At 36.0% G+C, this 72,089-nt stretch overlaps 2 protein-coding genes across 3 annotated transcripts in view; one reads left to right on the top strand and one right to left on the bottom strand.

Moving 5' to 3' along the window:
• LOC110450437 (glyceraldehyde-3-phosphate dehydrogenase-like) overlaps window positions 1-8,771 on the top strand; it is a 19,200-nt gene extending 10,429 nt beyond the window's left edge. For both annotated transcript variants that reach the window (XM_021497973.1, XM_021497981.1), the window contains exons 5-10: window positions 1,199-1,289; window positions 1,858-1,973; window positions 2,652-2,885; window positions 3,910-3,988; window positions 6,561-6,742; window positions 8,187-8,771. In XM_021497973.1, coding sequence (XP_021353648.1) covers window positions 1,199-1,289; window positions 1,858-1,973; window positions 2,652-2,885; window positions 3,910-3,988; window positions 6,561-6,742; window positions 8,187-8,256 — 772 coding nt within the window. In that variant the 3' untranslated portion in view covers window positions 8,257-8,771. The remainder of the gene's footprint in view (window positions 1-1,198; window positions 1,290-1,857; window positions 1,974-2,651; window positions 2,886-3,909; window positions 3,989-6,560; window positions 6,743-8,186) is intronic.
• Window positions 8,772-32,596: 23,825 nt separating this feature from the next.
• Window positions 32,597-47,053, bottom strand: LOC110450607 (transmembrane protein 26-like). The gene is made up of 4 exons (XM_021498220.1): window positions 46,854-47,053; window positions 46,271-46,436; window positions 36,154-36,363; window positions 32,597-34,600 (listed from the first exon to the last, which is right to left on the bottom strand). The coding sequence occupies exons 1-4, from the start codon at window positions 47,051-47,053 to the stop codon at window positions 33,983-33,985; spliced, it is 1,194 nt and encodes a 397-aa protein (XP_021353895.1). The 3' UTR covers window positions 32,597-33,982.
• Between the last annotated feature and the right edge of the window lie 25,036 nt (window positions 47,054-72,089).

Here is a 72,089-nt window from a genome sequence, read left to right as displayed (position 1 = left end):
CATGCACTTGCAATTTATAGGGATCTTGATATTTTACAAACCACTATTTTTAAAGAGTTATTGTAATTGTATTTGTGAAATAATTTATCTGACAGCGTAGTTCGCTTGACAACAAAAGTCGTAGCGACCAAGAGCTTGTGAACTACTGTTAGCACGTGATACGTACAGGTGAGGTCGGTAAACAAAACACATCAGTCTGCATTCCATGCACCTCATATACAACCGTCTTGAAGACGTCAATTTAATTAAAATTATATCTTCACATCGCTCCCGTTTACTGATATGTCGCGTTGAAGATCTAACAACATCTCATAGAGGGTCACGTCAGAGGTCAACATGAATGCATTATCGTATTTATAACAAGACAATCAAAACGCGACATAACTCTTTCTTTTAACCAATCAGAAAGCAGGACCTGTAGCATTAAATGCAGACACCTCGTAGCCCAAAATCCACTTTTTTGTCTGGTCCAGTGATAGTTTGAATATTGCGAAGCCTGTCATTGGTTAATTTTAGTTTCAGGTTGTTAAACTTTTTAACCACAACATCACCAGAAGAGGAAGTCTCGCTTATTTCAAAGCAAAATCCACAAATTGTACAAACGTTGTCTTGTAGATAGACACGGCGTGGTGTCGTGGGCGCCGCCATTTTCGATGCTCATTTGACACCTATCGGTCTTTTATCATAGCAAGTGTGTTCCTAAATCATTACATCATCACTTACAGAATTGCGTAAGCTCTCATCTGATTGGTTAATGCAAAGGTCGCCTGAACATGACCCTCTACGGGATGTTGTTAGATCTTCAACGCGACATATCAGTAAACAGGAGCGATGTGAAGATATAATTTTAATTGGATTGTGAAGACGTCTGATCTTATGTCTGTATCTTCCCGTGAGTTAGTTTTTAATGTCATTGTATCAAAAGCTTTATTTCTGAAGTACGTGTGTTTACACATTTCTAAGATAAGTTTCGATATTGATATCGGGTGTTGACATATCATCGTTACATACGTGTACTATTGCTTACCTGGTGTTGCTATAATTTACACTACGGTAATGGAGTGCCCGATACACAATATGGAAATGACGACACGAAAATACGACAAGAAAAACATGTGTATTACGAAGGGTGGGAAGTCCTTAAAATGGATTCGTTATACTGAAGTTTCACTTGATAATAACGTTTGTTTGGTTTTAGGCGTGATCCCTCTAAGATTGCCTGGGGGACTGCTGGTGCTGAATATGTTGTGGAATCTACAGGGGTCTTCACAACATTAGAGAAGGCTAATGTAAGTACAAAACGTGACGTCTGATACCACCAGCATTTAACTTGATGGGCTTGGCTTATTGATTCTAAAATAGGTACATTCACAGACTATTAAGTTTGGTTTTCAGTGGAAATATCAGCTCCTCTGTTCCAAATTTACCGAAAAAGGTTATCAATAAAAACTTTAACCTTCCAGTGTTGAATCACAACACATGTTATATTTTATAAAGGGAGTATACAGCCTCGATACTTACATTTAAGTTAACCCTTTCACCCCTATGTAACTTAAGTAGACTACCATGCATTGATATAGTGTTGAAAGGGTTAAAGGAAGATATATCAGATTACATCATATTTCTTAAATTTGATAGTATTTGTGTCTAAATGCAAATCTGTTAAATTACGTCTCTAATGATATGAAAGTTTAAAGCTTTCAATATAGATGTAAACTTTCTATTATGTGAGCATTTTATGGCGCTTTGGTCCTCTTGTTTTATTTATAGTAATTAAGAATAGAAAAAAAAGATATCATTACCTACACCAGTATTGACATTATTTTCAAGTCAATTACATGCATGCATTACTTGCAGGCTCATATTACCGGAGGTGCCAAGAAGGTTATCATTTCTGCTCCGTCAGCTGATGCCCCCATGTTTGTCATGGGAGTCAACCACAAAAAATACGACAATAGCATGAATATTGTAAGGTGAGCTGCTTGTAAACCTGTGAATAACATGGTGGAGTTCAATACATACAAATTTTCAGATATTTGTCAATTGTTTTTCTTGTGTCCATAAGCTTATAGAGCCTGGACAAATTTTATCGTATAAAAGTATTAGAAGACTAGATATCATTTACATCACATTAAAGATTTTGCTAGACATGCTAAGCATATACTGACTCACTAGTAACTTGATATTTAATGTATAGAAGATATAGCTTGTAACTTCGGAAATAATATGTAGCAATTTAGGTATGATTTTTTTTCTGATTGTTCGGCCCCATTGATGCAAAGTTGTTGGAAGAAATATTTATGGATTCTGTCAATGTTTTGGTGTCATCATGCTGGTAATTCATCCTTCAGGGGATAGCAGACCTGCAGCCACACTTGAATGTTAATAATGTCCTTCTATTATGCTGCAGCAACAGTTGAAGTTGCACAACTTGTTCTATCGTAATTAGCATATTATTATCCTTATAGGTGTCCAGGGCACTAATTACAATTAACACATTAGTTTAATTTAATCAAATATATGTTGTCTGATATCTAACAATGATGGTACTGTTCATAGTCTTTTGTATTGCTGTAAAACATTTATGGTTCTGTTTATGATCTTGTATTGCTGTACTTGTCCGTTACAAATCTCTATTTTATCTTTGACAGCAATGCTTCCTGTACCACCAACTGCTTGGCTCCCCTGGCTAAGGTGATCAATGATAAGTTTGGTATTGTGGAGGGTTTGATGACCACAGTCCATGCAATTACTGCCACACAGAAAACAGTGGATGGGCCAAGTGCCAAGGATTGGCGTAGTGGCCGTGGAGCTTTCCAGAATATCATTCCATCCTCCACTGGTGCTGCTAAGGCTGTAGGCAAGGTCATCCCAGAACTCAATGGGTATGTATCGGTCAGGGAGCAAATAAAAGTTCAATATAAGGTTTCAATGTTTGTACAAGAAAGCCATGAAAACAATGCTGATCAGGGCTTATATTCATGAACCTTGTGCTCAAACTGGTGTCTGTTCTTGAACACCATTACTTCCTCTGCAAGTTCCAAAGCCCAAAAAATGGATGAAATTTGGGCATTTAATCAGATCTTGTATCAACCAAATGTTTTGAGGATTCTGATATCAATTATGTAGCATCTTAAGATACGAGTACATGTTCTTATTTGATAGAATTAGCTTTACTGCTTATTGATGGGCAGTTACAGAACAAGACTACTTGTGTTTAAGGGTTTTCAATATTTGGCATGATTATTTCATACGTACAGTTGAACCTTGTTATTTCAAAGTATACAGGATTGTGGAAAAACTTCCGAGTATTTGAGTTAAGCGAGTATCCACCAGTCAACGTCTATAAACAGTCAATTAAAAACAAAAAAGTTATTCATATACAATAAAATCAAAATTTTCATTATTATCTTCATTATGTAATGTTACATTAAACCTACATACAAACGAAAAGTGCTTTAATACTTTAAAATTTATTTGATCTAATACTAAAATAAAGAAGAGTTTTGGCCGGGACTGAAGAAATACTTACAGTTAAACAGTGTCTTGGAGTTATAAGAGGTCGAGAAAACACAGTTTGACTCTTTATGTGCTATTTCAGTGGTCAACATGTTGTAAAGAAATCCTGATTAGCAAGACTCGTGACATTTTCTGTTGTCTATTTCATGCTGATCATTAAGGGCTACCATGCTATATTTCATTGTAGCCTCATGTTACAAATTCTTCAATGATTCAGGAAAAAAAACTTACTCAAGACTTTACTAGTATATGAGAAGTACAGTTACAGTCTTACCTGTGTATAACACCCTTCCAGAGGACCAGTAGGAAACCTTCAATAAAACCGATACCTGTAGAAGTGAACAGATTCCTAACCCACTATGAATACTACTGTGATTTGTATTGGTACAGAAAATTAACTGGTATGGCTTTCCGTGTGCCTGTCCCTGATGTGTCTGTTGTCGACTTGACCTGCCGAATAGAAAAAGGGGTAAGTGGACTGATCTGCTGATATTCAGATATTTTGTTTATAATTTGTCCCTATGAATACATTATCTTTATTGACCATAATACTATATTTCACGTATCATGCTTTGTTGAATCTTTTTTAAGCCGCTCTTGGCGAGAGCCGAGCGGCTTATTAATTCTGTCCAGAGAACGAAATGACGCACCCACTTCCGTTCGGGGTGCGTGCGCATAATTCAGTATTGCATGCTTCCGCTATATAGTTTCGTTATCGTAAATAGAAAGTAGAATCTCTGACACTCACCTGTGGGTTACATAAAGTCTTCTGATACTCTTCTCCAAATAATAATCCATACTTTAAATAATTGCTGAAAACAAAATGTTTATCTCCGGTGCATTCAACGAATGTTGTGGTGATGAAATTTGTGCACTAAGTTTGAGCGTTTTAGCAACTCGGATTGCGGTCTGGGGAGTGTTACGCGTGTGAAACACATATGATTCGAGAAAGCACATGTGAAGACTGTCAAGCATTGACGCTGTCTGTAGAAGGAAGAAGTAAATATATAAACTTATAAACCGTATGAGTGATGAAGTATAAACTCTATTTTGATGTTTGAAACGGTAACGTATATATGCCATATCGTGCTTAGGTTGATAACGGTAGACTAATGGCTCCGAGACGAGACGATATGTGAACTGTGTATGCTTATCAAACATTTTTGTAACACAGCATGCTATTTCTGGTGTATTTATTTATGAAAGTGTAACAATTTAAGAACATGACACAACTGCCGCTGCTGTTTGACAAGAATTCGCGCCGTGTCAAAATAGTATCCAATTGGGTGTAAGGGAAATAACTCTTACGTTGGTAAAGTCGCATTGGGAAATATAATTCAAATATATTCCAAGAACATTTGTGAGATTTTGTATATTCAATGACGGTAAATATAGTCGCTACAAATATTAATAATTTTCACTAATATGAATAAAAAATAAATAAAAATAAAAGGAGTACAATGTCTCTTTTCTCCATGCATGTTTTCCCACTACTGTTAATTATCCTTCATTTCACAAGCAAAAAATGCACCTATTCTTTATTATCCATTCACCGATTGCCATTCTGCACGTAAACGCTCATGTCACATCATAGGAGGATGCTAATTAATGAAAATTACAACAATGCGTCACACTTAAAGAGGGTGAAAAAAGATGAGAGGGAGAAATGTTTTTAAGGCATCATTTAAGAGGTGATTGATTTTGAAAATCCTAAACGCAACATCATCAGATGACCTGATTTTCAATTAGCAGAATACAGAACACATATCTGAGTTATTATAGTAAATTTTTATGCTCAACGTGTCACTGAAGCAATTAAATTTAAAGTGATGAGCGGCTGTAATGTCACACTGACATAATTCTAGTTTCTATTTAGGTCAAGTCATCTTTACGGGTAACTTTTAGAAGTTGTGGTGTTTTTTGTTAAACAGTTTCAAACTTTTCACCATCAAAATGATGGTTTTATTAGTTGAGTGAACGAAAGTAATTGGATTAAAACAAAGCTTCCACAAAACTTTATCTTTAAAAACACTTACTAATGCAATTTTTATACGCCCATCGAAGATGGGTCGTATTATGGTATACCCTGCTTTGTCCGTTTCTATGAAACTTCATCCAAGGGTTAAGAGCTATGATAGCCTGAACGAGTTTGTGTTTCGACATTGTAGCCTCAAGGTCAAGGTCACTGTTACTAAAAATAGATCAATTACTAGAAAACCTTGTCTGAGCCAAACTTCAACTTTGGTATGCAGGAACATCTAGGGGAGGAAAACTGCAGTGTTTCATAATTATGTCAGTTTGACCTACTTTCACTGAATTTTCTGATATATACTAGAAGAAATCCTTTTCCTGGCCATATTTCAAGAATTATTTCATGTAGGGACTTCAACTTTGGTATGTTGGAACATCTAAGGGAGGAAAAGTGCAGTGTTCCATAATAAGGTCACCGTTACCTACTTTCTCAGATTTGTTAAATACTAGCGGAAAACCCATTCCGGACCATATTTCAAAAATAATTCAGAGCCTTCAACACTGGTATGAGGTTACATTTAAGGGAAGAGAAGTGCAATGAACCTGATTTTCAAAAATTATAACATTGTAAATGAAAAGATTACAATTGATGGGCTTATAATGCCACTGCATTGCAGTGCTCTTGTTCAGATAGATATATACTAAAGTAATGGAGAATTACAGAATTAAATAAAGAACAAAATAGCAATGTACCTGGTGATTATTTTGTTAAGAAATAAAAACATACAAATGTCTGCCTTTCAGAATAATGGCATGTGAAAAATGCATCTAGTTTGGCCTTAAATGAAGAATGCAAGACATTTGTGCATTTGGTCGGTATTAAAAAAAAATTCAAATACCTTGCCACTATAAGTGATGGCATGGAATTCAGTATTAAAAATCAAATAATGTTCTTAAATGACCTTAGCTATTAATAGGACGTTAAACAAAATAAAACCAAACCAAAACGCTAAAGACCCTGCCACTGTAAGTAACTGGTGACATCATGCGGTTGTAAATTTGTGTTCTAGGCTAGCTACGATACCATCAAAGCTGCCATCAAGGAGGCATCAGAGAATGACTTGAAAGGGTTCCTTGGTTACACAGAGGATAAAGTGGTATCTCAAGACTTCTGTGGAGACGCAAGAAGCAGCATCTTTGATGCTGGTGCTGGCATCGCCCTGAATGATAACTTCGTCAAATTAATCTCTTGGTAGGTGGAATCATTTTATGACTCAACTGAGATTTAACTAAAGAATATATTGAATTAGAATGGCCTTGACTGGAAATTAAATTTTTATTTATTGAATTCAAAATACTTTTGAAAGATGATTTATTCATAGGAGATGTAACATTCAAATTATCTTCATTGATGTTTCATGCATATGATGTATTGAATTTAAATTACCTTCACGAAGAATTGATCAATGTTTGACATGTAGAATTTTATATCCTATCCATTCTAATAATACTGTGTAACGGGACATTTTCGCCCAGTCAAACTTTCGCCCTTCCACAGGAAAATCCATTTTTGCCAAATGTTAAAATCGCCTTTTGCATTTAATTACTATGAATATTATGTTATTTACAAATGTTTGCTGTAATGTTAAATTTGCCCTAACTACGGCGGACAAAAAATAAATGAAAAATGTTTTCTATATACTGTACCTTTATCTTTACACAATACATGTATCAATGATGATACCTATAAGCTCACCTATGCAATGGCTTAACATATGTTGTCCATATTTCTATTTCTGATGAGCCATAGATTGTAGTCATCAAATATTTATAAAGCAGGGTAAAGAGATTTCAAGTTGATTTATTTTGACCCTCATTTAAGGTTTCCAGTCTATTTTTAGGTCACCTAGCAGAATTTATATTTGCTATTTTACTACCCAAATTTGGAAGCATTCCCCAGCAACTGTTTTCCTTTTTGAATTAAAAGATCTTATCTAGAAAATTCCCCTTAAACAATATAAATTTGCCTCTATGTAGGGGAAAGCAGATAATAATGAAAAAGCATCTCATGAAGTTGGTGTAACTCAAAATACTGTTCATATATATATATCAACTATTTACCATTATAAATCAATCTTAAACAATGCATACTAGGTGGATAAAAAAGGAATTTTATATATTTGCACAAAAGAAATCAGGATTTATTTTTTGGAAATAATTGCCAGTAAAAGAAATGACCTTTGTGACCTCAGCACTGATTGGTCCGTTAAATTTAGAAGCCAATCAGAGTCAGGGTCCCAAAAGTTACAGAAAATGGCAGGCTCTGTTAGATTTCCGATTGTCAGCCTGACCAGCTTGAAAACTGGACTTGGGTGTCTGACATGATAATGTAAGGCCATGAACTGTCATACAAGTAAGTTAGTTTCCTATCGTAGAAACACTACCGACATTGAATTGCGGACATGCCGTGTGTTTTGCGCTTCCCTCTAGGGACTTAGCATGTCATCCCGTGGACAGCACAGTGTCCGACCAACCAAGTATTGATTATTTTCATATAATTAGTATTGACTATGATGAATTATTTTTTTGTTTACAAGTATGACTATTTGATAATAATTTTTGTTACAGGTATGACTATAATTGTTTGTTATTTTTGTTACAGGTATGACTATAATTGTTTGTTATTTTTGTTACAGGTATGACAACGAGTTTGGATACAGTTGCCGTGTTGTTGATCTGATCCAGCACATGCACAGTGCTAAATAAAAACAAAAAATTGGTGCTGGTCAAAGATATGAACACACATTAAATAGAAACAACTTTAGCAGGTCAATCACTTCAGGATTTGCAACATTCGCCCCACATCATTCCCCCCAAAACTGTATATTATCTGGTGTATTTTTTTACTAATTTGCCCAGAAATCCAGCTAAGTTATTTTGTAGCACTGTCCCATATTGTATTTTAATCTCATGTTAAACCTTTCTAGCTTGCTTGCTGAAGAGATACAAAAAGTATAGTTTATTCCATCGAGACATTTTCTTTTTTGAACTAGGACACTGTATCTGTTTGCGATATTCAAATACATTATATCTCCCTCTTTTACTAAAAGTGCTAGATGAAAAGTGCTAATTATTTTGTATTAGTGTCATGTTTTTGAGATTATGTATTTAACATAGTGGTATACACACCAGGATATAAATGTAAGGGCTACTTTGTTAGTTCTGTGCCCTGATATACTTTGGTGTGTATTTGTGTTGGAAATAAAATGGTCTGTCACGGTTTTGTTGGTCTTCTTTTTGTGTCGTAGAAACAGCACACCTTAAGTAAGTGTAGAAATACATTACTCACATAACTTGTCAGTGATTTTCCCCATTAACGTTGAAGTGCTTATTAAAGGTTGAATGCTACCTGACTATTTTAATTTATTAAGGTTGTATGCTACCTGACTATTTTAATTTATTAAGGTTGTATGCTACCTGACTATTTCAATTTATTAGCTCACCTGGCACAAAGTGCCAAGTGAGCTTATGCCGTGGCGCGGCGTCCGGTGTCAATATTTTACTTTAAACGACTTCTTAATAATAATCGAAAGGCCTAGGGTGTCGATATTTGGCCAGAAGCAAACTGGGATGAAGGGCTACAAAGTTTGTTAAAATTAATGACCTTCACCCATTTTCAAGGTCACAGGGGTCAAATATGTTAAAAAACTTTAAACATCTTCTTCCTCGATAACCAAACTGCCCAAGGAGATGATATTTGGCCAGTAGTATGCTTGGGTGAAGGGCTACCAAGTTTGTTCAAATGAATGACCTTCACCCATATTCAAGGTCACAGGGGTCAAATATGTTAAAACCTTTAAACAACTTCTTCTCAATAACCAAAATGCCCAGGGTGATGATATTTGGCCAATAGCATGCTGAGATGAAGGGCTACACAGTTTGTTTAAATGAATGACCTTCACCCATATGCAAGGTCACAGGGGTCAAATATGTTAAAAGCTTTAAAACAACTTCTTCTCAATAACCAAAATGCCCAGGGTGATGATATTTAGTCCGTAGCATACTAGGATCAAGGGCTATCAAGTTTGTTTAAATGTATGACCTTAAATCATATTTAAGGTCACAAGGAGCAAATATGTCCAAAATATTTAAACAATTTGTTCTGAATAACCAAAAGGCTCAGGATGTTGATATTTAGTCAGTAGCATGCTGGGATCAAGGGCTACTATGTTTGTTAAAGTGAATGACTTTGACTTATATTCAAGGTCACAGGGGTCAAATTTATTTAAAACCTTTAAACGACCTCTTCTGAATAACCATGGGTCCCAGGATGTTGATACTTTACAAATTGCATCCTGAGATGAAAGGCTATAAAATTTCAATCACAGGGGTGAAATGTTTAAAAAAAAAAATAACAGGGTCTTTTGAATGAATTTTAATCATAAATACTGATATTTTGCCTGTAGCTTTATTTTAGATCACTTTTAAGGTTACAAGTGTGAGATTTATACCAGGTGAGCGATGCAGGCCCATTGGGCCTCTTGTTAAGGTTATATATGCTACCTGACTATTTTAATTTATTAAGGTTGAATGCTACCTGACTATTTCAATTTATTAAGGTTGAATGCTACCTGACTATTTTAATTTATTAAGGTTATATATGCTACCTGACTATTTTAATTTATTAAGGTTGTAGTATGCTACCTGACTATTTTAATTTATTAAGGTTATGTGCTACCTGACTTATAAAAGGCTAACTTGAGGCTGTGTTATACCTGATTATAAAGTACTAAATTAAGACTCTGTATGCTATCTATGAAGCACTAACTTAAGGTTATATCCCACCTGATTGCTACCTGCCATTGAAAAGCTGACTTAAATGCTACCCGACAATGAAAAGCTAATTCAAGGCAGTATGCTACCTGACATTGAAAAGCTGACTTAAATACTACCTGACAATGAAAAGCTGACTTAAATGCGACCTGACATGGAAAAAGCTGACTTAAATGCTACCCGACAATGAAAAGCTAATTTAAGGCAGTATGCTACCTGACATTGAAAAGCTGTCTGAAATACTACCTGACCATGAAAAGCTGACTTGAATGCTACCGGACAATGAAAAGCTGACTTAAATGCTACCTGGCAATGAAAAGCTGACTTAAGGCAGTATGTTACCTGACAATGAAAAGCTGCCTTAAGGCAGTATGTTACCTGACTATGAAAAGCTGACTTAAATGCTACCTGACAATGAAAAGCTGACTTAAATGCTACCTGACCATGAAAAGCTGACTTAAATGCTACCTGACAATGAAAGGCTGACTTAAATGCTACCTGACAATGAAAAGCTGACTTAAGGCAGTATGTTACCTGACTATGAAAAGCTGACTAAGGCAGTATGTTACCTCACTATGAAAAGCTGACTTAATGCAGTATGTTCCCTGACTATGAAAAGCTGACTTAAGGCAGTATGTTACCTGACTATGAAAAGTTGACTTAAGGCAGTATGTTATCTGACAATGAAAAGCTGACTTAAGGCAGTATGTTACCTGACAATGAAAAGCTGACTTAAGGCAGTATGTTACCTGACTATAAAAAGCTGACTTAAGGCAGTATGTTACCCGACTATGAAACACAATCTTGAGGAATCCTGTATCACTGCTAAAAACTTGCTATGCAATTTAAAAATTGTTATCATATCTGAAAAGAACATCATACATTGTGGGACTTCTTATGAGAAGTGATGAAGATGAAATAAACAAAAATGTAATCAGAAACGGTGTTCTGAGTGTGAAAATACAGCGTTTCCAGACCGGGATTCGAACACTGGTTATGACGCACAAAATTAAGTGTATGCTACCTGACTTAACCTATAACTTATCTTCGACTTGAATCACTCCATCACTCGTGCATAAAGCCAGCCACTTTTTAATTTAAATATCAATATCTTAGGTGAAAGTGGTACAAGCTATACTGTAACAGGATGCGTGCTAGTGATTAAAATAACACATAAATAATTAACGATGTGTTACCTTGGAACTCATTTGCAAGAGAGTAGTGTACACAACGTCTTGTGATGATCTGTCGTGAAGCTTCATTAAAGTTTAGTTTGGTTTAGTTTTGTTGAACGTCCTATTAACACCTAAGGTCATTTAAGGACGTGTTTCCATGTGTTTTGTGTATGCAGGAAACTGGGTATATTGGTGACATCGAGGCCGGAAGATGCAAAATGTACATACGGGGAATGGATAAAAATATCAAACCGTCAACAAAACCGTAATTAGAACTCAAAAGTCTATATTTACATTTGGGCTGCAACCCACTAATGAACATTACCAGCAGAAATGCATTTCATTCGAGTATGAAAGCAGAAACTCTCGTGACGACGTAATACGTGGTTTACTTATGACGTCGTAGATTAACCTTGTTCAATTAGAGTCTTGTCGCTTCGCATCGGATAAAATTGAGAATGCCCCTGCGTCAAACGCTCAAATGACTACAGTCAATTATTGGAGCCAATTTAAGTTAAATAGGACTGTTCCGCCAGAGTCATGTTCAATTCATGTTCATGCCGGTATGAATGCAAATCGGTTACATCCATATTAAACATGAAGCCCTAGCAGCTTCATGCAATATGGATGTAACCGATTCGCGTACTTCATATATCATACATATCATACAATAGGAAAAGATCACACAAACATATAGAAGGGAAATACAGCTAATCATAGTAAGGCTACGATAAAATGGGCAAAGGAGACGGTTAGCAAATAAAACAGCAAAAGATTGGTACATTATGTAAAACAGAAACCTAAGTAAGATAATTGACGAGAAAGCAGCACGTTAATGTTTACTCAAGACTTTGCTATACAAGATACAGCATACAGTCATCAAGTGATTCTCATCATCGTTTAAGAAGCTACCAAAAAGCTTAGAAACGTGGGTTCAACTAAATCACCTTGACCTGACACCATTCATCCGGAAACGCTGGAAGAGGAAAAAAGTTCAATCGCAACACTTGTCAGGTTTTTTTTATAGGAAAATTATCAGAGGAGCCTAAGTAAGAAAATATGCCAATATTACTCCAAAATACTATAAAGGGAATAAACAATAGCACATATAGGCCAAGGAGTCCTACTAGTCCGTGTCGTATGGACATGGGTTTGGTACCTGGCACGCATTCAAGTCAAACGTCCGTCTCTGATATTTTTTAGCTCTATTCTCATGTCTGTACCCGGAAGTCAATGTCACAGCAAAGGTAAAAAGGAAAATCATTGCAATTCCTTTCCCGGAAATAACCTCAGTCTGGGGGCCTGACATATCTTGATGAAACTTCATAAAAGGTACATTATGACAGTATACCGAATACATCCATCACTGGCATGCATGACCTCAACCTGGATTTTGCAACAAGGGGTCAACTGTCACTGGAACGCTTGCTGTGACAAACAACTTGGTTTCTTGACGACATTTTAGAATCAACATTCTGAATATCTGTTTTATGAAGCTTCGTGTTTGATTTATATTTCAGAACGCTTTTGTACGTACTTTCAACATCTATATTACGACAATGGATCCAACACAGTTTCTACAAATCATGTTGATACATCTAATAGGCAGTTTAAATACTTAATTTTAGCAAATGTTGTTATAGTCCTATAACACACATTGCTATTGATAACAAACTTCATAAAGCCCGATATTCGTCCACTGTTTAACTTAAGAAAGTGATAAAGGGTCTTGTGTGTCTTCAGGATTGAACACTTTGTTAAAAGGATGGAGAAAAGTAGCGGAATTGGACCGGGTCGATCACTGGCGACCAGGTAGCTGAATCTGTCAGAGCGTCCGTCTAGAGTTCGGAGTGTCCCGGGTTCGAACCCTGGTCTGGCCGTGTATTTCTCTTTTCACCTACGACCTAGTGGTATGGCCTAGCGGTAGTATTCTAAAGTGGTAATGAGTAGTTAAACAAACGTCTTGGTTGTAGTACGAACTACAGTGGTAATGAGTTGTTAAACAAACGTCTTAGTTGTAGTACGAACTACAGTGGTAATGAGTAGTTAAACAAACGTCTTGGTTGTAGTACGAACTATAGTGGTAATGAGTAGTTAAACAAATGTCTTGGTTGTAGTACGAACTACAGTGGTAATGAGTAGTTAAACAAACGTCTTGGTTGTAGTACGAACTACAGTGGTAATGAGAAGTTAAACAAACGTCTTGGTTGTAGTACGAACTACAGTGGTAATGACTAGTTAAACAAACGTCTTGGTTGTAGTACGAACTATAGTGGTAATGAGTAGTTAAACAAACGTCTTGGTTGTAGTACGAACTACAGTGGTAATAAGTAGTTAAACCAACGTCTTAGCTGTAGTACGAACTATAGTAGTGGTAATGAGTAGTTAAACAAACGTCTTGGTTGTAGTACGAACTATAGTAGTGGTAAAGAGTAGTTAAATAAACGTCTTGGTTGTAGTACGAACTATAGTAGTGGTAATGAGTAGTTAAACAAACGTCTTAGTTGTTGTACCTGTAATTATACCAAAACTCTGAGCATGCCAAGGAACGTATACAAAATGTCCTCCCAGTCAAGGCACTTTAAATGACCTTGGATGTAATTGACCAGATCAAGTATAAGTATGGAGCAACATTGAACTAAATGTATACATTTCAGTCTTGTACGGATGCCAGGCATTATCAATAACTGTTGTCTACATTTTGTTTTCTTAACAACGAATCAACAACTGGAATTTCAATCATCTAGATTAATGTAACGACAAACTCACTTTGGACGACTGAAATATTCGCGAATTTCTGAAATGAAATTAGAACCTTCGACTAACTGGTCCTCGTTTTGATCATTTGTACACAAACACAATATAATTGCCATTTAAGTACCTAAAAGTTCGCAATAATAATTATACTACTTGGCGTAAAAACAACACCTATTGTCATCAAATTGAATTCAATCCGTCCCGGTTTGTCGACTACTTATAATTTGATTTGTGCTTTGAAGTATTGTGGCCAGGCAAAGTATCAGATAACACGAGCCACCTGTCTGAAGTACAGCACTGCCCCAAGGTCGATAGCAGAACGAACAGTTAAGTATGACATACAAGCCTATAATAAATGGCTTACAGGTTTGCACGGTGTTCTCTTTTTTATCTATACTTGTACGTATTTGAAATCTGTAACTATGTTTTTGAAAACGAAAATACCAAGTTGTGTGGATTATTGAATTTAATAAATGAGACATTAGATTTTGTCCTAATATCTGCGGGAAAATGAGACAGTAGATATTGTCTCATTATCTGCGTGGAAATGAGACAGTAGATATTGTCTTACTTTTTGCGGTGAAATAAGACAGTAGATATTGTCTAACTATCTGCGGGGAAATGAGACAGTTTGTGTGATATGCTTCCCTTTATTCAAACCTTCTCTCAAATATATCATCAATTCAAACCAGTGGTTAAGGTACTATACTCTCGTTTAATTTGTTTACCTGTTAAGCTAATATTTTAGAATTAGCAAACAGTTCAAGTTCTATTTAAAAAATGTTTTTACTTAGAATCAAAACTTTTCCTGAAACTAACCACCATGGGTTGTCTTTGTCAGGAATCAAAACACATTCCAGATACAAGACCTGGATTTTAAAATATCACTGAAAAACTGTCAAAAGTGTACCGATTGTGGTAGCGTTAGTGACCCAACATTTCAACCGCCTGATAATCATATTGAACAGACCACAATTAAACATCCCAATTCAAATATTTAATTTGGAGATATTGAACTTGTGCATTAGTTATTGAAATGGTATGCAGCGACGTCAACGTTGTCTGCAAGCAGACATTTAGGCCGATCTCTTCATAAAACAGTTCACTGGCATTGTAATGTGTCCATCCTCATTTAGATCCTATTATGCTACGCAAAGATTATTTTATCAAGTCCATTTATATACTTAGTTTAGTTTCTCTTTTGTTAGCTGTCAAGAGGCATACTATATCGGCTTTGGACTTCGATGTTTTTGACTTTGAAAACCACAAGTTTCATAGTAAAATGCTTAGATAACATCTTTTACTGGTAAATCAATGTAAACCAAAGGCTGTATGACCTCGATGAATATACGAACTTAACATAAAGCTTCTTTTCGTAATATTAACATTGTTATAAAAAAGCTAGAAATGTTAAATAAATTATAGCACTTTCATTGATATCATTGTATCATGTCTGGCTCATTTATAACACCATATTTCTTATGCAACGACATATCTTGTAAGTTTAGGTATCAATCAGTCACTTAGTGTCCTTGTTCTTGTTAACATTCGTAGTTTTAGTTGTGTCACATGGCCACTTCTTACTTGATTTGTAGCCGGTTAGCTTATCCACAGCCAATAAACACATTATAGCCGGCTTGACTTAGATTTTAAATGAAATTTAAAATATGTCATTTTGTAATGCATTAAAATGGGAAGCAAAAGAGATCGACATATTAAAAGTCCAACGAATAATTTGTATGAAGAGTGCGTGGACGTCGCTATGTAACATTTTAATAACTTACTTTACAAGTTCAATATATCCAATTACAGACCGATTCCGATGTTTAATTGGGTTCTTCATTCTTATCTAAGGGGTAGAAGTTTTGGGTGACCATACTATCATTTAAGGGACTTTTTGAACCTTTCAGTTGACACAAACCAACGAAACATATATATTCATAAAAACACCACTGAATGTTTAGGCAAATTCATCATACATTTATTTTACAATTATTACAATTTATTACACATTGAAAAGTTTATTACACGACTCCAATGAAATGTTTTGTAGAAGTAAACATTTTGTTGCGTTATGAACCATAAGCAATTTAGCACCATGAACAACAGTTCAAGTTACAAAAATAATGGGTTGAATAAATCAATGACGTCAATAAATATATACATATATGTAAATCAATAAATGAATGAATGAATATTTAAATAAATAAATAACAATGACAAAATTAGGAAATGAGATATTGGGCTAATCCGTTAAATACTTTCCGAAGAACTGGTGCCGCTCAAACGTCGGCCTTAATGAGAAATTACACCCAATAATAGAAATGTCGAAGTTTAAACAATTACTGATATCCAGTCATTGAAATGTGATAGTGTAATGTGAAATTGTATTTCTACAGTTATCGGTAAGTGTATAATGCTGCAGTAATCACTAGTGTAACAGCACAGGGACATTATCTCCTCCACAAATCACCACATTTCATTACAGTACATAACAACAAAATAAAACACGATATTTCCGAAACGCGAATTCCCTAACGCGACCATATTTTCACACCTTATAATACCATTTTTTCTTCATCTGACCACATTTTCTCCAGGCGACCACATCACTCTTACGCAATCTCCTAATGTTAATAAATAACATGATCATCCAATGAAACGAATTAATATTAAAAACCAATGTAGAAGTTCTGTAGGAAAGTGTTCCTGGAGAATGATATTGGTGGCGGTGGACGCTAGTTCCCTTCAAGACAAATGTCTGTCTTGTTTCAGTAGTATGGCTGACTGTTGAACGAGTAATGTTTTATTAACAAGTTAATTTGTTCACAAATTTTGCTGCTATCACAGCTTCGGTAAGATCACATTATAAGCACGAGTTTATCACACATACCCTGCTAGCATCACACGCTTGACTCCAGACGACGGAATATATATATATGAACCGTACATCCCTTGCAATCTTCTTAAAAAAGGGTTTCACATCAGGTATCATTTTTAGTTCCACTAGTGCACAATGAAGACTGCAATAGCAAATTGCTATCTTTCAAATTTTGGTTAAATCGCCGAAACTTTATTTCTCTCCATAATAGGAGATGTATTTATATGTCTTTCAGGCTGTTGTTTCCATCTACTGGATTGTTCCGAAAGTAGTTGCTAATTTGTCTATGACGAATGTTAGCGTTCACTTGACCATGACGATGTTGAAGCTGGGTGATGTCCTTACGGGTTTGTGTAAGTGATGATCGAGCCCTTGCCAGGCATAGCTGCCCATCAATCCTCGTTTTTGACGAACATTGGAATGACATGCACGTTTGGCTTGAGTTTGTGTTTTTTCTGTTGATGGTTTTGTTTTAGAAAGTCTATCGACCATATTGCCGATATCACGAACAGACATCTTTTTGCTGCCGATAAATCGCGAACGTTTGGGTCTTTGAACTATATTTTCATCAGGCTGAATATTCTCCTGTTGTTGGCATTTAGGAGCGTGCGTCTTATCCTCAGGGTTAACGTGTTTGAGCTCATCAGGTCGCGGGGATTTCGGTTTGGAAAGTCTGTTCACAAGTGTGTCTATTTCCTTCTTACTGACTCCTTCAATTCCTAGATATTTTCGACTCAAACCGGAAACTGGAAGTAGAGGACGCGGGCTTACAGTGAGTCTGGGAGCAAGGTTGATGTGAGGAAGTCCGATCTCCAAATAATTCATGGCGATTTTTTTGTAAACGTATTGCAAGATGTCACCTCTAGGTATGAAGCTTTAGTATTTCCGTTTCAACTCAGAATCTAGAATATGAAGCACATGCACATCAAGAACTAATGCAAATTATACTCATGAGATTCAGAACTCTTGCTGTAGAGTTGTTCGTTCTCTGAACTTTGACGGCGAATGAAGTGAGCTCAGATTGCCCATGTACTTTAAGCTATGAAATGACCTTCACCTTGGCCATTCTCACGCGGATACGTTACTCGTCCATCTGATTGGCTGATCCGATTTTTGATAACAACGATTCGTGACGTGATCAGTCAATGATAAAAACAAAAGAATATAATTCAATTGTCAATCAAAGACCGGATGTTCAAAGAATTGTGAACTGAAAAATTAGAAAACATATTTTTAAACTTTCTTGGTAAGATACACGTCAAAAAGAATATTACTCACATTTAATTCCTTTAATATGGATATATTTGGTTTTAAATAATATGAGTAATATCGTTCGGAAAGTTCCTGGTTGATGTTGCGGTAAGCGGACTAATCATACACTCCTTGAAGGGAGACAAAGGTATTATATCGACACATACTTGTGACGGGTCAGATTTCTGATGTCTGTACAAAATGTTTAAATCTTAAACAGACTATTGTTGAACAGATACAATCATTGAACCTGTCTTTATCTTCTTAATTTATTAACAAATATATGGAGACAATAATTCACAAATTTGGCTTGTAATAGAAATGCAATAAATAAAATTGTACGCAGTATAATGTGTGCTTAAAACTTATCAAGATTTTCCCATGCACGTATAAAATGAATTAAGGAGAATGTGCATATTGATTAGATTCTTATGTGTATTAAGATATTTAAATAAATCAGTTGATTTAAATTTGGGTATGATGATCACGGTACATAGTGTTAGAATGCCAAGGGTCTGATTTTCTGTGTAATATTAATCCCGTGATGACTTTGTGACTGAAATTAAGTGGTTTTTACGTATGCAAACCATTTATAGTCCAATATTTTTTTTTTACAGAAATCAAGAATATTTACGAAATTCTTATTCAAATCCAACTGATTCAGGTATTCATGAGGGTGTACTATCGTTTTTTCTTACTTGTAAACGTTTATAATTTTATTGCCAAAATATTTCTTGTGTTATCTAAACACAGGTGCATAACTAACTATTGTAGTATATAGCGTAGGTGTCGAAAAACCCAGATGCACTACGGTAAGAATTCTGGAAATCAATGTAGACCATCTGCCTTGTCTGTTTTGTTTGAGGTGATATGGCGTTTGTTTGGTTCCTCATCGATGACAATTGCTGACAATGATAGGTAGTTGTTTAACTCGTATGTAGTACTGTGTCGAGGGCGAGTTGATATCGCTACACAAAAAGCTGTGATAAGGAGAGTTGAAGATGTCAACACCCAAATGTAGACTCCAGTACTAACATTCGCCATGTTAAAGGGACGAACCGACGTGGTTTTGTCAGATCTATACAAAATCATCAGTGGGTGTTGTTCATGTGGAAAGAATGTATTAGATGAATCGTACATATATTTAGTATTACAGATAAAAGTCTGAATTTGTTGATGACGTAGGCCTATGATGAAGCTACTTGTCATTCAGTGCGTCTTGTTTTTTCCGTTATCCACTCTGAAAAAGATATTTGTTTTTATTTTGTAAGAGGTTTTTTTCACTTAAAAGCCGCGTTGGAATATGAGAAAGCTGTAATTTTCTGAAAAACGTATTAAGATTCAACTACTTGTTTGACCTCCAGCTAATGTTGGCACTTGGAATAATACTAGTTTTCTTGATGCGCTTGGAAGAGGGGTGCAACCGTCATATTCAACTACAACAAACCATTGTGTGTTTTTGGCATTTTGAAAAGTTCTATCAATGTGACGATCTTATGCTTCTAACCCATCCCTCCTAGTAGCTTTACTATCCTGTTTCTAACCCATCCCTCCTAGTAGCTTTACTACCCTGTTTCTAACCCATCCCTCCTAGTAGCTTTAATAGCCTGTTTCTAACCCATCCCTCCTAGTAGCTTTACTACCCTGTTTCTAACCCATCCCTCCTAGTAGCTTTAATAGCCTGTTTCTAACCCATCCCTCCTAGTAGCTTTACTACCCTGTTTCTAACCCATCCCTCCTAGTAGCTTTAATAGCCTGTTTCTAACCCATCCCCCTAGTAGCTTTAATATCCTGTTTCTAACCCATCCCTCCTAGTAGCTTTAATAGCCTGTTTCTAACCCATCCCTCCTAGTAGTTTTAATAGCCTGTTTCTGACCCATCCCTCCTAGTAGCTTTACTATCCTGTTTCTAACCCATCCCTCCTAGTAGCTTTACTATCCTGTTTCTGACACATCGCTCTTAATTTGACAGTATCGAAATCCGTGTATCTATGTAACGTACATAAAATGACTCATATCTTTATGATGATATTTTGATGATAATTCTAGTAGACATCCGGAAGGCGAGGGGTACGGTTTAATTAAGAAAGAGCCGAAAACAGATCTGCCAAATAAAGCACTGTCAAATACTAACCCTATCCCTACAATATCTGTTGTGACCGGATATTTAATACATATCAGGTATTCTATATCTTATTCATTTAACAGGTATACAATACGGGGACTTGATCTTATCTAAGAGATACTTCATAGCGCAGTGTCATTGTATTGCAGGCGGAAATATTTGGTTAATGATATATCATCTGGTTCTTTGTCGGAATCTGGTACCGCCCTCACGTACGATATTAGAACAGACCAAATAAATTGTACGGTGAATAAGGCTTTCCTAGAACTAACACACTCCTTTTGGGGGTAGTTAGTACATCATTTTTATGAAGAAAAAAGAAATGAAAACTATAAAAGATAATTTATGCATGCTTGAAAAATATTAATAATTTCAAAAAGAGATATTTACTACTTACAGAAAATGTACATTTGCAGTGAAAGAAGATAATTAAAAAAATTCCAGGCGACGAGATTTGGCAAAGGATTTCATCTTGCTGAAACGTTAACGATTATGGCCTACAGTCCCTACATTGTGACACTAATTTATTTCGTCATATATATTTCTACGTCTGTATATTATGATTGTAAGAAACAATAACAAGGGCCGCGGTGGCTGAGTACTTAATGTGTCGGTCAACCTATGATTACTAACACTCCACCACTTAGCCGCAGGTTCGAGGCCTATGCGGGGAAGTCGCCATATACTGGAGCAGGTAGGTCGTTTTTTTCTCCGGGAACGCCGGGTTTCTTCCTACAATACCTGCATCGTCCTTCGATGACCTCTTCGAAGTACCTAAAGCACAACAAACCAAACAAAACAAAGGAATCAAGAAGTAGTAGACGCTATATAAATCACCGTGTACAATCATTAGGGTTCATGTTGTTTGGGTATTAACTATGTTTCCGTAAAACTTCTTGTGTTGCTATCTGTGATGTTTAATTATTAACGCAATTTCATGCCCACGTTAGAGCGGCGACTTGTTGGATGTATTCAGATGGATAAATGTATACAGATAAAGTATCCGGATTAACAGATTACCTAAACAATATTTTGATTTTTGTACCTATTTCGTCAACCTCATGGTAAACTATTATTTTTCTCCATAGTATGACCCATTTACTCTTTCTTAAACGTTGCACACTGTTTAAAACAGCCTTAACAATATCAAAAAGTTAATATCAAGCAAAATCAACGCTTAGTGTATGTCCAAACTTCATTCTGGCTATTGGGTTTCTCTCACCGAAACTTCTTTGGTTGAAAAACCCCGAAAGAAGAGTGTGGTCACTCTAGAGCGCATACAAAACTACCATTAGTGACCCAATGTATCAACAACCAACGAGTACAGACATTCACACCGAAACGACTCTTAGATGTTTCCTTGATATCTCCAATGTCAGTAAATTCTACTTGATATCGCATTATAGACAAATCTATTAAATGTCTGAAACTTAAACTACCGGAAAGTATATTGATGAAGCTTGTAGGATATGACATACTAAGGGGTTCGCTTTCTTTCCTTAACTTTTTTCAAAGGGTCATTTGCCTTTGAACAATATTTCACTTTTATTATGCTTACAAATTTCCAAAATAACTGCATTGGAAATCGAATATTCAAACATTGTAAAACATGTGCTGTAAAACGGGATAACAATTTTTTCCTAGCAACGGGTTGTATGTGGGGGTCGGTTGCACAACTACGGACGAAGGCGTTTGGGAAGGGGCTCTACTTCTGATAAATCACTCACACCCGTTACGGTTGCTTTTATGTTGCTAATTTGTACCTTGACCCTTAGAGACTGCGATATACACAGCTACATACCCCAATGAATGTGTCGCATTTGCGATACCTACGGACCGATAATGAAATACAGTTCATCTACTGTTATCTAAAGGAGAAGATGTGGGCATGCGGTCATAGGACGTGGTGACCGCTTGTCAGCATAAGCTCCAGATCCACATTGACAGGTAGTTGTTTGCGAGAAACCATTAAAGTAGTCGGGATTAGATTAAAGGTTTGTAGCCACGTTGAAAATTGAGAGGGCGCTATTTTTCTGAAATATATTATCAAACATATTAAGATTCAACAATTTGTTTGAATTCCAGCTCTTTTTGGCACTTTTGAAAAATCTAACATATTTTTCTGGGTGCGCATAGAAATTGGGGTGCATCCGTCATATCAAACAAAACAAACCACTGCGTTTTTTGGCATTATGAAAAGTTCTATCAGTGTAACTAACTTATACTTTAACCTGTCCCTTCCAAATAGTTTTATTATCCTGTTTCTGACCTATCGCTCTTAATTTTGCAATATCAAAATCCGTTATCTATATTACTTTCATGTTGGTGATTCATAATTCAATTCATAACAATTTTGATGAATATGCTAGTAGACAACCGGAAGCCGAAAACACAATTTAATTAGTAAAGATATAAAAACGGATCTAACAATTAAGTACTAACTGTATCTAATCAAATGCATTCTGTACTAACCCGACACCTCCTGCACTATCTGTTGTGAAGGATTTATTAATATGTGTAAGGTATTCTATACCCTAAGTTACGGGAACTTGATCTTATCCGAGAGATCGCACTTAATTAGTCCCATACGAAATGATACGGTACACAGTGCTGTGTCACTGCATAGTAAACGGACACATTTGGCTAAAAATATATTATTTTGTCCTTTGTCGGAATCTTTAACCGCCCTTACGGTATATCCTCGATTAGATTACAGAAAATACAAGGTGAAGTATTTAAGAACCTCCTAAAACTTACACTCCTTTTTGAGGTCGTTACTTTTAACTGTTTTATAACGCAAACGTATGACAACGTTAGAACGGTGGCTTTTTGGATTTATGCAGATGGATAAAAGTACTTCGATAAATTTCAAGACGTGTTAACAAATAAACACTGCGTTTTTTGGCATTATGAAAAGTTCTATAAGTGTAATAACTTATGTTTCAAACCCGCCCTCCATTAGTTTTAATATCCTGTTTCTGACCTATCGCTCTTAATTTGGCAACATCAAAATATGTGTATCTTTGTTACGCACATGAAGTGACTCATAACTTTGATTTATAATATTTTGATGAGAATCCTTGTAGACAACCGGAAGGTGAAGGGTACATTTACATTAGTATATAGCCGAAAACGGATCTAACAAATAAAGAATTGTCTGTATCAAATAATATCAATACGAACCCGACACCTCCTACAATATCTGTTGTGACCGACTTACTAATACGTATAAGGTATTATACACCCTAAGTTACGGGAACTTGATAGTCCCATACAACATGGTACGGCACAGTGCCGTGTCACTGCATAGTGAACGGAACTAATTGGTTAGAAATATATTGTCTTAACTTTTGTCGGAATCTGTAACCGCCCTCACGCTAGATATCAGATTAGATTACGGAAAATGTACGGTGAAATATTTAAGGACTTCCTAGAACTGACACTCCTTGTTGGGGTCGCTACAAATTCACTTATACAAAAGCCATATCAATAACTGGGAAACGTACGCGTGCTTTGCAACATTAAGAATTCCGTTTTAAAGTCATCATTGTGAATAAAACTTCTTGCGTTGCTTTCTGCGATGTTTAATTCTTGATGTAAATTTCTGCCTACGTAGACATTTATTGTTGTGAAAAAAAACCTAGATATTCTTTTTTGTAAAAACCTATTATAATGTCTGAATATTGTATTTCCTATGTGGGACGGTAAATGGAGAGTTGCTTAGAATACTAAAAATAGAATATTGTCCAGAGGGAACCTGCCATTTGAAATATATTCAAGAAACAAGACTTACTGGCCCTTTTCAGATGATATTGTTTCAGTACATTACACGGTAGCTTATTGTCCGGAACATTTCTACTGTACTGGTTTACAGTGGTATTTACATTCTGGTGTGATGTAGCGTTTATTGTTAGTGATACCGACACAGCAGATAAGTGTGTGTGTAGAAGTTTTTGTCGAATGATTGTTAATGTATTAAAGGACTTTTGTTAAGCTTCTATAAAATCTTTATTGACAACTAGATTTATTCTTTTATTTTGATTACGATACCCAAAGACTTTTTTCGTTGTTTCTCCGTGTCAGGTATGTTTACAGCGTGTTCAGCCACAAGAAGGAAATATATTAATGTTGACGTATATCACCGACTTAACGTATGTTAAATGGTGGAAATCATGTTGTCAAATAACATAAGAAGACAGGTAAATCAGAAGATTGAGCAAGGAAAACTCCAACGGCCTTCGAAAATAGAAACCTCAAATATTACAATGAATTTTGAACATAAAATATTTAAATGTATGCTTCTGGAAATTGTAAGGGAATCACAAGACAACTGTACCGCTGTAACCCAGAACCTGGTTTGGCTTCAATTGGGGAAGCATCACCTCTTGATTTTTCCTTTCCTTCGGAAGACCGGGAGGCTTTCGAACGGCCATACGTCAGACTCGTTTTTGTAAAATACGATATTCAATTTCCTTACACAAGACTTGGTACTACATCGATCGTTGAACTGTAAGTTGTACTGAGGAATAAAGCATTGGTTTGTCATGATACCTTGCTAGTCACTGAAGTTGACCTGCTGTAAGAACAATGTTTTTAAGTGTGCCTTGTTTACAAACAAGATAGAACTTTCACTGAGGACACTTTTATTGCGGTAATCCAATTCACAAAACAAATGGAAAAACATGATCACAACGCTGATAATTTTTATATAAACTATAGAACAAGAATAGTCTACTCAATCACCTATAATGTGCTATTCATAGCGATATGTCGAAGTTTATCTTCGTCGAAGTTTCGTTCGCATATAACAGTAAAAACTGGTACGGTCATTTACTTACAACACCACAATCATTGCGACAGTGACCGATACATTACCGCAGTAATAATAAGTGAAGTAATGCCATGTAAGGTTGGACAGTATAATCCTGTGTGATAGTTGTGTAATAGCAACACGAGTATTCCGTCTTTGCGTATTGCAGAGTTATCTTCTCTTGGGAGCAGGTATTGATTGTTACGTCACTTGTTTGTGAGAGTAACGTCATCAATTTTTGAGAAAACGACGTAATTTTCTCGCACAAATCAATGACGTAACAATCAATACCTGTTCCCAAGAGAAGATAACTCTGCAATACGCAAAGACGGAATAGCTACAGAAACACTCGTTGCTGTGTAATCCTATGGTAAGAATAACTAGTGTATCATTATGATGACTTTACCTGCTGAATTGTAAATGTAACCTTAACGTGTACATTACTTTAGTAGCAGTAACTAATATATGACCATGGTGACACTAAATAATATATAAATTTAGTAGCAGTAACTAATATATAACCATGGTGACACTAAATAATATATAAATTTAGTAGCAGTAACTAATATATGACCATGGTGACACCAAATAATATATAAATTTAGTAGCAGTAACTAATATATGACCAAGGTGACACTAAATAATATATAAATTTAGTAGCAGTAACTAATATATGACCAAGGTGACACTAAATAATATATAAATTTAGTAGCAGTAACTAATATATGACCAAGGTGACACTAAATAATATATAAATTTAGTAGCAGTAACTAATATATGACCAAGGTGACACTAAATAATATATAAATTTAGTAGCAGTAACTAATATATTAGAAACATTACTATTGAAACAGTAAGTAGTGTATGACTGTGGTAACAGTTACTAGTGTATTGTTATGGTAATTTTAATTAGTATATAACTATGGTTATATTATTGTGCTTTATTTCTATGTTTTTATCATGGTATCAGTCACTAGTGTATTACTATGGTTACATTTACCATTGTATTACTATGGTTACAGTAACTGTGGTATTACTATGGTTACAGTAACTGTGGTATTACTATGGTTACAGCTACTAGTGTATTACTATGATTACATTTACTTTGGTATTACTATGCTATCAGTCACTAGTGTATAACTATGGTTACAGCTACTATTGTACTACTATGGTTACATTTACTTTGGTATTACTATGCTATCAGTCACTAGTGTATTACTATGGTTACAGTAACTGTACATGTGGTATTACTATGGTTACATTTACTATGGCATTACTATGGTTACATTTACTATGGTATTACTATAGTTACAGTAACTGTGGTATTACTATGGTAACAGTAACTGTGGCATTACTATTGTAATAGTAACTGTGGTATTACTATGGTTACATTTACTGTGGTATTACTATTGTAATAGTAATGCCACAGTTACTGTGACTATAGTAATACCATAGTAAATTTAACCATAGTAATACCCAGTAACTGTGGCATTTCTATTGTAATAGTAACTGTGGCATTACTATTGTTATAGTAACTGTGGTTTTACTATGGTTACAGTTTTTGTGGTATTACTATCGTTACATTTACAATGGTATTACTATAGTTATAGTAACTGTGGTTTTACTATGGTTACAGTTACTTTGGTATAACTATGGCATCAGTCACTTTTATATTACTATGGTTACAGTAACTGTGGTATTAATATTGTTACATTTAATATGGTATTACTATGGTTACATTAACTGTGGTATTACTATGGTTACAGTTATTGTGGTATTACTATCGTTACATTTACTATGGTATTACTATAGTTACAGTAACTGTGGTATTACTATAGTTATAGTAACTGTGGTATTACTATGGTTACAGCTACTATTGTATTACTATGGTTACAGTAACTGTGGTATTAATATGGTTATAATAATTGCGGTATTTCTATGGTTACATTTACTTTGGTATTACTATGGTTACAGTAACTGTGGTATTACTATGGTTACAGTAACTGTGGTATTACTATGGTTACAATAATTGCGGTATTACTATGGTTACATTTACTTTCGTATTACTATGGTCACAGTAACTGTGGTATTACTTTGGAAACAGTTAATATGCTATTACTATGGTATCAGTCACTAGTGTATACCTATGGTTACAGTTACTATGGTATTACTATGGTTACATTTACTATGGTATTACGATGGTTACAGTAACTGTGGTATTACTATGGTTACATTTACTATGGTATTACGATGGTTACAGTAACTGTGGTATTACTATGGTTACAGTAACTGTGGTATTACTATGGTATCAGTCACTAGTGTATTACTGTGGTTACAGTAACTGTGGTATTACTATGGTTACAGTAACTTTGGTATTACTATGGTTACATTAACTTTGGTATTACTATTGTTACAGTAACTGTGGTATTACTATGGTTACAGTAACTGTGGGATTACTATGGTTAGAGTAACTGTGGTATTACTATGGTTACAGCTACTAGTGTATTACTATGATAACATTTACTTTGGTATTACTATGCTATCAGTCACTAGTGTATTACTATGGTTACAGCTACTATTGTACTACTATGGTTACATTTACTTTGGTATTACTATGCTATCAGTCACTAGTGTATTACTATGGTTACAGCTACTATTGTACTACTATGGTTACATTTACTTTGGTATTACTATGCTATCAGTCACTAGTGTATTACTATGGTTACAGTAACTGCGGTATTACTATGGTTACAGCTACTAGTGTATTACTATGATAACATTTACTTTGGTATTACTATGCTATCAGTCACTAGTGTATTACTATGGTTACAGTAACTGTACATGTGGTATTACTATGGTTACATTTACTATGGTATAACTATGGTTATATTTACTATGGTATTACTATGGTTACATTTACTATGGTATTACTATAGTTACAGTAACTGTGGTATTACTATGGTATCAGTTACTATGGTATTACTATGGTTACAATAACTATGGTATTACTATGGTTCCATTTACTATGGTATTACTATGGTAACAGTTACTTTGGTATAACTATGGTATCAGTTACTTTTATATTACTATTGTTACAGTAACTGTGGAATTACTATTGTTACAGTAACTGTGGTAATACTATGGTTACAGCTACTATTATATTACTATGGTTACAGTAACTGTGGTATTAATATTGTTACATTTTATATGGTATTTCTATGGTTACATTAACTGTGGTATTACTATGGTTACAGTTACTATAGTAACTGTGGTATTACTATGGTTACAGTAACTGTGGTATTAATATTGTTACATTCTATATGGTATTTCTATGGTTACATTAACTGTGGTATTACTATGGTTACAGTTACTATAGTAACTGTGGTATTACTATGGTTACAATAATTGCGGTATTACTATGGTTACATTTACTTCCGTTTTACTATGGTTACAGTAACTGTGGTATAACTATAGTTACAGTAACTGTGGTATTACTATGGTTACAATAATTGCGGTATTACTATGGTTACATTTACTTCCGTTTTACTATGGTTACCGTAACTGTGGTATACCTATAGTTACAGTAACTGTGGTATTACTATGGTTACAGTTACTATTGTATTACTATATGGTTACATTTACTTCCGTTTTACTATGGTTACAGTAACTGTGGTATTACTATGGTTACATTTACTATGGTATTACGATGGTAACAGTAACTGTGGTATTACTATGGTTAAATTTACTATGGTATTACTATGGTTACAGTTGCTATGGTATTACTATGGTATCAGTCACTTTTATATTACTATGGTAACAGTAACTGTGGCATTACTATTGTTATAGTAACTGTGGTATTACTATGGTTACAGCTACTATTATATTACTATGGTTACAGTAACTGTGGTATTAATATGGTTACATTAACTTCGGTATTACTATGTTACAGTAACTTTGGTATTACTATGGTTACAGTAACTGTGGTATTAATATGGTTACATTTACTTTGGTATTACTATGGTTACAGTAACTTTGGTATTACTATGGTTACATTAACTTTGGTATTACTATGTTACAGTAACTGTGATATTACTATGGTTACAGTAACTGTGGTATTAATATGGTTACATTTACTTTGGTATTACTATGGTTACAGTAACTTTGGTATTACAATAGTTACAGTAACTGTGGTATTACTATGGTATCAGTCACTAGTGTATTACTATGATAACAGTAACTGTGGTATTACGATCGTTACAGCTACTATTGTATTACTATGATTACATTTACCGTGGTATTACTATGGTATCAGTCACTAGTGTATTACTATGGTTACAGTAACTGTGGTATTACTATGGTATCAGTCACTAGTGTATTACTATGGTTACAGTAACTGTGGTATTATTATGGTTACAGCTACTTTTGTACTACAATGGTTACATTTGCTTTGGTATTACTATGGTATCAGTCACAAGTGTATTACTATGGTTACAGTAACTGTGGTATTACTATGGTTACAGTAACTTTGGTATTACTATGGTTACAGTAACTGTGGTATTACTATGGTTACAGTAACTGTGGTATTACTATGGTAACAGTAACTGTGGTATTACTATGGTTACAGTAACTGTTGTATTACTATGGTTACATTAACTGTGGTATTTCTATGGTTACATTTACTATGGTATTACTATGGTTACAGTAACTTTGGTATTACTTTGGTTACAGCTACTATTGTATTACTATGGTTAAATTTATTTTGGTATTACTATGGTTACAGTAACTGTGGTATAACTATGGTTACAGCTACTATTGAATTAATATGGTTACATTTACTTTGGTATTACTATGGTATCAGTCACTAGTGTATTACTATGGTTACATTAACTGTGGTATTACTATGGTTACAGTTACTATGGTATTACTATGGTTACAGTAACTGTGGTATTATTATAGTTACAGCTACTATTGTACTACTATGGTTACATTTACTTTGGTATTACTATGGTATCAGTCACTAGAGTATTACTATGGTTACAGTAACTGTGGTATTACTATGGTTACAGTTACTATGGTATTACTATGGTTACAGTAACTGTGGTATTATTATGGTTACAGCTACTATTGTTCTACTATGGTTACATTTACTTTGGTATTACTATGGTATCAGTCACTAGAGTATTACTATAGTTACAGCTACTATTGTATTACTATGGTTAAATTTACTTTGGTATTACTATGGTTACAGTAACTGTGGTATTACTATGGTTACAGCTACTATTGTATTAATATGGTTACATTTACTTTGGTATTACTATGGTATCAGTCGCTAGTGTATTACTATGGTTACATTTTCTTTGGTATTACTATGGTTACAGTTACTATGGTATAACTATGGTTTCAGTAACTGTGGTATTACTATGGTTACAGTTACTATTGTATTACTATGGTTACAGTAACTGTGGTATTACTATGGTTACAGTTACTATGGTATAACTATGGTAACAGTTACTATGGTATTACTATGGTTACAGTTACTATGGTATTACTGTAATTACAGTAACTGTGGTATTACTATGGCTACAGTTACTATGGTATTACTATGGTTACATTTACTATGGTATCACTATGGATTCAGTCACTAGGGTATAACTATGGTTACATTTACCATTGTATTGCTATGGTTACAGTTACTATGGTATTACTGTAGTTACATTTACTATGATATTACAATGGTATCAGTTATTATTGTATTACTATGGTTACATTTACTGTGGTATTACTATGGTTACAGTTACTATGGTATTACTTTTGTATCAGTCACTAGGGTATTACTATTGTTACATCTACTGTGTTATTACTATCGTATCAGTCATAAGTGTATTACTATGATTACATTTACTATGGTATTTCAATGGTATCAGTTACTGTGGTATTACTATGATTACATTTACTATGGTATTACTATGGTTACAGTTACTATGATATAACTATAGTTACATTAACTAGTTTTTCACCATGGTAGCAGACACTACTGTTTTACTTCAGTTACAGTTATTATATAAACAATATAACTAGAGAAATACAAACAAATTTTAAAATTATCCACGATTTCTTCACGCTATAAATGACCACATTTTTATAAGAATTAGCATCAACAACAACAAAACTAAAAGAAATCACGATATTATGTTATAACATGTCATTATGAGTGCCCATCAATCGTAATAGCGACCAGCTCTGTGACAAAAGTAGGGTGGCTTATATGTAATGAATACTTTTTTCTTTATGTAAATAAACTATCCTTTATCCTTGATCTACCTGTTTTTTATTCACTATAGACCAATGAGGGATATATTATCAATTTTACTCATTAAATTATTATACTAAAAAGGCCGTGGTTATAAAACCGAAGCTCACTGATATATTGACAATGGTTTTACAATAATGCTAAATTATATAATAAAAACTACTATAAAGTCACCTGGCCCCTGTGTACACTATATGGAATAAGCTCTGTACAATAGATCCGTACTACACACACGTGGTTTGTCATTATCATAGTTTTGGTTATAATTTATAAAGTTACTATAATCATATAAAGATCGTACGTACCGGTGGTCTATAGCAGACTTTATATATTATATAATAATATAGTTTTACGATATAATATATCTAATATCTTATATATCTAAACAACAAGCCGCTCTATCAATTCACTAAGTAACCTTTGATATCCAAACGTGTGTAGACCATTCTGATTTCAAAATGCGCGTGCCTGTGAATTGACGTCATGGTATGAAATCCATCTCAGCCGGAGGAGGAGCTCGATAGACGCTGTCAACGTATTCTGAAGTAGTATAGCAAAATGGGGAAAGTAGTATCAGGTCCTCTTGGTAATGTTGTAGGTTCGGATGCTTTATAAAATTACTATACCGGGCTGCATGTCATGAAATTTTGTATGATATATAATGTATTCAAATGCGGATCCTTTTTCACAGTTTACACGATTTCTTTTCTAGGTAACCCCCCCCCCCCTTCCCTATCCCCCCTCCCCTCCACCTCCATACCCTTCCTTCTCCACCCTATCCTCATCCCGTTCCCCAAAAAACATATACATTGTATTTACCATATGTATTTAGGAGAGGACTTTTATTAAGTTGTAATAACTTGTTGTCAAATCAATTTGTATATTTGTACAGTAAGATATGTTTAAACTAAAACTTCGGATGATTATTTTTTAAATACATAGAGCAAATTCAGCATCTATCATATGTTATCCAAGGGATGTGGTCAAATATTTAAAGCTTAAGTTTACATGCTCGCTTATGTACAGTTTGGTCTTAACGTAATTATGTAACATAATAACACACATGGCTGTTTATAGTTTTGCCACACCATGAATGGAATTCTCATGAATATAATGGTAATCTCTTGCCTATAATTTGCGTCTATATTGCTATCCCAGGCGGTAAATATAAACGCACGAGACGTAAATATAAATTCCAATAAGGGTGATAACTCTCGCTGACTGTAAGTGTCGTCTAACAACAATAAAGATTGTGCATTACACACTCATGAATATCATTGAATGATGAAAAGTAAATGGAATGTTGAAATCAGCAAAATGAATGCAAATGGTTGATTTTTCACGTTGTATAAATATACAGCCCAATGGCATCCTCGATATCCAGAGGTTACGCTAACATTCGCTCTCTACACCCCTGAGATATGTCATAGCAACATTGAAGGCGCGAAGAAAGCCAATCGCTAGGCTGATACCTGTCCTTAGAAGATTACAAAGGAGAGACGCCCGACTTCAAAGCCTGTCATTTTTACCGTTACGTGACCGCGATATTATTTTGATGTACATCAAAGGATCGAGCTAGTTTCCTTGTCTGATCGACAAGGTGGCGCACACCGAGCCTTCACTTTTGCTATGACATATTCCAGGGCTGTAGAGAGCGAAAGTGAACATAACCCCTTGATATCGAGGATATCCCAATGGCACTATACATGTTTTCTTTCGGAAGGAGTTATCTCCCGTTTATCGGTGTGCTGTTCCCGTGTGTCGCGTTAAAAGTTTACATTATCACCATCTTCGGATACCAAGAGTTACCTTCTTGATTATAAATGTCCTTCTCTGAATCCTGGGATTGTTTTCTGACAGAATCGACACCTCACAGTTAGTGTTTTTTTGTCGGATCTATACATTACAAACTGACCAATCGCTAGGCTGATGACAGACAGAGCTATCTGCACTGAACGTTTAATTCTAATATAAAATTATTCTGAGATCAAAGTTATTCAGGATTCCGTAACAATTCGTATTTGTATCACCCGGAAAGTAGTCCGTACAGGTATTCTGATGCTGTCTTTGGATAACGAAGGCCAGTTTGAGCTGAAACGTGCAGTTCCTCGAAGATGTCCGGAATAACGAATGACTAGCTTATTAAATTCCACTGTATCTAGGTACTTATTGCAACCTTACAATCCGATGTAACATTCCTATTGTAACAGTTTCTTAGTACTCTGTCATACAGTAACTCTAGTTATGCAGTCAAAACATTAATCCCGGGTGTTCATTAAAAACCAAGATAAGATATAACCATTAAACTCACGTGTAAACATAAATAAGTCTTCCGAACCTTTGTCTTCAGTTTACACTCGACCATCTACTTGCTCAAAGTGGTAATCTTTTCCCCACTGATATTTTTCTTGGCGAAGTTTGTACATTTTTGGTTTGTTATCATTGTGATTGTTACTACGAGGTAGTGTCTTCATCAGATATTGTTTGTCATCTGGAAGATGGCCTCCGTACGGTGGCTGACGTATGTTATGACTGACACTGTGGCTTCTTGGTATTACCTCTCGAGGAGTTCCGAAATCGTCTTGCGGGTACTCTCGGTGATCTAAAGCGTTCGGTTTGTTGTTCTTACGTTCGATGTAAACCACAACAAGTCGGTACAGCAACAGTATTATCACGAGTGTGTTCTTGGAAGTGAAAAACATATTAGTGTAACTGAGAACTTTATACTTCAAAATCAATAAAAGTCGGAGTACTAGAAAGGGGAGATCTTGAAGTAAAATGGATATGAGGATTCCGTAAACGTCTGCTGCGCAACATCCGTTCTTTTGGCGCCGCCCTCCCTCGTTTCCGGTCACGAGGCCAGATTGATCCCGACGGGCTTTGGCAGCAGTCAATACCAACGTGAACTGTATGAGACTCAGTGACCACAATCCAAGGATGATAATACACAGCATCTTGTTGTAACGGACCTGGCAAGAAATGAAAATAATGAGTTTGAAAAGTATTTCAAATTTTGTAAAGAAGATTTAAAATGTAGAATGGCATTAAAACTATAAACATAAATACTCAGATACTGCCAAAAGCCAAGTTAATGCTTTAAACGACGAATTAATTGCAATACCTCTCAAAGCGTGTTAAATACGTTACCCAAACCAAAAGCGTCAACTTTATACAAGAAACTGGGATGACTATGAAAAGACAACCAATAGCTTCGACTTAATACTAAAAATCGAGGCTGACTACGAAAATACATCCAAAAGCGTCTGCTTTATGATAGATATGGTAAATATGCACATAATTTTACACCAAAGTTCCGTTTTAATGCTAGAAACGAAAGGTAAATACTAATTACAGCGCGAAGCGTCACGTGAATAGATAGCTCGTACCTTATTACAACCTCAATGTTCAACTTAATGCTAGAAGCGATAAACAAAGACCTTATAACACCCCAAACATCAGTTCATGTTAAAACTTGACAACAAAAATGCATATATAACTACAAGCAAACACGTCAACTCAATGTTGGAAAAGATCAGTTGATCGTGATTAGTCAAAAACGTCAACATAATGCTTGAAACGATTAACAGATTATAGGATAACATCAAATAAAAACATCAACAGATAATGCTAGAAACGATAAACAAATTGATCTTACGATTCAAAGTATCAACTGAATACTAGAAACGAATAGTTAACACGTAGATTCTTAATATGACCCGAAGCGTCAACTGAGTCGAGGCACAAGAACTGCACCAAAACATTTCATATTACAGATTTGTTTAGCTCAATAAAATTGCTTCGAATAGAACGTGTTTAGATAACGACAAAACTGCAGTCCGGATACGAACACTGCATCAGATGAATATACACTATTCTAAAAAAATATGTAAATAACATTGCAGATTCTTAGATTTAGGCAAAATATCATAAGTAATTAGGATAAAAATTATTTTGACATAAGAGTTTCCAATTTGGCATTTGTGAAAAATCACTTGGCAGTGACCAACTCAGTTTTCTGACGTCACATCGATACCCCTTACGTAATGCTTGTTTGTCCTTGGTTTCTAAATGCATAACCCGAGATCATAGTGCAAAGTAATAAAATGTTCCGCAGTGTCAGGTCTCGTCTCGAGATGGGAGAGCTCACGTCAAGACGAGACCGTCCAGTGCATCTTTAATCAAGATGATGTAAACCGTTTCGTTTTTATTTCAGAAAGGAAATTACTTTGCAATATTAGCTAACTTATAGCTTGTGCTGAATCAATACATGTTCCATAGGCTGCTCTCAGAGTGATAACTCGGTCGCCATTCAGGAAAAATAGATTTGCAATGTGAATTAAATAAAATGAATGATGATGTCTTCCAGCCGAGCAATTTTAACATGTCTGCAAACACCGCAGTATTATCATGTCCTATAAAGATAAATACATACATGGACCGGAAATGAAAGATGGTAATTTACTGCGGGATGTCTCTGCGTTCGAGTAATATGTGTCAATAGGCTTGCTAATCACATTCTTACCTCCTCTTCTTTAAACGCTTCAAAGAACTCGACGATATCTGCAGCCGTGCCGATATAAACTAACAACAGTTGAGATAGTTGGTCATGCGTCAATTTTCCTTTCGGAAGTATCCAGCGTCCCAGGATCAAGATGAGCAAGAGGATTTGTTCCAGAGTCCTGATCCATTGGTCAGGCGACAACAAGATCGGGATTCTGATCTCGAATCGGACCTGAAAGTACGCCAGATATGACAAATTACAAATGTATCGTACAATCTGTGCTGACCTCGACAAGCATAACAAGGTTATAAAAAAAACAGTTAGTACATATGTCTAGTGCAATCTCAGAATCGCCACGAATCCATTTAGCGTAGTTATGTGTGGTATGACTACTTTTTTTTAGTCATTAAAAGAAAATATATTAATTACCACTCATACGGTTAACTGCCCCTGCAGGTGGGGGATCGGGAAAGAATACACCTGCTGTTATCGTAGGAGGCGACTAATGTGGGACCCCTGCGGAATTGGAGATTTGCTTTGATATCCTCTATTTTTGGGACACAGAAGCGACGAAAATAAATCTGCTTCGCCCATTGCAATATTTGGGATATTTATCTTTCTTTCTACTTCCAACTTTCTTTTATATCCTAGCGCCTTGCTTGGCAACACATTGCTTTTGGCTCGAATGTTGAGCGTTCGCCCAGGTGAGGAGGCAATGGGTTCTGTCCCCAGGCCAGGACATACCAAAGTCCTTAAAATGGTAGTTGTTATTCCATGCTTAACGTTCATTAAGAAGAAGGGTGGTAACAACTGGTTCACCCGTTGTCAGTATAATGTGACCGGGCGGAATGCTGTGATGGGTTCCTTCGGCATGGTATTTCAGTGAGATAACACTATAAAGTCGGCATCAGATCCGCGCTATCACAGGGAGGCCAGCACACTAACATACCCTGTCTCCTGCATACACACACGCAAGCACGCATACACTACACACATGGAGGCACGTCCTTAAATGATCCCAGCTGTTAATAGGACGTTAAACAAAATTAAACCAAACTAAGTGCATACTGTATATGTTTTTCCTTATAATCATTTACATTTTTATTTGTTAAAAAAGATTGTATGACGCAGTACGAATAAGTCATCCCAAATGATACCACTAATAAAGCTTTTGGAGTTGAGTTCTCCCCTATATTTTGTAGTTTTAGTGGATTGTAAGCGCCTCGTCAACAGTACAGGTAGTACATATACACTCTGACAGTCAACAGAACAGGTAGTACATTTACACTCTGACAGTCAACAGTACAGGTAGTACATTTACACTCTGACAGTCAACAGAACAGGTAGTACATTTACACTCTGACAATCAACAGTACAGGTAGTACATTTACACTCTGACAGTCAACAGTACAGGTAGTACATTTACACTCTGACAGTCAACAGTGCAGGTAGTACATTTACACTCTGACAAAACAACAGTACAGGTAGTACATTTACACTATGACAGTCAACAGTACAGGTAGTACATTTACACTCTGACAGTCAACAGAACAGGTAGTACATTTACACTCTGACAATCAACAGTACAGGTAGTACATTTACACTCTGACAGTCAACAGTACAGGTAGTACATTTACACTGTGACAGCTAACAGTACAGGTAGTACATTTACACTGTGACAGTCAACAGTACAGGTAGTACATTTACACTGACAGTCAACAGAACAGGTAGTACATTTACACTCTGACAGTCAACAGTACAGGTAGTACATTTACACTCTGACAAAACATCAGCCAGAAAAAGCACATATGTCGCAAATCAATTGTATACTTACATCAAAATTTTCAAACGTGAAGAGCCCATTTTACTTTCTCTGTGTTATGAGAGCTACATGTACATGTTAGTGTTATACAACAAGGTATTCCCTCGCTTCTGGGTCCGTTAATTTCCGGTATTTAATGTTAAAAAATGAATAAGTGGTCAATAAATTACGAACAGTATGATATATGGCGCGATCAGACTGCTTAACGGGAGAGCTTGGAATCTCATTTCGATAAGTTGGTTCGTAAAAATAGGATACGTTTTGACCATTCCTGTAGAGAGTTGTGGCTGAAGTAGACATGCTAAGGCTTTATATCAATACTGGGTAGATATGCCAACCCACACCATCATTTCCATTAGTGTTGGTCGACATTTTACCAAGTATATATCTAAGCCTTCAACATATCTAATATTTCATTCTACATATCAAGTTAGGTCTATACATATCCTTCTTAAACACATTCCCAGGTCCCCTGTTAGCTGTACAGGGCTGGTCTATATAGATATCACATGCGGTTTATTAACTAATCTAATTAATCAAATATACATGTACATGCAGGTGTCCTATAACAAAGCCAGATTTTTTAAAAGGTAAATGGCATATATGTATAATTAATGTTCATTTGTTTAGAGATATATGTAAGTATTGTTTTTAGAGATATATGTAAGTATTGCTTTCAGAGATATATGTAAGTATTGCTTTCAGAGATATATGTAAGTATTGCTTTCAGAGATATATGTAAGTATTGTTTTAGAGATATATGTAAGTATTGTTTTCAGAGATATATGTAAGTATTGTTTTAGAGATATATGTAAGTATTGTTTTTAGAGATATATGTAAGTATTGTTTTAGAGGTATATGTAAGTATTGCTTTCAGAGATATATGTAAGTATTGTTTTAGAGATATATGTAAGTATTGTTTTAGAGATATATGTAAGTATTGTTTTAGAGATATATGTAAGTATTGTTTTAGAGATATATGTAAGTATTGTTTTAGAGATATATGTAAGTATTGTTTTAGAGATATATGTAAGTATTGTTTTAGAGATATATGTAAGTATTGTTTTAGAGATATATGTAAGTATTGTTTTAGAGATATATGTAAGTATTGTTTTAGAGATATATGTAAGTATTGTTTTAGAGATATATGTAAGTATTGTTTTAGAGATATATGTAAGTATTGTTTTAGAGATATATGTAAGTATTGTTTTAGAGATATATGTAAGTATTGTTTTAGAGATATATGTAAGTATTGTTTTCAGATATAAATGTAAGTATTGTTTTCAGAGATATATGTAAGTATTGTTTTAGAGGTATATGTAAGTATTACTTTCATAGATATTTGTAAGTATTGCTTTCAGAGGTATATGTAAGTATTGTTTTAGAGGTATATGTAAGTATTGTTTTCAGAGATATATGTAAGTATTGATTTTTAGAGATATTTGTAAGTATTGTTTTAGAGATATATGTAAGTATTGTTTTAGAGATATATGTAAGAATTGATTTTTAGAGATATATGTAAGTATTGTTTTAGAGATATATGTAAGAATTGATTTTTAGAGATATATGTAAGTATTGTTTTAGAGATATATGTAAGAATTGATTTTTAGAGATATATGTAAGTATTGTTTTAGAGATATATGTAAGAATTGATTTTTAGAGATATATGTAAGTATTGTTTTAGAGATATATGTAAGAATTGATTTTTAGAGATATATGTAAGTATTGTTTTAGAGATATATGTAAGTATTGATTTTTAGAGATATATGTAAGTATTGTTTTAGAGATATATGTAAGAATTGATTTTTAGAGATATATGTAAGTATTGTTTTAGAGATATATGTAAGTATTGATTTTTAGAGATATTTGTAAGTATTGTTTTAGAGATATATGTAAGTATTGTTTTAGAGATATATGTAAGTATTGATTTTTAGAGATATATGTAAGTATTGTTTTAGAGATATATGTAAGAATTGATTTTTAGAGATATATGTAAGAATTGCTTTAAGAGATATATGTAAGTATTGTTTTAGAGATATATGTAAGTATTGATTTTTAGAGATATATGTAAGAATTGCTTTAAGAGATATATGTAAGTATTGTTTTAGAGATATATGTAAGAATTGCTTTAAGAGATATATGTAAGTATTGTTTTTAGAGATATATGTAAGAATTGCTTTAAGAGATATATGTTAGAATTGCTTTTAGAGATATATACATGTATAATATTGTTTTTAGATACAGTGTCTTATAAGTCGTTATTGGCCGGACATTTCTTTAAGTTTAAGTGGTATTGTTATGTGATAAAGAAAGTGTGACTCTTTCATGAAATAGTCATTCGCTCACTTTCAAAAAAAGTTAACACATGATTTAGCCTGAGCCCCGACTTGTATATAGTTAACACATGATTTAGCTGAGCCCCGACTTGTATATAGTTAACACATGATTTAGCTGAGCCCCGACTTGTATATAGTTAACACATGATTTAGCTGAGCCCCGACTTGTACATAGTTAACACATGATTTAGCCGAGCCCCGACTTATACATTGTTAACACATGATTTAGCTGAGCCCCGACTTGTATATAGTTAACATATGATTTAGCTGAGCCCCGACTTGTACCTTGTATATAGTTAACACATGTTTTAGCTGAGCCCCGACTTGTATATAGTTACCACATGATTTAGCTGAGCCCCGACTTGTAAATAGTTTACACATGTTTTAGCTAAGCCCCGACTTCTATATAGTTAACACATGATTTAGCTGAGCCCCGCCTTGTATATAGTTAACACATGATTTAGCTGGGCCCCGTCTTGTATATAGTTAACACATGATTTAGCCTGGGCCCGGCCTTGTACATAGTTAACACATTATTTAGCTGAGCCCCGACTTGTACATATTTAACACATGATTTAGCCGAGCCCCGACTTATACATTGTTAACTCATGATTTAGCTGAGCCCCGACTTGTACCTTGTATATAGTTAACACATGTTTTAGCTGAGCCCCGACTTGTATATAGTGAACACATGATTTAGCCTGAGCCCCGACTTGTACATAGTTAACACATGATTTAGCTGAGCCCAGACTTGTATATAGTTAACACATGATTTAGCGGAGCCCCGACTTATACATTGTTAACACATGATTTAGCTGATCCCCGCCTTGTATATAGTTAACACATGATTTAGCTGAGCCCCGACATGTACATAGTTAACACATGATTTAGCCGAGCCCTGACTTGTATATAGTTAACACATGATATAGCTGAGCCCTGACTTGTATATAGTTAACACATGATATAGCTGAGCCCTGACTTGTATATAGTTTACATATGTTTTAGCTAAGCCCCGACTTGTATTTAGTTAACACATGATTTAGCTGAGCCCGCCTTGTACATAGTTAACACATGATTTAGCTGGGCCCCGGCTTGTATATAGTTAACACATGATTTAGCCTGAGCCCCGCCTTGTACATAGTTAACACATGATTTAGCTGGGCCCCGGCTTGTATATAGTTAACACATGATTTAGCCTGAGCCCCGCCTTGTACATAGTTAACACATGATTTAGCTGGGCCCCGGCTTGTATATAGTTAACACATGATTTAGCTGGGCCCCGACTTGTATATAGTTAACACATTATTTAGCTGGGCCCCGACTTGTATATAGTTAACACATGCTTTAGCCGAGCCCCGACTTGTATATAGTTAACACATGATATAGCTGAGCCCCGACTTGTATATAGTTACCACATGATTTAGCTGAGCCCCGACTTGTAAATAGTTTACACATGTTTTAGCTAAGCCCCGACTTCTATATAGTTAACACATGATTTAGCTGAGCCCGACTTGTATATAGTTAACACATGATATAGCTGAGCCCTGACTTGTATATAGTTAACACATGATTTAGCCTGACCCCCGCCTTGTACATAGTTAACACATTATTTAGCTGAGCCCCGACTTGTACATATTTAACACATGATTTAGCCGAGCCCCGACTTATACATTGTTAACTCATGATTTAGCTGAGCCCCGACTTGTAAATAGTTAACACATGATTTAGCCTGAGCCCCGCCTTGTACATAGTTAACACATGATTTAGCTGGGCCCCGGCTTGTATATAGTTAACACATGATTTAGCGGAGCCCCGACTTATACATTGTTAACACATAATTTAGCTGAGCCCCGACTTGTATATAGTAAACACATGATATAGCTGAGCCCCGACTTGTATATAGTTTACACATGATTTAGCTGAGCCCTGACTTGTATATAGTTTACACATGATTTAGCTGAGCCCTGACTTGTATATAGTTTACATATGTTTTAGCTAAGCCCCGACTTGTATATAGTTAACACATGATTTAGCTGAGCCCCGACTTGGATATAGTTAACACATGATATAGCTGAGCCCCTACTTGTATATAGTTAACACATGATTTACCCTGGGCCCCGCCTTGTACATAGTTAACACATGATATAGCTGAGCTCCGACTTGTATATAGTTAACACATGATTTAGCTGGGCCCCGTCTTGTATATAGTTAACACATGATTTAGCTGGGCCCCGGCTTGTATATAGTTAACACATGATTTAGCCTGAGCCACGACTTGTATATAGTTAACACATGATTTAGCTGGGCCCCGTCTTGTATATAGTTAACACATGATTTAGCTGGGCCCCGGCTTGTATATAGTTAACACATGATTTAGCCTGAGCCCCGACTTTTATATAGTTAAAACATGATTTAGCTGAGCCCCGACTTGTAAATAGTTAACACATGATTTAGCTGAGCCTCGACTTGTATATAGTTAACACATGATTTACCCTGGGCCCCGCCTTGTACATAGTTAACACATGATTTAGCTGAGCCCAAACTTGTACATAGCTAAGCCCCGACTTGTATATAGTTATCACATGATTTAGCTGAGCCCCGACTTGGATATAGTTAACACATGATATAGCTGAGCCCCTACTTGTATATAGTTAACACATGATTTACCCTGGGCCCCGCCTTGTACATAGTTAACACATGATATAGCTGAGCCCCGACTTGTACATAGTTAACCCATGATTTAGCCTGAGCCCCGACTTGTACATAGTTAACACATGATTTAGCTGAGCCCCGACTTGTACATAGTTAACACATGCTTTAGCTGAGCCCCGACTTGTATATACTTAACACACGTTAATAACCTAAGTTCTTTATAGTTTCTCGAACAAACCGTATGAGCCCAACAGATATTTACGAGGAACTCATTTTTTTGTTTATTTTTATTTTAAACATTTATTAATTTGTCATTCAACAAAAATGATCAGGCTCGAAGCATAGCGGCTGAGACCTTGATCACTATGAGCACGAAACTAGTGTTTTAATATTCAGAGACACATGTCTTTTTAATTTTGTTTCACTTGCGGTATGTGTGGGATTGTCACAACTACTGTTACACTGGAACATATCAATTTCGCTTTGATTTAGATCTATTTAACAATACAATCTTGCCGAAAACACGGTGACTATCTTTAGAGGATTGACCAGATTTACGCCATGGATGTAGCTATAAGGGACTATCTAGATTTACACCCGGAACAAATCTATCAAAGACTGGCCAGATAAACTAAGAGATTCCGCCAAACAGCATACGCCTTGATTGCTTTCCGGGTCGGATGCCACTTTAATTACTACGAGTGTGTCTATGAGAATTTATCACGCTATTAAATCGGGTATTCTTGTCCGTTTACAGTCTGGAACCATCACAAAGTATTTAATTGATAATGAATTAATTATTAAATATTCCACTTGACCACATCTCTCCTCGGTTAAACATAATGAGCGCTATGTTGCCAACAAACCAATCAGATTTTGATCTATTGAAATTTAATCAATATCTTATCAATACTCGCGTTAGCGATCGATCGATAAGCTATTCACTCAGACTTACGTGTCATAGTAAAACCCGGCTTTTGTTAAAGATCCCTGTCCTGATCTACTGCAAGCAAAAACTAAAGAATTCCACCGTAGAGTTTTTGTTGCTACAGTTTCTTCCCCTTCAGGTTGGATTTGACTGATTTCATCTTTCTATATATATATATAATATATCAGTTCTATCTTCTTGTAATATGATGTATATGTACATGTAACTGTTCTGTTAAACTGTGTCTTGAAATGGAGCTGATCGATGCGAAAATTTGACAACCTAAACTTGTCCACACTGTTGGAATTACTTCTTTGCCCCATATATATATATATATATGTATATATCACCCTTTTTCACTTAACTTCTACATATTATGTGTTTAGGTTCAGTAATGAATGACAAATGTTATCGTCATGCCGGTAAACAAGTGTCCAATGTATGGTTTGTTACTGATTTTGGCAGTAGTACTGGGACCCTTAATAGTGTGTCTTTGCATAGTCTCGTTCTCAAACTTCTCACGTCAATTAATTAACTTAACAAACAATGGACACTTATTGAAGCTCTGGAATCTTTATCTACGTTAGTTTGTTGTGTAGAGACGGTGACGACACGACACCTGTATTACATCCACAGGCGATGTACAAAAATAGTTGTAGACGTTGAGACAATTAAAGGGCCGATAAAAGACTCTATAGAATACAATGATTAACAAATTAATAGTTGTCTTTGTTCTGTCTCTGTTGGTGTTTATATTTGAATTCCGCACAAAACATACAAAACCGTACATCTAGGGGTTATATCGTTTAGTAAAACGTCATCATTTGACCATTTTAGAACCACTTTTACTGGTGTGAATTGAATGTTACAAGCGCAAATGTGCCCTGAACCCAATAGCACAGAGGTGTTTACCTCGGGGTCAGGGCCAAGGAACTCATAGGTCATGTCACCGTGGTTAGGACCATGTAGTCCAAAAGGTCATATCCCCGTGGTAAGGACCATGTGGTCCAAAAGGTCATATCCCCGTAATTAGGATCATGTGGTCCAAAATGTCATGTCCCCGTAATTAGGATCATGTGGTCCAAAATGTCATGTCCCCGTGGTAAGGACCATGTGGTCCAAAATGTCATGTCCCCGTAATTAGGATCATGTGGTCCAAAATGTCATGTCCCCGTAATTAGGATCATGTGGTCCAAAATGTCATGTCCCCGTGGTTAGGACCATATGGCCCGAAATGTCATGTCTCCATAATTAGGACCATGTGGTCCAAAAGGTCATATCCCCGTGGTTAGGACCATGTGTTTCACAAGGTCATGTCCCCGTGGTTAGGACCAATTGGCCCAAAAGGTCATGTCCCGTGGTCAGGGATTAGTAGTTTATAACCATAGCCCGGGGTCAGGGCCTTGTAGTTCATTGGTCATGGCCCAAGAGTGATTGTTGAACAATACAAATATCATGACCCCAGTGTCCGGGCCGAACGGCTGAATTTTCCATAAGTTTAAAATTCTAAAACCTAAGTTTTTAAATGATTCCTTAAATCCAAAGATGAAAGTTTGGTTAATCAATTAAACAAATGAAATCTTTGTAAACACTGTTATCTGCCGAGAGGGCCAGGACAACTTCCTACAGATCATTCATATGTTCGACAGGGAATGAGAAATATAAAACACTATTTTGGAATATTTCACCTCGGTATTATTATATGACCTCGAATTAAGGTGTATTCAGTTCAATAAACGAGATATGAGACATGGATTTGTCGTGTTTTTAGATAATAGGTTTATAGTCTCCACACCTTTGTATAATGCTGGGTGAAAGGTTACCGATAAGAAACAGCTCTTGTCAAATGATAAGTTATGAGATCGTGCTGAGTGAGTCAAATTGCCAAAATACGACACGGAATAACCGATCACTTCAATAGATATACACAATGACACTGATTTAAGACACACGACATAATGATTTAGAAGAGGCCATCTTAGGGTGGTTTTTTTATAATGTATTATTGTACGTGACTACAGTTTTCAGTGTTTACACTTGACTTTTTGACCATGATACTTGATTTAAGCGAGTTACAAGAAAGTCTGCTCGAGCACAGAATTCATGCTTTAGCATAAGAGCAGAATTCATGAATACGGGCCCAGGATTCGAACCCTTAACCTCCTATCATTATACTGTTCCCCAAACAAACTAAGTTTCCTGGTTAACGATAGTACTACTCTAGCCCAGTTGCGATGCACTTATATATTGAAAAGATACGAAGGAGAGGTCACTTTATTTACGAAAAGTCACAGTGTAATTCTCGAATATATTGTCTGCAATGAACTGGTATCCGTAACACTATGTTACAGAGCTTGTCTAAGAGATTTGAAAAAAACCTAATACGCATATACTACTTACACCTAATACATTTCCAAGTTCAGCGCTGAGATCTTCAAGAGAATCATTCTGCGCATGTCCACGACTGTCGTTTGTGGTCGATATTCGCTTCTCCATCTCGTGTAGTTCGAGGAACCAAATGGACGGCACCGTGCTCATTAGGTATATACAGACACTGGGACAGAACCTGTCTTAGAAATAAACAGATACATCTGTGATAGAGTGATTTTATTAAATCTGTATCAAACCAATCATTATAGACCGAATCAGATCGAGGTCAAATGAGTTCAAGGTAATATTAAAGTAAAGTCAAAGTACATTTAAGATACAGTTGTAGAATCTGCTGTAAAACAGTTTTTTTTATTTGTGCAGTCATTTAAATAATAGAGATAAAATGTTAACTACTTCTTTGTGGACTAACTGAGGATCATATGACTTTGAGGATTATTTGAGGGTCAATTTATATGGTGAAATAATTGAGGATCGAGTGACTTCATGGAATAATTGATGACACATTTGTAAGATGTCTGGGTTAAATGCGATTTATGGTGATTTAAATTATCAGAGTGACCTTCGAAAGAATTAAATAAACAATAAGACTGACCATTTCCACTCCTTGCCGCGGTTCTTGACCAGGGTGACGGACGTCTCTATGAGCAGGAAAGCCATGGCCAGTCCCAGGTACCAGAACCTGGTGTCGTGTGTGACGTAGTACAGCCGCCATATTGACACGAGACCGTGGCACGTGAACAGCAGACGGACAGAAATGGCGCGAACGATGGTCAGAGTACCAAATGACACCATATCAGACGTTCTAGATGGTTTATAATGTCATCGTCGTCATCATCTGGAGAAGAAAAGAATATGTATCAGGGGTATATGTTTCTTGCCGATAACAAGTGGAATCGACATAAATATTCTATGTCAGAGAGGGTTTTGAACCGATACAACTGCTGCAAAATTCATGTTGGGTTTGCATTAGTTGTACGTATGTCTTTGAAATAAGATCAATGGTATTCGGAATGAGATACATCAGTTTGATATGAATATTAAATGCTAAGTTTGTTTTGGACACAGACAGTAACATTGAAAACTTATTTGCGAGCTTTCGGATACGTCTATTTCCTTTGTCAAGCAAAGAGTGCACATTTCTGTTGCATTATAACGGCATGCTAGTCGATACGTTTGCAGTCTTGCTCAAAAGTAAAGAAATAAAAATAAACAGTTTTATGTTAAAATGTGTTTTAAGCCGCACAGCCTGGAACAAACGTTCAATCTAAAAGGTTTCCGAGGGTTTAACGAGGTTCTGTGATATCGATACATTGAATTCTTAAGTAGCTGTATTTAAAGAAAAATAAAACAACAATCATATAAACGTCTTGTATCAATATCACGTTTCGGACCTGACGTGGGTGCGGTTCCAGCAGAGCTCATCAGATCACAACTTAAGTCCCATTTACCTCAAAACGCACGCTTGTTACCAGGTAAACTGTAAATACTGTGTATTGAATTTCACTGCCTGCTTCTTTGCTACTTCTGTTTCTGTTAAATACCTGGAATCTGGATAACTAGGAAATTGGTCTTTTAAAATATTTTAACCGCTAATCTGAGATCAACAAATCGGTCAAAGACGTTTTCATCTAGAGTGTTTAATTTCGAAATGAATGGATATATCATTGTCGTTGAATGAAAAAGAGGAGGGGACACCATTTTAGAAGTGCTGTACATATTTAAGAATAAAGAATATTTATTGATTCATAACAAAACGAAGCACTTGAAGTGTTTGAACTTTGGAAGATCTGGACAAAAATGCAGCAAATTTCAGCGCCCTGAAATTTAACGTTTACACGGAGCACCGTGAAATGCCCCCATGAGCGCCCCAGACCATAACGTTTATACAGAGCACCATGAAATGCCCCCATGAGCGCTCCGGACCATAACGTGTATGAACGCCCAAGATCATAATGTTTATTGGGACAACGCCCCAATCGGTAACATATATTAGATATGTACTACTACGGGTAAATATTCAGATCCCCGGGAATTTCTCATGAAAACATGCGGGATCGATGTTCTTAAAGCTTTGAAGTTTGTGTTTGAAAAACGTATTAGCGATCCCTCTATCATTTGTATGAGGTACGGCCTGACGCGGTAGGGGTGTAGGAATGGTCCAGAATAGATTCCGGACTGAATGGTAAAGAAAAACGTCATGTCGTAAACTGGGGAGGTGTGTTTTTATTAATTTGCTGACAATTTAGAGAAGTTTAAGCCCAATTAGCAACTATTTATTGTTTGAAACAGAAGAAACCGCAACATCCGACTCGGTGCAGACGTTCATGGAGTGCAAGTTCAAAGAACCGACATACAGAGCTGGGGTCACCTTAGACAGTGTTTGTTTCTGCCAAAATTTTCCAATTGGATGTTGCAACATGAATACAAAAAATATAACATAATTTTGGCTTTTGTCCCTATGCTACAGTTTGTCATGTGATATCGTGTAACCTAAAAAAACAAAAAGTGATGACGTCGTATACGGCAATGTTTGGCGCGGTATTTGTAATTTTAACTTCTGATTGGTTGAAGTTTCTTGGCGATGAAATATACTGAGCAATGTTGAGTTTTTGCATAATTATTTGGTGTTTTTTTGTCAGAAATATTCATTACCTATGAACTAACAAGGTTAGTGTTATCTGTCGTTTTTAATTAAATTATAAGGGATATCTATGATTATTTTGGGGTTATATATGGTTTTACTGAAAAAAAATGTGTACACTTTTGCGCATTAACCGCTTCGTGGAATTAAACAAATTTGAAATACATATTTTTGGGTTATATACCGTATAATCCCCAAAATAATCCTGGCTATTCCTTCATGAAATCGGGAGGTGTTCCTCTTTTCGGAACAATTCACCCCGATTACAGTTCCTTTCATCAAAGATGACCGAATCGGGCAAGGTGTTCCGAATGCTGTCTACATGGTCTGTCCGTGGGAGACAGTTTTATACACGTCCATTAAACGACATCGCTAATGAGCCCGTGAATTACTCTCATCCAATAGCATGATTATGTGATAGAAGTCCAATTAAAAAATCGCGCGTCGTTCCAGTCGCTGTGAGAAGGAGTTTTATCATCACAAATAAACCATCTGATGATTGACAGTTGTTAAATTGTAAAAAGGCACGCGTTTGACATATCTAATAAACATAAACAAACTAATAGGATATGCACTGGGAGCGCCAGGGTCTTACAGTATAAAACATGTAACAGGTACTTCAAACACGCCTGTCTTGATGCTACTGTAAGATCACACACTGCATCGCGTTAGAAAGTTAATCTCGTCTAAGATAATATTGCTCTTTCACCATTAGAATGTAATTATAGGCGCACGAAATTAGTTCTCGCCACAGAAAGGTACGGCTGTTATGATTATTTTACACATTCTCGCTCGTGAATTACTTATCANCACCCACCCCCTCCCCTATCCCCCTCCTCTAGTCCACATGCACTGTTTGTCTCTCCATCTCCGTCCCCATTCCCCTATCCTCCAGTCGCTTGTAGTTCCTGTTGTTCGTTTCATTATCTGCATCGCCAATCAATCGTCTCCTTACATGTCCCGGCATACATTTATGATAAGGTAGACCCATTCTGTATCGACGCATAGAAATAGCATGATCCTGGCACAGCTGTACAATCCTTCAAGTTTATATTTCGAAGGATGTCAAATTAGTCTTCAAATACTGTACTCTCATCATTAATATGACATAATATAACATGCTATATGACAATAGTTTCTTCATAACAATCGAGGACTAGCTATCATCATCAACAAAATACAAAGAAAAGCTCAACGGAATTTAGCTTTGAAGTACATTGCTGAATGGATACTTTTATTCGTGAGTTACACAGTAAATCAATATATCATATATTCAAACTGCTGTTTAATGTAATAACATCATCACAAACAGGCCTGCTGTATCCGACTGCATGATCGTAAGAGGCGACTACCTATAATGTGCAAACAAAACTATCACCGACTGATATACAGCGTAATAAGACCGTCTCCCATTCAGACAACTATTAAATATAAGAACAGTTCTTAAAGTTGCTTTCTAGTGTTACAGTTTTGCGTGTTCAGATATATGGAACAGCAATAACCAAACAGAATGGTTGTGGTGACACATACTGATATTCGTCTGGTGCTGATTCGGTCGACACGTTTTACCAGACCTGGAAAGGTTAAGCGAGTTTCAGAAAAAACGTTGTTTCGGCCTGCATCGGCCCGTCGGGGAGGTTACGACCCAAGGAAAGTCACGAACGAGTACAGCTCACCCTCAAACGTATTTAATGCAATTTATTGAAAGTAATCAATTAGGACAGGAGTATGTAGATTTAATCCTCATTATGAGATATTTTTATAAGAAATGTACAAAAAACTTTGTTGCTATATTTTCAATTCAACCTTATAAAATATGGTGCCGGAATGTAACAGGCTTGAGTTGTCTATTATTTCTTAAATTTCACTAAAACAACATCATTAACTGAGAAAAGTAATAAGATTGATACATTTAGAGTGATCACTTAGTAATCGACGTAGTCTAAAGATAATAAAGAGTATTTGTTCACTTTATTTTAACAGTACATTGACAATGAAGTTTTTAAAAAGTCATTACTTCTGAAAAATTAAAATCGTTATTATAGGCTGAAGTGCCAGTCAATCTTGGTAAGTGTTGGGCATCATATATCTACAAAGTAAGTCCTGAGGTATGCTAGTACATTAGATATGCTTGAGTACACAAGAGAAAGCTGTACATACTTTTGGAAACCGTGAAACATACCCCTAAGGAATATTGAATTTCATCTCGTAATTATATGGGAATTCTGTCTCTGAAATTATACGGGAATCCCTGTCTTTGATATCAAATGGGTTCGAGTTATTCACAAACTTTGTAATTCGTTAAAGAAAATCCGACAAATTTTGTTTCTCGTTTGAAGAATTCCGTGTATTCTGCGAGTTAAGATCTTTATCACCAATCCATCATGACGTATCACAGACCAATGTTTACCTAACTCAATGTATCGACTTCGTTTGCTTTTGATCGTAAGTATTTACAACTGCAGACGAACGCAATTCGATACATTACGTAATATCGTTCGGAGCACCTCACCCAAATTTTTAAATTATTCTTTACATGGATGTTATATAGGAAAGATGTTCCGAACGAACGCAATGTTGAACATTCCCCGCAGTTAGAATCGTTCGACCAGGTCCAGCAGGCAATCATAACTACCTCAAATCTCATCTGGCGTTTAAAATATATATGCTTTTTTGACAACCAATTTGTCCTCTATCGAATTTCCTGTCAGACGATACGTCAGAGCCGCCAAGAAGTTTGCCTTGCCATACGTGCCATTTTCTGTACTCGCGAGAGCACCAATGAATGTTTGTATAGAGGATCTCAGAGACTGTTTGTCTCGTGAGAACCAGCGACTGTTTGTCTCGGGCGAACAAGGGACTGTTTGTCTCGTGAGAACCAGCGACTGTTTGTCTCGGGAGAACAAGGGACTGTTTGTCTCGTGAGAACCAGCGACTGTTTGTCTCGGGGGAACAAGGGACTGTTTGTTTCGTGAAAACCAGCGACTGTTTGTCTCGGGAGAACAAGGGACTGTTTGTCTCGTGAGAACCAGCGACTGTTTGTCTCGGGAGAACCAGCGACTGTTTGTCTCGTGAGAACCAGCGATTGTTTGTCTCGGGAGAACAAGGGACTGTTTGTTTCGGGAGCCTCAGAGTTTGCTTGTATCTGGAGAACAAGGGACTGTTTGTCTCGGGAGCCTCAGGGAGGCCTATTTGTCTCGTAAGAACCAGAGACAATTTCTGGGGCTCCCGAGACAAACAGTCCCTGGTTCTCACGAGACAACAATCTCTGAGGCTCCCGAAAAAATACAGTCCCCGAGACTCCCGAGACAAAAAATCTTCTGCGAACCAGAGACTGTTTGTCTCGGGAGCCTCATGGACTGTTTTTCTCGGAAGCATCAGATATTGTTTGTCTCGTGAGAACCAGTGACTATTTGTCTCGGGAATACTAGTGACCTATTGTCTTACAAAATAATATGTTCTATCAGACCTCCATATTTTGTTAAGTCCCAAACCGCCCCTTTCCGACAAGATGAATTTCACACCGGCCAGGATTTGAGAATGCCGTGGTAAAGCCCCACACTATGTCTTATCACGGACGGAAATATGCCAGTGTTGTTTTTATGTCCTACATCAAAAAATGCATAATTTGGCAATACGTAACAGACAACCAGCATACCTTTACAAGTATGTCTTCAATTTGGTTATTATATACATGTGGGTATAACTACACATGAATTATCAGCTATACATTTGGATACATGTGTTTGTGATTAGGTATGCGCAGTAAAGATTCATTTTATCGCTATACCCGACCCATCCCTGACACCACAGTCAGTATTTTACCACAAAGATAAGTTAGATACATTTGGGGCATCTTAATGATTTCGCTTTTAACTTATTGGTATATTCACGAACAAAACTACAAAATGTTTAAAATTGTTTGAACATTGCCAGTGTGTATACAGTTGTGTCTAATTTCACACCGTAACCATCAAAGCAGTAGAAAGAGTTTGGTGTATTTATCGAAAAAAACAAAATATCGACAAATTAAAAACCACTTAATTAAAACATATTTTATGTAATTTAAGATTGAACGACATTCGAGTAAACGATTGATCAGCTTCAGGACTTTTTATAAGCTCTCAATTCGTGTAAACGGTTTGGCGTTTTTCACTGAAAAGAATATTGTATGAAGAAAATATCTAACTAGCATTTTTTATTAAAAGTGAAGAATCATTTCTACTTGATTCGCGAGATTGAGTATTCTTCATGTCTCAGTTGTGTTCAGCTGTTCAGCAAAAAACCTGGATACAGCAGATGAAAGAGAATTTACACCATAAAAACTCTTCCGCCCTATAAGTGTATAATGATGACTGCCTATAATGTGTTATAACGGGGCGAAATTATACTTTTAAATGTATCTTCAATTACCTCAAGTGTTTGCTTTCGGACGGTTTTAATTACTTGTTTCTCTCTTAAACAACAACCTCAGCCATTATGTGGCCTTATCTAACGAAAACATGTATACGCCTTTCGCTCGTATTTCACTGCGTTTTAAATATGGGCGTTTGGGTTATTCAGGAGGCCTATCTCAAAATAATCCCGCTGTGTGATGTGTTAGCCTTGACATTTAGATGAAGAGTATTTCAAAAAATGAAATTGTTAACATTAATATTGAAACGAATTTAAAATAATATGTTGATATTTTCGTGTTTAGGAAGAAACACTATGAACAATCGTTATGTTTACTGTTGTCAACGGGATGAACCTTCAAAGAATGAAACAAAATCCCAAAGCCATTGGTCAGATCATAAGTCGAACCGATGGCCAAACCACTCGACACAATTAATAAAGTAAATCTTCCACAAATAAGAAACTCAGAGAACATTTTATGAATTTATATTCAAACACACGAAAACAAATCATACGGAAATCGACCGTATTGGTATTATCTTTTAGTTTTAGTTCAGTTTTTAGTTCCTTTTTTCACTCACTCCATTTCACTCACACATAGAAAGAGTGCAAAGGAACAAAGTTTATGCAAAATGCGAACTAGGTTTTAGTTCCGGAATGGAAAATGGCAGGTCTCATTGATCCCTATAGTACCTGTCTCTGTAAGTTACTCCTATTCTGAGCATTTCAGCATAGGTTCTTTGAGTTACAAAATGTATTTAAATTAACGAAACTACAAAAATTTCAATAATCAATTTACCCTATAACATCTTATTTTGCTTCGCTCTATTAGTCAATACTGTTCCTATTTCGAAATTATTTTGATGTTTTGATTTAACACCACGTGCGCATGCGCCACTGTTAAGTGGCATCCATTTGGTCTAAGATACGAAAAGCAGATGCTCATTTATCCGATGAACGAGGCACGAACCATTAGTATTATCATCAACAAGTGTTTTCGTATATTAAAAACACGTTATCTTTGGCATATTTTGTGGTGTATTAGTGTGAGAAGTGAATGCTAATGTTTGATGTTTCTCAATCTGGCCGAAGTTAAGGCAACATATTTGCCCAAATAACCCTCTATGTGCTGATGGGCAATTAAGGGTGTAATAAATTACACGAATTCCACAACCATTTTCAGATTTATAATCATGAACATTAACTTGGTTCTATTTTTATTTTGTTCAGTGTCCTATAAACAGCTAATGCCTAATAAGGACGTGCGGCCATGTGATTAACGTATATGCGTGCATGTGTGTATGTGTGCCGGAGACTGGGTATGTTGGTGCATATGCCATAGCGCCGATCTGATGCTGACTTCAGAGTGCTACCTCACTGAAATACCATGCCGAAGTCACCCATCATTGTTGTCCACCTGGTCACATTATACTAACAACAAGTTAAGTAATTATTGCCATTACGAATTAGATTGTTATGTAAGTCCTTTCCCGAAATGCTGAAATTGGACGTTACGCAGGAAATACCAACTCCCAGTGTAAGGACTTTGATATGTCCCAGCCTTGGGACGGAACCAAAAGTATTCCTCACTTGGACGAACGTTCGACATTAAGGTCAAATAAGGAGGTTTTGCCAAAGAAGGCAACATTAGAACTCTTTGTCTCATTATAAAGATATTTCTTGTTTCTGGTTACAGCAATTGACAGTGGGATACTACACATTATCAAGAAGGCCCCATCTGTCAACAGGTAGTTCCCAGTGAAGGGTCACATTTCCCCTCGTGGGCGGGGTGTCTGGCGCGATCCAGAGGACAATTTGGACGCGCAATGTCACTGGGCTCACGAAACTTACAAACGCCATCCGTACCATGCTGATGGCTCCAAAGGACCCGACCAAAATATTGGACAAGGCAGGAGCCATTTTATTAAATCAAGTTTGGCGAATACTCAACTGCATACGTATACGTACGGTGTAGGTGAGACAGCATGAAGCATCCAGTCTCTGTAAAACAGCCCTGGGCCTGTACTATCAAAGTTTTGCTTTTTTTACACAAACATTATAAACTTTGATATTACATATTTCCAAACTGATGAATCTTATTGAAGCCCTGGCTGGGCCTGTATTCATGAAACCGGTATCGTGCTCAAGCATGGATTCTGTGCTCAAACCGACTTTCTTGTTACTCAGTGTAAATCATGTCAAACGATCAAAAATTAAAATATAAACATTAAAACGGTAATCGGCTTTAAGTCTCTTCAATTAAGAGACTTAATTACCTTAATATAGAAAATAGAGCTCTCACATTAATTAACACACCGTTTGTTATGCATAATGATATAATGGTAAGGCAGAAAGTTCGAAGAATATTTTATAGATATTTGGATAAATTGATCGACATTTTTTTTTTTTATCTTTATTGACCTTTTATCCTCAATGAAATAATCGGTGGTGTAGCTTTATACGATAATTGTGTTGTATTAGAATGTATCAAAGTAATCAGAGTCTAGCAGAACGAAGTGCGTGTATCAATCGCGCTGTATCAATAGCGTTATCAGTAATCCTGTCATGATGTCTTATCGTACTTTCTCGCGAGACTGAGTGATTGGCATAACGTAAAATCAGACGTAGTCGAAATAAGGTTCACACACCGAGTGATTTTGTTCTCTGCATAGTATGGATTGTTATACAATGATATATCAGCTTTGAGCGACTTTGTATTTATCGATATGGCTTTGGCTTTGATAGGAGTGATTTGGAGTAGTTAAGCCTTCTCTTGTCATTGACGAGTCTGAATTTGCAATGGTTTGTTGAAATCTGTTTGGTCACGATAAGAGAAGCAAGATGTTTAGAGTTGATAGCAAGTGTTTTGTCATTAATTTGGTCTTAAAATTAGCAAGTTGGTCGTTTCAGGAGTCATTTTCAATTTTGGTCTTGATTGGAGTTGTATGGAGTGGTTTGGACTTGTTTGGAAATGAATTGAGTGGTTTGGTATTGATTGGAGTTGTGTGTAGTGGTGTGGTCGTGATTGGAAATATTTGGAGTTGTTTGGTCTTGATTGGAACTATTTAGAGTTGTTTGGTCTTGATTGGAGTTGTATGGAGTGGTTTGATCTTGTTTGGAAAATTGAATGTGTTGGTATTGATTGGGGAGTGGTGTGGTCTTGATTGGAGTGGTATGAAGTGGTTAAGTCTTGATTGTATTGTATGGAGTGTTTTAGTGTTGATCGTAGTTGTATGGAGGGGTTTGGTGTTGATTGGATTTGTTAAGGCTGGTTTGGTCTTTATTGGAGTTGTATGGAGTGGTTTAGTGTTGATTGGAGTTGTATGGAGTGGCTTGGTCTTGATTGCAGTTGTATGGAGTGGTTAAGTGTTGAATGAAGTTGTATGGAGAGGTTTGGTGTTGATTGGATTTGTATGGAGTTGTTTGGTTTTGATTGGAGTTGTATAGAGTGGTTTGGTCTTGATTGGAATTGTATAGGGTGGTTTGGTCTTCATTGGAGTTGCATGGGGTGGCTTGGTGTAGAATTAAGTTGTATAGAGTGGTTTGGTCTTTATATGAGTTTTTGGAGTGAATTTAGCTTGTCTGTAGTTGTATGGAGTGGTTTAGTCTTGATTGGACTTGTATGGAGTGGTTTGGTCTTGATTGGAGTTGCATGGAGTGACTAGGTGTAGAATTTAGTTGTATAGAGTGGTTTGGTCTTTATATGAGTTTTTGGAGTGAATTTTGCTTGTCTGTAGTTGTATGGAGTGGTTTTGTCTTGATTGGACTTGTATGGAATGGTTTAGTCTTGATTGGAGTGGTATGGAGTGGTTTAGTCTTGATTGGACTTGTATGGAGTGGTTTGGTCTTGATTGAGGTTGTATGGAATGGTTTAGTCTTGATTGGAGTTGTATGGAGTTGTATTGAGTTATTTTGTGTTTATTGGACTTTTATGGAGTTGTTTGGCCTTGATTGGAGTTGTATTGAATGGTTTAGTCTTGATTGGAGTTGTATGGAGTTGTATTGAGTTATTTTGTGTTTATTGGACTTTTATGGAGTTGTTTGGCCTTGATTGGAGTTGTATTGAATGGTTTAGTCTTGATTGGAGTTGTATGGAGGTGTATTGAGTTATTTCGTGTTTATTGGAGTTTCATGGAGTTGTTTGGTCTTGATTGGAGTTGTATGGAATGGTTTAGGCTTGATTGAAGTTGTATGGAGTGGTTTAGTCTTGATTGGACTTGTATGGAGTGGTTTGGGCTTGATTGGAGTTGTATGGAATGGTTTAGTCTTGATTGAAGTTGTATGGAGTGGTTTAGTCTTGATTGGACTTGTATGGAGTGGGTTAGTCTTGATTGGAGTTGTATGGAATGGTTTAGGCTTGATTGAAGTTGTATGGAGTGGTTTAGTCTTGATTGGACTTGTATGGAGTGGTTTGGTCTTGATTGAGGTTGTATGGAATGGTTTAGTCTTGATTGGAGTGGTATGGAGTGGTTTAGTCTTGATTGGACTTGTATGGAGTGGTTTGGGCTTGATTGGAGTTGTATGGAATGGTTTAGTCTTGATTGGAGTGGTATGGAGTGGTTTAGTCTTGATTGGACTTGTATGGAGTGGTTTGGTCTTGATTGGAGTTGCATGGAGTGACTTGGTGTAGAATTTAGTTGTATAGAGTGGTTTGGTCTTTTTATGAGTTTTTGGAGCGAATTTAGCTTGCCTGTAGTTGTATGGAGTGGTTTAGTCTTGATTGGACTTGTATGGAGTGGTTTGGTCTTGATTGAAGTTGGATGGAATGGTTTAGTCTTGATTGGAGTTGTATGGAGTGGTTTAGTCTTGATTGGAGTTGTATGGAGTGGTTTAGTCTTGATTGGACTTGTATGGAGTGGTTTGGTCTTGATTGGAGTTGCATGGAGTGACTTGGTGTAGAATTTAGTTGTATAGAGTGGTTTGGTCTTTATATGAGTTTTTGGAGTGAATTTAGCTTGTCTGTAGTTGTATGGAGTGGTTTTGTCTTGATTGGACTTGTATGGAATGGTTTAGTCTTGATTGGAGTGCTATGGAGTGGTTTAGTCTTGATTGGACTTGTATGGAGTGGTTTGGTCTTGATTGAAGTTGTATGGAATGGTTTAGTCTTGATTGGAGTGCTATGGAGTGGTTTAGTCTTGATTGGACTTGTATGGAATGGTTTAGTCTTGATTGGAGTGGTATGGAGTGGTTTAGTCTTGATTGGACTTGTATGGAGTGGTTTGGTCTTGATTGAAGTTGTATGGAATGGTTTAGTCTTGATTGGAGTTGTATGGAGTTGTATTGAGTTATTTCGTGTTTATTGGACTTTGATGGAGTTGTTTGGTCTTGATTGGAGTTGTATTGAATGGTTTAGTCTTGATTGGAGTTGTATGGAGTGGTTTGGTCTTGATTGGAGTTGTATAGAGTGGTTTTACGTTGATTGGAGTGGTTTGGTTTGTTTGGAGTTGTTTGGTGTGGTTGGAGTGGTTTGTAGTGGTTTTGCCTATTTAGAAGGTATGAAGTGGTTTGGTATTTATTGGAGTTTATAGCATATTTTGGTCTTGATTGTAGGGGTGATTGTTTTGAGTTACTGTTGAATACTCTGATCCATTCAATTGATGTTTAACAACGTGTAATACTTTGACGTAACAACGTGTAATACTTTGACGTAACAACGTGTTAGAATCCTTATCTCAGACTATGCAACAAGATCAGCCTCCAATCGTTTCCCGCCAATTTCAACGATTTTATCGCTTTTTAACAATGCCACGTGCCATTGATAGACGGTTAATCGTTACATATACACACCAACCTAAGATCACACAATACGGTAACCGGCGGTAATCAGCATGTCTGAAAATAGTATCCTGGCAAAACTTCAAATTATATAATAGTAAACTGGCCTTTATTTGTTATTGTTCCTTTTACACCCACATTAAGTCTATTGCCTTTCACCTGGTTGGTGCGATGGGAAACTGTCCCACATTATGATACTATATCTAGGATTTAGTTGCGAGGGGAGGGATGCCCAATTGGTAAATATATATTCTGGCCTTGTTCATAAAAAATCCTTTTTACAGATGAAAATATATACATGTATTTTGTTTGGGGTAAATTGTGAAATCCTGTTGGATATTCATTGAGAAATCGCCAATAATGCGAGTTCCATGACAAGGGGAAAAGCCGATCGGCTTGTGATACTGTTGATGAAGGTTCAATATAAGCCAGCTTAACATTTATTTTAATTAAGGAGATACCTTATAAACAATAGGAATATCATATAACCTTAAGTATTTAAGATATATACAAAACACATTAGAATATATTTTAATTTATATACAGATATTTCTAATACATTTCAGGGTATCGTTCATTCTTTCAGAGATATCTACTTCAAATAGAGATATCTAATTGATTTCAAGATATCTTAAATTAATACAAGGATCACCCAATTTGAATTAAATATATCTCTTTACTTTTAAGGATATCTACTAAATTTAAGCGTGTCATATTACATTTACAGATATCTCTATTTGAATCAATTATATCTCTTATATATCTTCTTTTATAACTCTGTTACTATTGAATATATTTCTATGACAATCAAAGACATGAATAATATCTCTATAAGGATTGAAGGGCGTTTTTAAAAATGTTCATACCGGCATGAACATTTAAAAAAACGCCGTTCAATCCATATATTCACATTTTTACTATAGAACAATTGTTGAGTTGTATTTCTTTGTTTCTTAAATAATTTATTTATTTACTGCGTTTTGTATATGCGTCGTCCTTTAAACGACATTAACGGAACAGCCATATTTAAATAAAATTGGCGTCAATAATCAGCCATAGTCATTTGAACGTTTGACGCAGGGACATGCTATCCGAGGCGACGCGACGCGACTCTCATTGTGTAAAATTAATACATGACGTCTTAGTAAACCACGTGTTACATCACGAGAGTTTTTGCTTTCATACTCAACTGGTATGCATTTCTGCTGGTAATGTTCTTATAGTGGGTTGCAGCGCAAATGTAAATATATTTGAATAAACGATATCTCTGTTACAATGAAAGATATCTATATATTACCTTTTAGAGATTTCTCTATTACAATCGTAGACATATTTATTTCATGAAAAATATCTCTTTTTGAATTAAAGACATCTTTGTTACGTTTAGAGATATCTTTGTTACATTTGCAAATGTCTCTAATAACTGTGCGATCCCTCTGTTTGGATTAAATGTTTAATTGGCTTGTCCTATCTAAGTTACGTGTGCGTATTCCCAACCCTGATTGATTTACCTGTATTATTGGTATATCTGTTATAGATACAATGCACTGACGTCATGTTTCGTTTCGATTGACGTCAAACTAATGGCGACATTGGACCAAACACGTAAAACGTTTAGAAACTTTGATGATCTTCCCCATAATAAATGAAATCACTAACTGTCACAGATGAGTTTGCCGGCGTGTGTGACGGGAAATGTATAAATGAACAAATATTTGTTTGTGGAGGGAATTTGCTACGGAGGCTATGTCAATACTTACACTCGTCAACGAGGATATATTCATCAATCATGCTTGAGAAAGCGGACTCAACCGAACAGTATCTGACATTACCGAATAGTATCGCACAAAGCCGGGTATTACCGAACATTATCGAACACAAAACGATCTTGTTACATTCACAGTATCTTGTAAATAGAGGATTTGTCATAAGTTTCCGTTCAAATTTGATCTATGATACAAGATTTGGATATTTCATGTTTGCGAGCCTCTGGAAAACACATAACGATCTTATCAACCATAAATCCTGGTTACATTCATAGTATCTTATAAAGGCGAATAGTCTTATAGGGTTACCAAACTGATTATTTTCCTCGGATTAGTTTATATTCACATCTCCCGAGTATCAGACCAGATTCTCGAAGACATATTGGTATCGTGTAGCACATCAGTCATCTAATCTGCAAGATTGGAAAGAAAACTTCAAAGTAAATTCCACTACGATAAAACCAAACAATCTCAGACGTGTCAATCACAGATCCCGCCAAATTGTGTTCAACATTGGAATATTACAAAGTCTTACAAATGGAAACTCCATATACTGGTGTGTTATAATTCAAAACAACACGTTTCTCACAAAGTTAATTGTTACGCGTATTTAGCTGACACAAAATAAATAAATTCATTTGAAAGACAGTTCCGAATTTTACCGGACACTCCCGGAACTTAACGGACATTTTCGAAGCTTTACGATTAAATCTTGTAAAATACCGGCACCGATGACGAAATTCAGTACAACCGTTTCAAGGCAAAGACTGACCTAAAGAACAATAGAGGTGTTTTTTTCTGAATGTTTTAAAATCCGTTTAAACAGGGTTGCCAATAATATATATAGATATGTGGAATCTTCCATCGACTAGTCTTTAAAGTAGTACCAGCTTCTTTTCCTACTGAAAAGTTCATGATCTGTTGACAGTTTCGTAAATTTCTTAATTTTGCATTCAATAAAATTCTTTTTGATTGAGGTAAAATTGACACACACAGACAAAGATGGTAATGTACCGAAATGGTCTGGTATAAATATCAGATTTGCAACTTTTATCGTAATAGTTTTTATCATAATAGTTTGTTTGCTACCGATGATTTGAACATTTCGGGGTCAATAATAGATAACAGATGTAATACATTTACAGGACTGTCTACTTTAAACAACAAATCGCTTGAATATTCCACATATTTGTTCCGACAATAATTTGCTTCAAACAGCACTGGGTACCAAACAGAACCAATTTAATGATTAATCATAAAAACTTCCAGGACGAGGTCCAGTTACGCCCCCTGTGAACATAGCCCATATTGTCTGTATTACCGACTACCAAGTATACTGGGAGAAATCGTAACGTTGATCTGTATGATGATACAAGTGTGATAGACATGTGTGGGGGCTGGTAACGAGATGATGTGGAGGCTGTTTGTGTTACGTAATGGGCGTGGTTGGTTAGAGGCGTATGTTTAGGAGCCAACGGTACATCGAAAATGTTAAGTCTCTGAAAAAAGGACAACCATATTTCATATCAAATATCAACTTATTTAATACGCTGATTTTTAACTGAAATTAACTCTCTTAAATTTGCTTTTTTAAATTGTAAAAGACACTCGGTAAACCTCGTGTATTTATACAATTTGAAAATTAACAAACTTGAGATAAACATGATAGCCAACCACCACTCGATGGGGAACCTCTATTTACCCAACACCTGTGTCCTTTTACCTACTCCGCATGAGTTTTGATATCTCTCTGAGTAAATACTCACGAACCACCAGTTTTTAAAAAATCTCACCAAATGTAACTGATTCATAATGTATTAACCCTAACAAGATAGGAATTTAAAGGGGAAGTCATGATCAATCGGACACTCCTATGTCGTTTTATGTGGAAGTCAAATGGACACTTTTATGTCCAGTTTTAGTCGACAATAACTGAAATTGATCTTTAACTGACATCTAACCGACGTATCTTTTTATTATTTGTTATATCCTGTTTTTAATTTTTTTATGGATTTTCTTTTGGAACGTTGTTATTTTTGTACAAATATTTGTCTAACTGATTGTTATCTGTTTCCGTTTTGAACTATACTGATGGAATCAAATTCTACATCTGTTTTTGTTTGAGACGGTGGTTGGCATTCCTACCCACCATTAGTATAATTAATTGCTATTTTTTATTTCGTTGTGAGGGATTTATTTGCAATATCATGTTTTTGTGTGTTTTATTATAGGACATTATACATGTACGAAAGCTCAGAAATAGAAATTTGGAAAGAATAAACCGAGCTGAACTTTTATATGAAAAAATAATGATAGAGAGAAACTAAAACCAAGGTTGTACTGCACGTTTGATTTACAAATGACAGAAAAGAACACTTTGAAAACTGCGTTCGGCGCTATGCTATGTTCTAAACGTCGCGTGACGTCATACATATACGGTACCTAGTCAACAGCAGCAGGTCAACTACACAGCTAGCTAAATGTCCACTGTTTGGCCATCACCTAATGAGTATGATAGGCACTTGTGTTTGTTATGATATTTTTGTTAGTTTCCCGTATACATTATTCACAATGACCGGATACGTGGTTGGCCCATGTGGTGATGGATTTATTCTGGCCTTGTCATACATGTAGAACAAGCCTCTGTAAGGGACACCAAAATACATTCAGGTAATGGTCATTACAATATATTACGTAACGGACACTGCTATATATTGAAGGGATCAGGCTACAACAGACACGCCAAACCAAGGCCTGTATTTACGAAACCGTTAACGTGTGATGCTGAAGCGTGGATTCTGTGATAAAATGACTTGGTTAAAGTGTTTGAAACGGTCACATAAATTATGTGACACGGTCAAAACGTCCATTGTAAATACGTAAAACGGTATAAGGCTAAAAATCCTCCAAATCGTTGAAAAAAGATGGTTTTTATTATTGTTATTCACCGGAACAAGAAATTGTGCCTGAAGGCAGAATTTTGTCACAAAAATTAGATTGATTTCATGAATACGGGCTCACAAGTAAATCTGTTCATAGCCATTTACATTCGCTGATAATTCAGAGTAACTGAAGGGTCACATGTGCAAGCATTGTACTGTTAATTTCATTTAAGTTTAGAATGTTGCTTTGGTCGATTTCAATGGGTGGTGAATTGAGGTGGTCTTGAAACACACTTAATGAACTGCGAAGCAGTTCATGTTGAATTTGTTTCAAGACCAACTCAATTCATCACCCCAGTTAATCGAACAAACAATATTCAATCCTTATATTTCAATCAACATATGTTTTGTTTTCAATAATTGGATCTTGTGAAAGTTAATTCCGATAGTTTGTCCCAGATCTCGGTAGCTTCAATAAAAATGTAAAATCTCATACAAGTGGTATCTTCATTGTTTAAAAATATCAATAGTTATCTCTCTTCGCAAAATCTGAAAATATGTACTCACACACACAGGCAATGTTAATCTGTCAATTTCATCGGCAAATGAAACTTTTGGTAGTTGTATTTAGTCCAACTTGAGTAGAAATTGAAAAATATACGTTATACAAGTAACGTTAAAGTATTAAGTATTTAAGACAAAATTACAACAATACTTTATTTAAAAAGTTTTAAATGTTTCTAGGTTAAGAACTCTTTTTGAAATCCTCCGGCTACAGCGTCTCCGTACATAAGCGTTGTCTTTACGTAATTTCCAACCAGAACGTTTCAATACAGGAGCGTGTCTTAACATTATCTTCCTACTAAAACGTTTTCGTACATGAGCGTACCTTAACGTAATCTTCCCACTAAAACGTTTCCGTACAGGAGCATACCTTAACGTAATCTTCCCACTAAAACGTTTCTGACAGGAGCGTACCTTAACGTAATCTTCCCACTAAAACGTTTCCGTACAGGAGCGTACCTTAACGTAATCTTCCCCCTAAAACGTTTTCGTACAGGAGCGTGCCCTGACGTAATCTTCCCACTAAAACGTTTCCGTACAGGAGCCTGTCTTAACGTAATCTTCCCACTTAAACGTTTTCGTACAGGAGCGTGCCTTAGCGTAATCTTCCCACTAAAACGTTTCGGTACAAGAGCGTGTCTTCTTACTGATATGACTGCACTAATTCGTTATCTCATGTCTATAATCAATGTTCTACCTCTAATTTCCCTAAACAATGTTTTTATAATCATTTCAGATCATCATAAAAGTATTCATCATAACACTTCAGTTCAGGAGGTCGATCCTCCGTGGATTTTCGTGACACGATTACGTGACATGAGACGTGAAGGATCGCGGTGATGCGATCATCAAGGTCCCTGATGTGATCTATGATCGCGTTTGACCACCCAAACGAAATACTTGACGCGATGGCTGGGTGAAAAATTAACACTTGCTGTGAAGAGATCTGTATGAGATAGAACTTCGGGCAGAACCTTGTGTGTCCCGCTTTGAAACTATCTTTATACAATATGCACTATTATACTTTATTATATGCATGAACATTTCTCGCAATCACATTAGTCGGATCCTATCCACGTGACCAGTCCTCTAGAATATCAATTTCTAAATATAGCCTATATGGAAATTCCCCGGAACCTGTCGTAGCGCATGCGCAGTTAGCCCGGAACGCGATCTGTCAGACGACATTAGAAGATGGCTGCTGGCGAACGTTTCTCCTCTGTTACATCAGAAAATTATCAAAACTATTCGAGGATAAAGATGTTGTTAACATAAATTAAGGCAATTGAACACGCAGTGCATGTCCTCCATGCTTATCTTAAGAAAAAGAACCTAGACGATGTCTTCGAAAGCTACGATGCTAAACTGTTGAATTAAAACCTGGCTAAATCGCGTACAAAAATCAGAGCCTTGAGTTTTGTTTTGTTTTATCTTATTGTTGAAGCATATAATAAAACAGTTATGGGATTTTGTGCTGGTAAATATGATGTGATATGAACCTGGAAAAAGCTTTGCCTCGGTATCACTCTTTCATGTTCATATCACATCATATTCACCAGCACAAAAGTCCATAAATGTATAGTGTTATCCAGTGATATACCCATGTCATATTGTTTTGCTTATTAACCCATGTAATATGACCTATCAGCCCTGTGATTAGTTGGAAGTTTCAATTGTTTCAATTGTGACGTTAAGCCTAGGACAATTACATGACGTCATAGACTTACGCACTGGAGTCAAAATGGCGGCTTTTTACATTTCAAGGTTGCATAAAAATTGTCGTTTTACACAAATTAATGCCACAAATCTTGATTATGTGATAAAAATGATCTTACACTCGTTTTCATTTTATATGAAATTTATGAAACTCGTCACGAATTTTTCATTTTAGCTCGCCAGAGGCTCACTAAATTGAATTTTTTTAGACTCGTTCCATAAATCTCATATGCAATATGTCTCGCTATTCTGAACACTATTTGTCCTTTTACAATGGCACTTCTATAGCTTACACATGTTGCAATCTGATTACAGTATTTTTAGTCCGGATACTTACATGTAGGTGCCACTTTACAATACCGTTATTCCGCTATTCCACTTCAGTGCATTTGTACAGTTAAATCCAGGTGGTTCGAATCCCTGTTTCACCGACACTAAAGGTTTTTTAACAACCAATCCCCTCGTTTGTCTGGTCATTTGTTTTGTCTTGTTTATATTTATTTTTATTTGGACTCTTTGATGCCGTTGTACAACGAAAACTCGTTAGTCCGAACACTTTTGTGTCTTTTTACAATAAAAACCCATCAGTAAGAATACTTCGGTGTCATTGTACGAGAAAACCTCGTTAGTCCGGACAATTGCCTACCGTTGTACAACGAAGCCTCGCTAATCCGGACAATTGCCTACCTTTGTACAATGAAGTCTCGCTAATCCGGATAATTGATTCCGTGCATACAAAAACGTCCGTTAAATACTCCGGACGGTTATCACGTTGTTAAGAATCGATTAGTCACGAAATCCTGCACTATAGATGGATGGAACACGAGGACTGATACCTGCTATTCTGTTATATTTTCTACCACGGTGAAGATATTCGCCAGTTTACGATCATAGCCTAGCGAAGCCTATAGCCACAAACAGACATTCTGTGCATTCCTCACATTCTATCGCTATAATGAAACTAATATCAAACGTTATTGTGATAATGATTCTTCTCACTACAGATTCTTCAGGAATTTTGTTTTGGTTTGTTTCTTTGTAGATAAAAACTGACGAGGTCTCCAGATTTGACGAACTGTCCGATGTTCCGGTAACACTCGTCAGCGTGCTGATGTCGACGGTGACGGATTCCCCGGTATGGAGAGAGTATGAATCCATGACAATATATTTTAAAGTCAAATCTCAATAACTTCGAAATTTTTAGAGACTGTTCCCTTGTACTGGACATAGAATAATAACATCTAATCTGTTCCCATACATCAAAATATCTCGGTACATAGCAATCCAGATGGTTTGGAAAGTATTTGTGTCCGATATCCTTATATTAACTCTATAGTATTAATAGTCCACAAAACAAATGAAAAACCAATTTGACTGTTATGCCTCCGATAATATTACCTTATATAACTTCCGAATATGTAGAGGTTCTGGTTAACAGTTAACAGAGGTTCTGGTTACCACAGGTTTTCTGATAACTCCAACAGCGAATGGTGCTGATAATTTAACATGAAAGTTTCCATGAATACGTACGTCGTTTGTTAAATACTAACTAAGTCTACTGTAATGTACTAAGTCTACTGTAATGTACTAAGTCTACTGTAATGTACTAAGTCTACTAACATGGGTATTTGCTATATGTATGTTTATAATAGGAACCAATCAAACTGAAAAAACGTTCATAGCTCCATAAATGCAGATGTTGTCATGTGTTTGATTTCGCCACATTTTTGTTATAACTGTTGGTTTAACGCTTGGTAGTCTGCCTCAAATAACATTAGGAGTACGTTAGAAATTTGAATCAATCGCTCAATTGGCATTTCAAAATTACCGTTCATATATAACCACTTATATGACAGTGTGGATTGGTTATAAAATTAAATAACTTACCTTTCTTGTTGAGATATGTAGTAAATATCCAGTAGACAGTTTAAGTATGTAATCCCAGACGTAGTGATGTAGAATACACATCCCTCTGATGACGTCAGATATGATCCCGCGTGGACATTAACCGATGTGTGATGTCACGACATAGATTTTGTGGTTTTGATCAAATTAAAATTACATTCACTATAACTTGTTTCAGTCTTGTGTTAAATTACTGAAGCAAACGTCTATCACATTCAACTGCTAATTTGAATGTTGTTTTTTCTTTCAAAATCTGTTGAAGGTATTTGCAATTTGTTTTCGTACAAAGTATTCGTGATATATTGCTTTAAACAATTTATTGACCTAAATCGTCTACAAGCCAATATCTAAACCTGTAATTAATTTTGTCTGTACGTTGTTGGTATCAGACAGGTTATAATCATATAAAGTAGCCAGGCGCTGTGGTCACTCAGTAACCTCACAGTAAAATAATCTCAACATACAGCCTTCATCGGATCGTCAATTAAAACTCGTAAAATCCCAAGGATTTCTGGATAGAACCTGACACGATACATCAAAACATTATCATAAATAAACGTATATTTATACAGTAGGTTTAGTCCCGTGAAAGCCCTATCGGAAACTGTTATCCCGAGGTAATATCCGTTCGGCGTACGGTCCTACCAGTATCGATAGAGCTTCTCTGGCGCGGGACTCCCATGTCTTCAGCCTCCGTAGCATTTCGTGGCGGGAAATCCCACGCAAAGCTCCACCTGCTGAGATTACATGAAACCGGCAACTGATCAAACGGACTGTCTGTTTCATCAGAACTGGTAGCCGTAGTAACATAATGTTCACAGGAACCTCTCTAACCCGGAAACCATAAATCGGGAAAACTTGCTTTACAAATGTAATACAGTTTTCTTCGTGATCTTAAGGCTAAATGTTACCTTACCTATTACAAAATGATTTTTGTTAGATTTACCGCCCCTAAGGTATTTTCATAAAGTTTGGTCAATATTCGGCTCTACTTCAATACCTTTCATTTATCTAATATTACATGTAGTTTAACAATATTACAGATATATGCAAACAGTACTTAACCACCTATACACAAAAATGACCCTCTTACTGAAATACCAGACTTGCTGACCAGGTTTGGTGAAATACCAGGCTTGCTGACCAGTTTTGGTGAAGGGTAACCTCACAAAATGACAGGTAAATATCACTCATAAACTCTAATTTTACAACCGTGTATTTTCATGTATGGAAAATAACATTTCCGCTATTTTTATACAAAGTACATGCATACTATTGTTACACATTAAAGTTGTAAAGAAGGCAAAGCTGGCAACAAAATAAAATCCGGCATGGTTTTACCCCGTGAAAAGGAATCCCATGAGCTGGGTACATTTTTCTAGTGATATTTACTTTCCCGTAGATAATGTATAATAGATGCTATTATGGACCATTTTTGAACCAAATTATTACTTGTATTACCAGAAATGAACTTTATTCTACTAATTACGGTGACAAAAAGTCTGTGATTTTTCTTTTTAACTTGTCAAAACCAAATTGGGTAGTGTTTGGAAAAGGCAAGTATCACACGAACACAATTTTGAGAATACTACCTCGTCACGTGACACTTACCTGTACTGATACCTATATAATATACCTATTTGCCGTCCCCATTTGACACTGGCTTTTGCGAGGAATAAAAAAAACCCAACAGTTTCATTGTTTAAAGAGTATTTTTAATTAACAAGTACTAATTGTAATGGGGGACCATTACAGAAGTCCCCCAAACTGCCCCCATTGTCTCAAAGATGAAAAAAAATCAGAACCCAATATACGGCAGCCATTTTAGCTACAGAAAAGAAGGTTTTTTGCACATCTATGCAGACGCCTGGATTAAAAACGCGCGAACTACCAATAAGTCCCCCACTTCGTTTGGGGGACTTAGTAATGCAAAACAATTATAACATACACATAATTATACACTCGCAGCTTTCATAATTATCTTTGTTGTTTTAGTAGGTTGGGATGGGTAATGATCAAACACGTTTTTGTTAAGGGGAGGGGACTTAATTGTATTTCCCTATTTGCCAAACAGGAAATGCTCCTATTCTCATCTAGAACCCTCTCCCATGCATCTGTCCCTCCCAGGTCAGTGTCTGGATCGGTCACGTGGTTTGATCATGTTAATGTCATTATTGTCGAATTTTGTTCAGTAAATAATGAACGTGGGAGGGAGAGGGGGAGGGAGGGGTAAAAGAGGATATGGAGGGCGGGGCACACCTGATACGTGTTTACCAGCTTCCCACGTCATGTCAGTAGGTGTTTCCAATGTACTATAACAATAATTATTCTTTAAATGCATATTTCGATAGACAGAAGTAATTTCCCAGACCTAAACACATCCAGTATTTCAATTTATGTGCTAAACGGTAAGTATGTAATTCTCATTATCTGACGGAGTAGAGAATAACCGGATTACTCGCAGTGATCTCCCTTAGATATCAGCCGAAAGATTGATGTATCAACCAAAATGACCTAACAAGGATACCACGTTTTATTTGTTAAAGATGTTTATTTTCCCTTAATACACGGCTGGTGCATTGTACGCATACATGTTATACCAATCTACAATGTATGTAGACATGGGTTAGGCCATAGCGGAGGGGGTTATGCACGAAATGTACCACAATTTATTTGTTAAATACGTTTTATAATTCTAAAATACACGGCACGTGCGTCGCACCCATTATGTTAAACCAATATAATGTTAAAATGTCTTGGTTAGCTTAAAATACCATTCCTGGGATGTTTATGCATGATATGCATAATATAAATATCCGGCATCTTCATCAGCTTCAAAATTAAAATTTGATGTTATTCAAGTAATATACATATTGAAATAATTATTATATAATCGCCATCCTTGCTTTTACAAAGTATTTGCGAATGGTAAAAACATAGCTCCATTAAAAAATCAAATATTTCATAAAGGAATTATGGTTATTAACACTCGGGGTATATAAGCCAAAAACGGTATGTCGGGTGCCGGATTACGAAAAGTTTTCGTAATATAAATGTACTAAGTATTGAGTTAACCTACACTATTACACGTTTGACGTACAGTATACACCGTAACTCTGTCTGCCTCGGTCTTCCTCCATACACTGTACCATACACATTACACGTGTACATGTTGTGACGTAATAAACACCTGGGAATGCCCTGTGATCGTATCGATAAGACCACACCTGTGCTGGTGAATAAAAAATACTTCTAAATCAGATATTTTAATGGCCAGCTTTAGCAATAAAGTCAAAATTCAATATCATATATAGCTCATCTTATTCAAAACTAACCAGGATCAAATGTCGATATATTGGCTATTTATCGCAACGAAATGTGCACTTCTTTGGTGAGTTAACGAAAAACCATTCAAATGTTCGTCTATAAACGTGAAATTTCAACCCAACTTGTTCCTGCTGTTATCTTTGTGTTTCAGTAAAAGTTGAAACAGATTTCTATTCAACGATAGTCGTAGACTAGTGGTATGATGGCGACAATGGTAACTTTAGGGGGAACGCTCCCATCAGCCACTTGTCGCTTTATTTCCTTTGCCGTATACAAACTAATTTATTGGATAAAGATTGCTGGAATGTATCTTAATATCATTATAAAAAGGTAACAAAATTGACCCTATTCCCAGTTTATAGGTCGTACCACCTGAATATATGAATAATAATGAGTTCGAATTATCCCCAAGGGAAATAAAAGACAGGTGATTTCACGTGGGATTATAGGTGATATATAATCTTTATCAGGCAGCACGTGTAGATTTAATTGGTAATTAAACGTGTGTACATCTCTGGCCAAAACTGACCGATGTAGTATATGGCTCCTATCACATGATCCCCGGTCAACACTGACCGGCGTTGTCTATGAGCTCCAATGATCTCCAGCCAACACTGACCGGCGTAGTCTATGAGCTCCAATGATCTCCAGCCAACACTGACTGGCGTAGTCTATGGTTCCTATGATCTCCAGCCAACACTGACCGGCGTTGTCTATGAGCTCCAATGATCTCCAGCCAACACTGACTGGCGTAGTCTATGGTTCCTATGATCTCCAGCCAACACTGATCGGTGTAGTATATGACTCCTATGATCTCCGGCCAACACTGACCGGTATAGTATATGGCTATTATGATA

The sequence above is a fragment of the Mizuhopecten yessoensis genome, unplaced genomic scaffold, assembly GCF_002113885.1.
Source record: "Mizuhopecten yessoensis strain PY_sf001 unplaced genomic scaffold, ASM211388v2 scaffold523, whole genome shotgun sequence".
Classification (NCBI taxonomy): Eukaryota; Metazoa; Mollusca; class Bivalvia; order Pectinida; family Pectinidae; genus Mizuhopecten; species Mizuhopecten yessoensis.
This window is presented reverse-complemented; position numbering and strand designations above follow the sequence as displayed.

Coding starts and splice junctions, on each gene's coding strand:
- LOC110450607 (XM_021498220.1), bottom strand. CDS start 47,053: ATGGTGTCATTTGGTACTCTGACCATCGTTCGCGCCATTTCTGTCCGT. Junction 36,364..46,270: donor AACTTGGAAATGTATTAGGT/GTAAGTAGTATA, acceptor GCGTACTTTCAG/GTCCGATTCGAGATCAGAAT. Junction 34,601..36,153: donor AAGCGTTTAAAGAAGAGGAG/GTAAGAATGTGA, acceptor ATTTCTTGCCAG/GTCCGTTACAACAAGATGCT.